The sequence below is a fragment of the Hyalella azteca genome, unplaced genomic scaffold (genome assembly GCF_000764305.2).
Source record: "Hyalella azteca isolate HAZT.00-mixed unplaced genomic scaffold, Hazt_2.0.2 contig7591, whole genome shotgun sequence".
Taxonomy (NCBI): Eukaryota; Metazoa; Arthropoda; class Malacostraca; order Amphipoda; family Hyalellidae; genus Hyalella; species Hyalella azteca.
Window position 1 is genome coordinate 10,929 of NW_025937713.1, and position 72,089 is coordinate 83,017.

At 39.0% G+C, this 72,089-nt stretch overlaps 3 protein-coding genes and 1 long non-coding RNA gene across 5 annotated transcripts in view; 1 reads left to right on the top strand and 3 right to left on the bottom strand.

Moving 5' to 3' along the window:
- LOC108665092 overlaps positions 1-4,067 on the top strand; it is a 9,073-nt gene extending 5,006 nt beyond the window's left edge. Inside the window, exon 4 of the mRNA XM_018151815.2 lies at positions 3,738-4,067. Coding sequence (XP_018007304.2) covers positions 3,738-3,997 — 260 coding nt within the window. The 3' untranslated portion in view covers positions 3,998-4,067. The remainder of the gene's footprint in view (positions 1-3,737) is intronic.
- Positions 4,068-14,913: 10,846 nt separating this feature from the next.
- On the bottom strand, positions 14,914-32,293 carry LOC108665095. 2 transcript variants are annotated; one of them, XM_047881305.1, is made up of 11 exons: positions 32,115-32,293; positions 30,831-30,899; positions 30,495-30,645; positions 25,983-26,078; positions 25,548-25,744; positions 22,645-22,778; positions 22,041-22,151; positions 21,207-21,357; positions 15,898-16,115; positions 15,233-15,385; positions 14,914-15,005 (listed from the first exon to the last, which is right to left on the bottom strand). In XM_047881305.1, exons 1-10 carry the CDS (start codon positions 32,146-32,148, stop codon positions 15,242-15,244), a joined length of 1,305 nt encoding a protein of 434 aa, XP_047737261.1. In that variant the 5' UTR covers positions 32,149-32,293; the 3' UTR covers positions 14,914-15,005; positions 15,233-15,241. The 2 variants fall into 2 exon arrangements, with proteins under 2 accessions (XP_047737261.1, XP_018007305.1); XM_018151816.2 differs by having other exon boundaries at positions 21,198-21,357.
- Positions 32,294-32,882: 589 nt separating this feature from the next.
- Positions 32,883-36,147, bottom strand: LOC108665094. Its single transcript, XR_001930414.2, has 3 exons — positions 35,926-36,147; positions 35,617-35,768; positions 32,883-34,082 (listed from the first exon to the last, which is right to left on the bottom strand). It is a non-coding gene; the product is annotated as an uncharacterized LOC108665094 (long non-coding RNA).
- A 30,840-nt stretch (positions 36,148-66,987) lies between these two features.
- The window catches only part of LOC108665096 (translational regulator orb2-like), a 26,231-nt gene continuing 21,129 nt past the window's right edge, over positions 66,988-72,089 (bottom strand). The window contains 4 exon segments of the mRNA XM_018151817.2: positions 66,988-68,865; positions 68,868-68,899; positions 70,149-70,416; positions 71,441-71,736. Coding sequence (XP_018007306.1) covers positions 68,668-68,865; positions 68,868-68,899; positions 70,149-70,416; positions 71,441-71,736 — 794 coding nt within the window. The 3' untranslated portion in view covers positions 66,988-68,667.

A 72,089-nucleotide genomic window follows, 5' to 3' on the forward strand; every position in this document is an offset into this window, starting at 1 on the left:
AGCAGAGTCAAAAACTATAGGCTTGTATTCTTGCGCTTATGTTCAGATGTGAAAATCTGTATTACTCGTAAACGATCGTAAATAACGAACGCTGGTAGACTTACATAACATAGCGATGTCGGCGCTAAAAAGTAGGCCTGATGTGGCTGTCGCCGATTCTTTTACTTTTCGTGACTTGTTCACAGATCTAAAATCTGTATATTTAGGGTAGAGCCCTTCATTTAAACATCTTTGGTTAAAAATATGATGAATCCGCTGCATCCTAAAATATAAATGACTCCGCTGCATCCCTCCTAATACTCAAGAACCTTTTCGAAACCAACTCTGTTTTGAAGTTTACTCACGAAATGGGAACGGGCAATAAAATAAATTTCCTGGATGTCAACATCGAAGCCACTGATAACTTCATAACTTCAGTATACCAAAAGCCCAGCAATAACGGAATATACCTCAACGCGCGCAGTGAATGCCCCCAACGATATAAAGACAGCACCATCAAGGCATTAATCCACCGCAACTATAAAATATCCCATACTTGGCAGTTATTTCATGACAGCATCTTGAAACTAAAAAAATGCCTTCATCAACAACGGTTACTCTAATTCACTCTTTGACAATATTCTGAGCCATTACCTCGCAACAATCACCCAAAAAACAGGAAACCCAACGAGCGATGTAAGAAACCCCGAGCATCTAGTCCACAATGTCTACTATCAGAATCAATATTCATCTGCATACAAAACTGGCGAACGAATCCTCAAGCAGATGATTGGAAACAGCGTGGCATGCACAAACAACAACCACCGATTACAGCTGATAATCTACTACAAAAGCCCTACCGTAACCAGTTTAATCACAAAGAACAACACAGCCCCGAAACTACCAACCCTGATTCCTGAAACAAACAAATGTCATATACACATGTAACCGCGGGGAGTGCGAGCCCCGCAACAATTCGTATATTGCATGACTACTACAACCCTATCAAGACGGCTCACAATGCATTTAGTTGCTGGAGGACTAAAAACGCACGCTTTGGACAACCACAACACCAAATTAACCCGGGAAGAACTGGTACAAAATACAAAAAATCCTTCGCCACGAACCAGATTTCGACAGACTACAAATAATGAAAGCAATTCTAATTCAACGGAAAAAGCCATACCTAAACAACCAAACGACTGGATCCGAACGCACTCTGAAACTTCATAACTAGAACAAGTGTACAACCGACTGTATAAGAACCTTACTCGTAGCTTCGTTCACTACTTCAATTTGTCTCCTTTCTGTAGCCAACCCGCAAGCATCTCGTCTACTCAGCTGCTCGACCTCGTTGCCTGAAGATGCTCAGTGATGAGAGAAACGCGTCGCAGGATTTATCTAACCCATTTGGACAAATATTAAGACAAATTGACCCTATTACTGTACCTCTTATCAGAAAGCTTGGTAGATTAAACTCAAAAGAAGTCCTCAATAAAACTGACATTATTTTTAACCAAACAGATCTAAAATCGTGCCATTTGACCGGATCTTTTCAAGACTGACGATAGTTTGAAATAGCTACTAGACTTCCTCCGGGTTCGATATGGTGCTAGGCATTTCAAATCTGAACATCTTCCTTCATGTAGTTAAGTATATCTGGAATTTCACAGTTCCAACAACCAAATTATGTGTATAGCACGGTAGCACCTATTTCGTCTCCTTCTATATTTTTGGTATATTGGAGGTACCCGTAATAAGAGGACTAATATGCCTAATCGTGCAGTCTAGGTAAATCGGAGGCCGATGGTATTTGGTTCGGTTAGTTGCTATATGCTGGATATAAAGACTTCGTGTGGTTTTTCTTCTTGTTTATTAAGTATATCCGAGAGAGAGACCTGAGGACAAGGGGTTAGACATTAGGACATGGCATGGAGTTAATTTATCAACATCTCCGCATAGAAGATCCACGCTGTATCAATTGGAGCGATAATTAAATTTACTATCCAAATGCGATTTTGATAACAATTCAGAATACATTATTATTTTATAATAATAAAGGAAGTTCTGACTCCGGTTCTGAATATCTATGCCATGCTATCAAAACAGTGACATGTTATCTGAATCTATCCTAAGCTAACTCAAATCTCAGATGCTAAATTAACCCAAGGTTCAGAATTATCATTTTACCTTTTCTAAAGTTCTCCGCTTGAATTTGTCTAATTGGCTACTTAACTCACATTTGAACAATGGTAAAAATATGACTCATATTTATCAATTAAAATATTTTGAAATTAACATTTTCAATACATAATGAATCAACGCAGATATGAATGAATTTACACAATAAATGAACGCAGATATGAATGAACTGGGTCATAATATGGCATGGTTATTTTCTTCGCATCTTTGAACTGGAAAAAGGTCATAATTCCCTATCATTTCAAAACATAATTTAATTATACATCAAACTGTAAGTATTACCACTTCACATTATAATTTAAGGTTTCTATTCAAATTATGTCATTATTATACTGAAATTCTGGTAATTTGTATCAATTTATTATATTTCTCAACTTTAACTCATTTGGTAACACATCAACTGAGCAAGGGAAATTTACTACTAAGTTGGAATCTACTTGGAGTAACTAAATGAAATTTATATTGAAATCCCAATTAAGTTACAATTGGAAAATCAAAATAAGACCATACTTCATAATAATTATCTCATTCGCCATCAACGCCTATTTGAATATGTGGTCACTCGAGCCACTCCTATATCAGCCTAGGGGCTAAGCGAGATTGGTCTTTTAGGAGCGTTGCTCTAGCCTAGCCGATTATCTCAACTAGACTTTCTCAGTTAATTAACACTCGCAACAGACTTCATACAGAACAGTGCTCACTTGCTCCTCCCGTGTCCATCGATCAATTTAAAATTCTTTGTAACGCTAGCAGCCAAACCGATTTACGAATTTTAGAATCTCTTTAGATCCAAAAACTTAAACCTAAATTGAATAACCAATCCAGCTCTTTTCCTCTTTCGATTCTAGGTCAATAGTTGTTTTTTCCGTTTTTTTTTTCCTTTCTTTCCTTATCATTTTCTAAATTTATGTACTAAAATTGATTTCCATGTATTTCCAGATGTATTCTACTAGCTGATGATGGGCATGGCCCGAAACGTTCTATTTTATTTATCTAGGACTTCTATTCAGTAAAATGTTTTATGCAACTTTTTTGATTTTAGCCTTTATTCTTAAACTGAGAAGAACTCCTCGAGATATTGTGAAACGTGGTCTTTAAAATTTTTTTTTATATATTTTATTTCAAGTTTTTCCTAGTGGCACCTCGCCACCAGCTCATGAAAAATACCTGCCTGCCTGAGCTGATATAACAGGAGAAACGCAGAAGGACATTTTTATCAGTTTACCGGACGAACAGCATGTAAAGTTGATCATCGTTTCCACCATTCTGGCAGAAAGAGAATAAAAGTGTCTATAGGGTTGACGAAGCTGAATTGCTACGTTATATAGACGCTTTCGCATCATGAAAGGCGGATGCAGTGTACCTATACCGTTAGTACCGTTGATCCGGATTTTTTCATTTATGCATATAACGAATGACATTTATTAGAAGCTGGTGGCTGATCATTTAAACTGAAACTGAACCCAGCAGCCAAAAACTAAACTGATAAGCCAAAAAAGCTTTGGCTGATAATTAAAACTGAAACTTCCAATGAATTTTCTTGATCTTTCTTCCAGATTCTTCCGTAAATGGGGAAACGCTTGATGAAGAGCATCGCATCGATGAAAAACTTGCGTTCAATGTAAGTTCTCGGAACAAACATGACGATGGTGAAGATGATTCGTTCGATTGCATCCATGATATCTTCGGGACAACTGCTCACCAGCCCGTTTATGTTATGCACTGCCACGCGATGTTCTACCGAAACAAAACTTTGGTGGGACCCGACGATAACGTAAGTTACGATGTCTTACGTACCATAATTTGTACCACATAGTATCACGATTAAGTGTTTATTGTTCTACCGAAACAAAACTTTGGTGGGACCCGGCGATAATGTAAGTTACGACGTCTTAGGTACCATAAGTGGCAGTTTTGCACTGCCACGCCATGTTTTTCTGAAACAAAACGTTGGTGGGACCTGACGATAACGTAAGTTACGACGTTTTACGTACCATAAGTTGTACCACATAGTATCACAATTAATTGTTGAGCTTATTGTAAGGAATTTACACAATCTAAGAATTTTAATCTTTTATTTAACGAGCGAACGAACAGTAAATTTTGGCAAAACAGCCCAAGGCTCATCCGAAAGAAAGTATAGGATGATCCAAAGGGGTAAGTTTAATAGTTTCGTTAAAGAGGAGCGTCTTGCGGTTTTTAATCTTGGCTGTTTACAGACGGATCACTCTGAAACTTAGTACACATATGTAAAACCGAAAAATAGACAGCTTTTATTCATGTCCATTTTTTGAAACAAAAATAAATGAAAGAAAACGTGAAATTCTTAGAAAACGGCCAAAAAAGGGGGTACTGTTGAAATCTATCTCCTCCTAGAGTTTTGAAGTTACAGCGATGAGACATATACCATTCAATTCGCAATCAAAATATCCATCGATTTATCGTATTTTTTTCGAATTTCGAATTTTTGTGGAGGTGGGAGCATTTTTCCCCAAATTTTCGAAAATTTCTCGCTTTTTTCTCAATTTCCGCCCTCTTTTTTTTCAAAATATTTTCAAAACTATAACGAAATTCGAAAAAAAGCTACGATAAATCGATAGATATTTTAATTGCAAATCGAATGGTATATGTCTAATCGCTGTATCTTCAAAACTCTATGAGGAGATAGGTCTGCCGTGACAATAAGTTAACTTTTCAGGACCGCGCGGCAAAGTCAAGCGCGCATCGGATAGCCACTCAATGTAGCAAGGTTACCAAACTAAGCGTTACTGAAGCTTAATTCCAGTCAAGGATGGTGGGAGCGACTGCTAGCAAACCTCCTCGTGCGACAACAAGAGGGCAACTGAGCTGTAGCTTGCCAGATACACTATTTATGTGCTCTCGGCGGCTAATTATCGCCCATCTTATTTGTTAAAGAACCCACCACCCCCCCTCCCTTTCGGCATCTCTAGTGAACGCATAAATCAACGTACAGAGATGGTTTTGGTACCGTTGAATGCGTCAGAAAAGCAGCTTTAAGATGATAATAAGAACTGGAGAATGTCATAATATTGGCTGCTTTACGTCAGACGATCCCCTTTATGGTGCCCGGCCGGGTAATTTCCGCCTTAACTTTACTAAAGGGGCCCGGACACCTCCCTGCCTTACGGAATCTGTAGTGAACGCATAAATCAACGTACAGAGATGGTTTGATGGTTTTGGTACCGTTGGATGCGTCAGAATGTAAGCTTTAAGATGAGTATATAAACCGAAAAAAAAACAAAATCCAAAAATCTTGCCCAGACGCTCCCCTCAAAAAAAAAACGCCAACTGCCACTCTTGTAGCAGCACAGCAGTTCAATTGCTGTTATAATGTAGATCGGTTGCGAGCATGGTCTATTTTATGGCTCCTGGTCGGCTCTCAGGTGCTCAGGCGGCGTGGGTTGGCGCAATGAATCGGCAATTAATAGAGTACGTCCAAGGAGCGTCGACTGCAGCTGTCCCAATGCAAAGTGAAGATGCTTAAGAGGAGAAAATGTAAATTTAATTAGGCTCCAACCACACGTCGAACTGGCAGTGTATGTGCACACTGATAGATAAATTGAGGCTGGACTAAGCAACCAGCCTTAAGGTTTTTAATGCCCAGTGTGAAAACTTCTTGGTTGCAATGAATGAAGGTTTAAATTTAGGAATATAGTTGGAAGAGGAGTAGGAACCTGGACGGAAGAAGACAGTGAGAATAGCCAGAGGTTTATCTGGGCGTGAAAAAAGTGTAAAGACTTGAATTATGATGAAACAATCCATTGCAGTATTGGGCGAACTGCGAGCGTGAAATGCCCAAACCCTTTATCTGGTTCGAAACTAAAATTACACATAGAATTTTGATATAGATTTGATATAGAATTTAAAATAGATATATAGTTCTTTCCTTCAGAAGGTACAATTTAAAGTAATCTAAATCTATGTCCAACTTCTTACAGAAGTAAAATAAGCATAGTTGTTAAGCATCAAACAAAATATAAAAAAAAATTACATGGCATTAACACAAAATAAGGAACAGGGAACCAGGAGTAAAGGAAAAACGGTAGGAATACTCAATTCTTTGAGAATATTGAGCTTGAGATTGAGCATACAATTTGAAAATTTAATGAGCCGACCAGTGACCACCTTTGGCAACCGTATACAATGAACAGCCCATAGTGACCACCTGCAAGCCCCCAACTTCGGCTTGCCCGCCCAGGCAAACGAAAGAAAAGCGCATTGCGTGTTTAGAATTAATCGTTAGAGATTTTAGAAAAATTCGAAGGGATTTGAAGATTTATCATCGGTGAGAAATCAAGATTTTCTCACAATAAAGGGGCGATTGAGGAATTGGTCGCATCCATGCGCACTTGAATATTACTTTCTCTATAGGCAAAGTATAGGGTAACGCATCTTGAATACTTTAATTAAATGTAGAATTTATGCGCTTGTCATGGTATGCATTCTATGCCTTTTATATATTTTTTTATTTTAGTTCCTGTATGCTAGTTTTTTTAATAGTTTTCTGGCGTATTAATAAATTATATCGCACGTTAATCATAATTTGTATATATCAAATTATCACCTTTATATATTTCACCTTTAGACGTGAAAATCTTAGCAATAATCTTATTGACACTGAATTATTTTAGAAGTATATTTTTGATCATTTGCTTGAAATAAAAATTGAATTTGGAAGTTAAAATGAGAAAACTAAAAATAAAACAACAAATTGAAACTCCAGGTTCTACTTCTATACATGGTATGTTGATATAGTACTGTTTTAAACAGATATGGTCAGTATCAATATTCAAGATTTTAAATTATACAATAGGTACCACCAATATAAGCGAATTCGCTGCCAACCTCATAAAAAATCGTGCAAACAAGATTTGGTTTCAGTGAGGCTTCTATANATCACGAACGAGTCGCTTCTCTTTGATTTCCGAGTTGTCAGGTGGTAGGTAGCGGTGCTCCATACCAGCTCTTCTGCTACCACTGTATCTCAGAACCTCAAACTTGGTCCCGTTGAACTGCATGTTGTTCACTTGGGCACAGTTATACATTGCAGAGAGGTCTTCTTGCAACCTCTCGCAGTCCCTCCTCTCCGTTATGGTCATTAGTATCCTGGTGTCGTCCGCGAATGACGATGCAGACGCGTGGTTCACAGCCTCATCTATGTCGGCGATGTGAATGAGGAAGAGGATTGGGCCGAGTACCGTTCCCTGTTGTACTCCACTCTTCACCCTAGCTTCGCTCGATCTCGAGCCTCCTACAACTACAGCTTGTGGTCTTTCTGTTAGGAAGCTGTGGATCCATGACAGCAATTTACCTCCGACCCCCAGCAGTAGTAATTTTCTGAAGAGCACTCCATGGTCAACTTTTTCAAACGCTTTCGCGAAGTCCAAATACACCACGTCCACCCCGGCCCCCTCCTCCAGCATGGCCAAGATTTGGTGGTGATGCTCCAGTAGCTGAGACAAACAGGAACGATTTTGTCTAAAACCGTGTTGTCTTCTGTTGAAAAGGTCAGCCTCTTCCATGTACTTCACCAACCTTCTGCAACAACCTTCTCAAATACTTTGATTACGTACGATGTTAATGTTACCGGCCTGTAATTTTGGGGTTTGTCTCTCGCACCAACTTTGTAGATTTGGGTTATTATCCCTAATTTTAGGTCAATTGGAACATTTCCTTCTCTTAATGATGTTTTTCAGAGCAAAGTCAGAGGGACTTTCAGTGCACCGACACATTTTTTCAGTAATACTGCAGGGACCCATCTGGCCCGGGAGCCGAGTACGTAGACAATTCTTGGATACTCCTCTCTAGATCCGGTGTTTCAAACTCAATGTTCATCAGCTCCCGCCCCCCTGGAAGTTCTTGAATGACTCAAATTTCGTTCTCTTGTCTTGAGTATCGAGGTTCGCTGAATACTTTTCTTAAATTGCGCTCCCAGAAGTACGCACTTGCCCTGGTCGTCTCCAACAAGGACACCGTTATTTTTCAGAGGCCCAACTGAGGCTCTGATTTTGGCCTTTGACTGGGCATATTTGTAGAAATATTTGGGATTCTCTCGAATGGCAGACACCGCTTGCGCCTCCGCAATTTGTTGCTCGGCCTCGTGTGAGTCTTGCAACTGTCGCTCAGTTTCCTTAATTTTCTCCTTTAGATGATCCAGCCTCCGCCTCTTCATATTCCTGGAGGCGGCCGTTATCTGGTTGTTCAAGCTCGCTCGTTTTCTATGTTGTTCAAGCTCGCTCGCTCACCAATGATGTTATTTTTGTGTGATAAAAGGCATCGCATATATTCGAGCTAAGCATCACATCCACGGTAAAAACTATTACTGTGCATAAGCTCAATCATGTTCGCTGAACATTTTATATTCGTTAAGACCTTACGTCTTTTTTCTGCTACTGGAGCTCGTATTCAGCTCAAGGCAGACGTCCATGAATGTTTATTCGTGATATGGTAGATGATTTATTAAGGGTAGATATTCTATCAACACAACTTATTTAACCTAGTAGAAGAATGCTGTTTGTGCTGGTGCGTGGTATTAGTGTGAATCTCGAACTACCTGTAATTAATTTTTAATAGTGAGCTTGGAAGTTATTCTGACGACTTATAAGATAGCATCAATAATTATAATTGAAGGAAAATAAATCCTACATTGTATTCAACATACACTGACTGCACGTCATCAGAGTGCACCTATCAAAAGGGCGTATGATGTTCGCGCTCGAAAATATTTTTTGTTTTAATTCTTGTTGCAAATTTTAGGTTTCTGAATGATAATTATGTAGCAATGGTAATCGTGCACCATATATCGTCTAAATGTAATTGTTTTCATAATAAATCTGTTATAAAGAAATTGCAAGAACGAAAAAAAAACATGAAATTCCAGTCTGGTTTTTTCCTCGGCCTTTTCTAGGCCAAATGTTGGAAACAGAATGAAGATGGAAGTCGAATTATCTGTGAATTTTAATTTTGACATTGAACTGCACGGTCAAGAGCAGATTTAGTTTTGGATGAATCGTTTTTCTGTTCTACAAATTACTTTATGCTTCATAGTCCATTGGATTTAATATTTCAGATATATTAATTGCCTATAATTTAAAGTAAAAAATTATAATATCATCGTCTGAACGTGAAGCGTGTCATTGATGTAGAGAACTCGTGCTCGATAACAATGATCTCTAAATATTTAACTAAGACTCCGTTAATAGACATCAATCTGATCCTACAGCAGCTTAACATATGAGGACTCTTCACTCTGCCACATTTCGTTTGTCTGTTTACTGGAATTTTTAAAATCAAGTATAATTCCTGTTTCACGCACCTCAAGTGGGTACACGTTCCCTCCACCATAATTTAATACTTATCGATAACTTCAATTTCTGTGATCTGGATGAAGTAGATGTCGTAGACACGCGCGACATGTTTGTAGACGGCGACGTAGCGGCTGCCTCGTAGAGACGACGCCTCAAACCAATGCAGCTTTCCATCCTCCCCCAAAATGAGAGGAGGAGGGGGCTTTATTTTTAAACATTCTGCTTCGACTGTGCCTGCCCTGTAAGGTATTAGGTGGCACTCGTGAGGCACACGAGTGCTTCACGGTTGCCCTACGACCGCAGTGAATTTACCGGATTCTTATTAGACGCTTTTTTCGCTCTGACACGCATAGAGCCGCTAAATTACGCGCTGGACGACCGTACGGCGTCCTTGCGCCAGAAGCTGATAGTACCAAAAATTTATGATCGGGTATTTCTGGGTCTGAAAGTTATTCGGACACAGAATAACGTGCAGCCAAGTGTGGGAACTACAGTAGAATGTAGCTTAGGCAGTCCTTAAATTTTTTTATGGGAAAGCTGTGGAGAATATGTGAGATCAACTCGAAGGATATCTAAGGTTATTTTTACTTGTCAGTAGGTCAGTAGATTTGGAATAAAAAATGATACGGTGTTGAAGATTCTGTGGAAAGAGATTGGAGAGGAATGAGCTTCGTGAGAGGGTAGTCATAATCTACTCTTAGTTATGAGTGGTTTGATCACAGACCTCTCTGAAACAAGCCCACTACAAGAGCCTCCACTTTCGGAGGGAGGAAAGGGTAGTAGAGAGCCAAAATTTACTAAATGAATACATGTAAAGTCGTATTCAACTAAATAGTGGATTAGATCGGAAAACATACCACGTAGTTACAAAATAATAGGTGATCAGACGTGCGTGATGCAGACGGCAGCAAATCCAATCATTGGACAGTGGACATATCATACAAGCATTCAAGGAGCCAGTAATCGAGGCTACTGATGTCCAGTAACCCTAGGGTCTCATCGTAAATCATATCTTTATACCGAGATATAGTTTTCATGCGGTGCATCTTTGAGCTTTCCCACTTTACTCGGATCTGCAGTTTTTTACTGGAATAGTTTACATAAATTTCATTTTCATGATAATACAGATGAATCTCGCATTGCCCTCGTTCATGAGAACTCCACTGCCAATAGAAGATGTGGTTGATATAGTTTCTGTCATGTAATTTTCAGGGTAAACAGCCTTTAAGAGGAAAAGTGTAGCTGCTTCTTGAGTTTCTATTTACATTTTCCATTTATTACTAATACTCATTTGTTCCGAAGAATAGAAGAATAATCTCTTAATTAATGGCGACTGACCTTTAATTTCGGACCCAAGACCAACACCCCTGCTGAAAAAATAACCTTATTCTATGAAATATTTTGTGAAGAAGATTTTGTGAATATTTCTGAGTCGCGGTTGAGCCGTGTCACAAGACGCGTTCGTGCTGCGCGGGCTCACAGCTTGCCTTTTCACTATGCGGTTGAATTGTATTAACGCATTTTGTATTGAAACGTCTCATTGAAAAGACTTGAAGTAAAGTCAGTGAAAGAGAATGCAAACAAAGAGTGGAAGCAAGTAAAAAGCGGTTCCCTGTTTTTCAAGCTGAAAAAGAGGGTAAAGCTAGAGAGTGAGGGCACATTGTGACGAAGATAGGCGAAGAGCCTTTCTGTTAAAGCCTACTCTCTCAAACCGAGCTCCGTCAACTTCACCATTGCCCCTACGTCACCTCTACGCTGCCCGCCGTCTAGGGACCTTTATCCAGCCCCTCACCCTTTCAACCCCTATGTCGCTAGCCCTTCATTCCCTCAGCCACCCCTCTCCCCTCGCTCAGCTGTTCATTTGAGTCCTTTTGCTCAGCTGGAGTCGTAATTTTTGCCGGAACTTTAACCCTACTCGAGTCAATTCACTTTTAAAATTGTGTGTTCTCCGTGCATTGTACGATGGCTGGACAGAGAAAAAAAAGGTAGTCGAAAAGCATGCTATTTCTGCTAGACAAAAGGCTAAAATCAAATCAGCTCTAAGTTAGAGATGAATGTTTGCAAACACTGCAAAGAGATCTCTGTGAGCGAGGCAGATCAGACGGTCATCTGTGAACGCTGCGAAGACTTCTTTGTATCAGCTGTTCGAAGTTGAGCTCTGACGAATACTTGTTTCTCCAGAAAACTAAATTACTTCATTGGTTTTGTCGTGACTTCAAAGAAACAACTCTTGGCATTCGAAAAAATGAAAAGCCGGTAGAAGAGCAAGGCAATGAGACGAAATCGCTGAATGATGTAGTGAACGCCTTGAGTGAGATAGTGCGCTCGCTGAGTGACAAATTGAGCTCGCTTTGCAATGAGCTGACTGAAGTGAAGGCTCAGCTGAAAAATACGGAAAATTTTGAGGTAAAGACTCAAAGAGTTGATTTATCCGAAGTTGCAAGCGAAAGCTCCCGCGAGTTACTTGACAGAGAACGTAGGAAGTCCAACTTGGTTTGGTTTGTAGTTCCCGAGAGTTCCGCATCTGATTCGAAGGACCGAGTGATGGCTGATACGAAATTTATTGAGGAATGCTGTAGCAAGGCACTCAGCCCACCGGTTGATATTAAATCGTGCAAGAGGCTACGCTCAAAGAATGCTGCTGCCAACACATGCAGACCGTTGTTGGTGACTGTAAAGGATCCTGCACAGGTTAGAAGCGTGCTGAAGGCATCGAGAAAGCTTGGAGAATCTCCTGAGTATAACTAAGTTTGGTAAAGAGTGATTTCACCCCTTTAGAGAGAGAGGATTTTCGCAAGAAATGGCAGGATGAAATCAGGCGGAAAATCACGGAAAATCAGTCAACCATTCTGGCAATATCAAGACAACACCGGCCGCACACGATCAGTTAGCTGAGCTGGAAGACAAGTAAACAGTAGAAGTCATGTCCACAGTTCCAGACCTGTGAGTAATGTAAGAAGCAACCGCGTAAATCAAAGTGAAAGTGCACAAAAAGTTTTAAAGTGTTGTTACGTAACCTCGGATTCCGTTTTGAACAAAAAAATGTGAACTGTTAACTGTGATCGCAAACGAATGTATAGACATTATTTGTATCACAGAAACACTCCCTAAAAATCACGGGGGAAAATTGTACCTGATGAATTTCAGTTGCCAGGGTTCGATTGTTTTCATAACTTAAATGAAGAGCAATGCAGAAGAGGTGTAGCTCTGTGGGTTAGAGCCCCTTATGGGGCTCAGCAAGTTAAATTATCTTCAGAGCATCAATCAGCTAGAGAATCAGTGTGGTGCGAACTTACTTTAAAAGGCAAGGATAGCCTCCTCATATGGGTCCTGTATAGATCACCTAACAGCTCCTCTGATAACGATAAAGTACTAAACCGCCTTTTACCGAGCATGACTTTAAGCAGGTCACATACATTGATTGTTCGTGACTTAAACCATCCAGAAATAGACTGGGCAGATGAATCTTCTCCAAGAGATGGGAATCACCCAGCATCCCTGTTCTTGGAGTCTGTGCGAGACTCATTTTTAATCCAGAACATCACCAAGCCAACCCATTTTAGGGGTAAACAGACCCCAAATATTCTAGATCTTGTGTTTACNGGCTGCCCTGGAGTGGGGCTATCTGCCCTGGAGTGGAGCTATCTGCCCTGGAGTGGGGCTGGCTGCCCTGGAGTGGGGCTGGCTGCCCTGGAGTGGGGCTATTTGCCCCGGAGTGGGGCTGTCTGCCCTGGAGTGGGGCTATCTGCCCTGGAGTGTGGCTTTCTGCCCTGGAGTGGGGCTATCTGCCCTGGAGTGGGGCTTTCTGCCCTAGAGTGGTGCTCTCCACCCCGGTGTGGTCTCCACTTTGGTGGCCCCGTTCTGTAGCCCATCAGCCATTGAGAAATCTTGAGTTTTTTTTTCAAGACACCCAATTTTGTACAAGAAAACATAATTCAGTCAAGTTCCTTCAACTGTTCTGACATGGGGCCACATTGAACCAGTCTTCAGAGGCTCCCATAAATTCCAATTAAAGAAAGAAAAGCCCCGGCAACTATCGCCCTGTCAGTCTGACAAGTGTTGTTGTAAGCTAATGGAATCTGTTGTGAAGGATAGGATTATCGATCACTCGACTGTTCACCATCTCCTATCAGATTGTCAACATGGTTTTATTGCCGGTAGATCCTACACCACTAACTTATTATCTACGTTGAACGATTCGACTCGCCTGCGGGACGAAAGGTAGCAAGTGGTCCTTACAGTTTAGTTAAATGGGCTGATCCGTGGCAGCTGCGGTTTAATGCTGACAAGTGTAAAGTACTCCACCTCGGGAAGAACAATGAACAGCAAGATAACAGTATGAGAAGACATGGTTGCAACGAGAGAGTAATGATAGAAAAGTTTAGTGTGGAAAAAGATCTCGGAGTTTATGTCGACAAAGAGCTGAAATTTTCTAAGCATGTTGAAACGCAAGCTTACACATCCAACAAATTTCTTGGACTAATCAGACGCTCATTCGAGTTCCTAGATGCAGAAGCAATGAAGCAGTTGTTTGTTGCTGTCGTGCGCCCGAATCTAGAATTTGGTAGTGTTATGTGGTCACCGAGATTTGAAAAGGATAAAATTCTAATAGAGAATGTTCAGACGTGCAACAAGGATAATTCTAGGCTTGAAGGGCAAGTCCTATGGAGAAAGATTAAGGATTACGAAGCTTTCAAGCCTCAGCTATCGACGTCTGCGTGGAGACCTCATATTGAAGTATACAAGTATACGCATGGTTTATACAAGGTCCCCGAAGGATTACTAGAATTTGAAACAGGAACCAACACCAGGGGCCACGACTATAAACTAAAAAAACTGCGCTGCAACTTATCCACGCGACAACAATTCTTCTCGCTTCGACTCACCGACATGTGGAATAGCCTCCCCAATGACACCGTTGCATGGCGATCCAAGTATGAACGCGTTCAAGAACAGACTAGATAAAGCTATGGAAAAATATATGTTCAGATTTGAAATGCCTTGCACCATATCGAACCCGGTGGAAGTCTAGTAGCTATTTCAAACTATCGTCAGTCCTGAAAAGATCCGCTCAAATGACACGATTTTAGATCTTCTGTGAACAAGTCACGAAAAGAAAGAATCGCCGGCAGTCCACATCAGGCCTACTCTTCAGCGCCGACATCGATATGTTATGTTATGTTAACATTCAACAAGCAAGAGAACCCGATTATGCACATCGCACAATGAATAAATTGAATTAAGGATAGCAAGTCATTCCTTTTTTAACTTGCGATGAATTTTTAACACTATTAAATTAAATGTAGGAATATAATCTTGTCTTTGCTAAACAAACATAATTTTTTCGAATAATCAACATCAACATCATCGATAATAATAGTTTTCTCGAGAGTGAAATACAAAATAAACAGTGAAAAACATTTTATTGCTGTTGTTCTATCACAGTCTTATAAATGATGGTTTATTGAATAGTCCCCAACAGAGTAGTGAACAAGGAGAGACCGGCCGTAAAATTTGTCCGAGACGTCTCCATGGCGAGATCGCGCAAAACTGAGCAAACTACTCAGATAAGTCGGTACCGTGTGGACGCTCTAAAAATTGCAACGATTTCATTCCGACTTAAAACTGCGCAGACAAATCGTTGTGAAAACTGAGCGTGTGGACCGGGCTTAAGAGACGGACACTTCGAGTGCGTTAGGAGACACGTGGTGTAGTGAACCAGGCTGGCGAGATTAGTTGCACATCAGAGACGGACACTTCGAGTGAGTGAGGGGACACGTCTTCCGTGCAATGATATCCACCAAGCTGCCTTCTTCTACGGGAATGGCCTTGGTGTGCGAGTTGTAAAGTTCGAAGGTGAAGGTGCCCGGAAAAATCTGTTGAGACAAAAGGTAATATTAGCTTATTCGATGGTCGCTGTTATTGACACCTCGCCGACCTCGGGTGAATTGCGCCTCGTTTGTACGCTGACACACGTGGTTCGCAGCAGTCGCGTTGTATATAGCAGTACACAAAATGCAAATGAAACAGTAATTGAAATCAAAATTAACTAAAAATTTTTAATAAAACCAAATGAATCTGATCAGCAAGTGCTAGGCTGTAACGACTAGAACGACAGAAGATATAATTGCTTCTATGTACTTTATGGATTCTTAAGAACTTAATGTTAAAAAACCATAAAACATTCCAAAAATTATTGGTTAAATGCGAAAACTACTGCTGCATTCCCAGAATTAAAAACTGGAAACATGATTCACTCATTTTTGACACATTTACTCGCAACTACAAGGCGTCAGTTCTCAAGTAAAATGAATAACACAGCAGTGACAAATGTACTACTCTACAAGTACATTTTGAAGAGTAGTGTTCTTGAGACATCGGAACTTACGTTATCTTCAGGTCCCACCAACGTCTTGTTACGACTGAACAACGAGTGGGAGTTCATGAAATGGATGGGCTGGTGAGCAGTCTTCCCGAAGATATCATGAACGCAGTCGGACGAATAATCTTCACGGTCGTGATGATAGTTTAAGGTTTCGATATTGCCTGAAAAATTGTCAATGTAACGATTCGACCCATTCGACGTGCCGTCACTCCTGGCTAAATCTGGAAAAAAATAAATAAAATCGGGCGGATATTTGTAATTCTGTAATCTATAGTTGTTTCGGTGGTGGTATGGTGCCACTTAAAAGTTAAGGGAAGGAAGGTAACAGAGTGGCCAGAGAGAAGAGGAGAAAATTAAATGACAGGAGGAAATAAGAAGGCGCCATGTGAATTTTTAAATTTGTTGCGTTTTGAGGTATAATCGTGGGGGCAGGGGAGTAGGAGGTAATTTGTCAAGGGTTCGCAACGGCTGGTCTAAAGGGCGACGTAGGCATTTGAAGGCTCATTTTTTCTCAATTTTAATGAATGCTGATATAATAGGGTGATAACGGTGATGGTGATTGTTGATGATTCGCTCCAAATTTGGGAGTTAGATTTGGCGAGTCAGTTGTTGCTGGGTTGTTAGTTTCGCATTTACCGTTAGTCACTCTCAAGTTCATCACTAATCATTCGGTTCATTCAATAGCTGACGGGGGTTGCACATTGCTCACTGTGTGTTAGAATGGTGATAACGTGTACTGGTTTGGAGGTGGGGACATAATGCTAATATTTTGGAGCAATGGAATAACTGGTCTCTCTATGGAAGGAATTTGAGTTGATTGAAGTATTGGGGGTCGTTTGATTTTTCGTGAATGTTTGTGAGGATATGAAATCCGACCAGTGCGTGTTTATGATTAATATTAGTGCTTTATTAAAGTGCCCAAGTTCATTAGTACTCTGCAGTTGAGATATTGCTGTTTCGAAAAGAGTGAGTAGGGTATTCAGGAGGGTATATATGAGGGACGATCTAACATACTCGTATGTGAAGTATAGGATGAGTTTTATGTAATAGAGATATTGCTGTTTCGAAAAGAGTGAGTAGGGTATTCAGGAGGGTGTATATGAGGGACGATCTAACATACTCGTATGTGAAGTATAGGATGAGTTTTATGTAATAGGGAGGGAGTAGAATCTGTGAATTTTCTGTAAATTTGCGAGGGCAATTGCTTTCTGACTGTTACTTGGGGCCTAAAACAATGTGATGAAAATTTTAATCCTAAGAGCGTTCCGTTGTTTATGTATGCATGGGTATAGTGGGTGTTGTTGATGTTGTCGATAATCAAGTCAGAAGTATTTCGTCAACACGACGTGCCGTCACTCCTGGCTAAATCTGAAAAAAAAAAATAAATAAAATCGGGCGGATATTTGTAATTCTGTAATCTATAGTTGTTTCGGTGGTGGTATGGTGCCACTTAAAAGTTAAGGGAAGGAAGGTAACAGAGTGGCCAGAGAGAAGAGGAGAAAATTAAATGACAGGAGGAAATAAGAAGGCGCCATGTGAATTTTTAAATTTTTTGAGGCGTTTTGAGGTATAGTCGTGGTGGCAGTGGAGTAGGAGGTAATTTGTCAAGGGTTCGCAACGGCTGGTCTAAAGGGCGATGTAGGCATTTGAAGGCTCATTTTTTCTCAATTTTAATGAATGCTGATATAATAGGGTGATAACGGTGATGGTGATTGTTGATGATTCGCTCCAAATTTGGGAGTTAGATTTGGCGAGTCAGTTGTTGCTGGGTTGTTAGTTTCGCATTTACCGTTAGTCACTCTCAAGTTCATCACTAATCATTCGGTTCATTCAATAGCTGACGGGGGTTGCACATTGCTCACTGTGTGTTAGAATGGTGATAACGTGTACTGGTTTGGAGGTGGGGACATAATGCTAATATTTTGGAGCAATGGAATAACTGGTCTCTCTATGGAAGGAATTTGAGTTGATTGAAGTATTGGGGGTCGTTTGATTTTTCGTGAATGTTTGTGAGGATATGAAATCCGACCAGTGCGTGTTTATGATTAATATTAGTGCTTTATTAAAGTGCCCAAGTTCATTAGTACTCTGCAGTTGAGATATTGCTGTTTCGAAAAGAGTGAGTAGGGTATTCAGGAGGGTATATATGAGGGACGATCTAACATACTCGTATGTGAAGTATAGGATGAGTTTTATGTAATAGAGATATTGCTGTTTCGAAAAGAGTGAGTAGGGTATTCAGGAGGGTGTATATGAGGGACGATCTAACATACTCGTATGTGAAGTATAGGATGAGTTTTATGTAATAGGGAGGGAGTAGAATCTGTGAATTTTCTGTAAATTTGCGAGGGCAATTGCTTTCTGACTGTTACTTGGGGCCTAAAACAATGTGATGAAAATTTTAATCCTAAGAGCGTTCCGTTGTTTATGTATGCATGGGTATAGTGGGTGTTGTTGATGTTGTCGATAATCAAGTCAGAAGTATTTCGTCAACGAATAAGGATAATTTAAAACTAGTGTTCGTCCTTATGAGCCATTGATTTTCGAAGGTGTTGATCTGTTGTAAGACATGTTGTGTTTGAAGTGCTGCACAGTTGTGTGGGCACTATCTTTAGGTTGTGGTGTGTCATATGCAAAGGCTATGTATTGTAGCACTGTATTAGGGGTTGGTGGTGGGAGCTTGTGGACATAAAATCTGTATAGATTTAGGAAGATGTAAGCCCCGTGGGTCACCTGTGTTTAGTTGCAGTGGAAGTCCTATCTGATTGGTACTACTGTGCCTGTGAGGAAGGCTGAAAGAGTTTTTATGAAGGACGGTTATATTTCTATGTCTACTATGTCATGGTCTATGTCAGTGGTTCCCAAACTTTTTCAGGCTGGCGCACCCTTTGGCTCCCTAGTGAATTTCTAGCGCCCCCCACAGACATACGCCTCTTTCTTGAAATTTAGTATGCTGCAATTTTAAAAGATAAAGGTTAAACACAAATGTGTAGTTCACAAATAAAACCCATTTAGTGAACCGATATGTTTTTCAGCTGTTTTAACTGTTTCAGCACTAGAAACCTAGGATATCTCGGGCGAATTTACGGCCGGACTGATGGCCGATCTCACGACCAATCTCCAAATTCAATTGTCAAGTAATATATCCCAAACTAATGAACGCAGCTCTATGAAACTTGGAACACGTATTCATCGGAACCTAACGGTGGTGTTTAGCTCGTAATTTTTTTTCCTTATTTTACCTTCATTCGTGAGTTACGCGCACATTGCGAAGCAGGCCGAAATTCGCAGTGATCAAAGAATTTCTTCCAAACTATTGAACAGTTTTGAACAGAAATTTGAATATACATTCCTAACTATCAAACAGTGATTTTTTAGCTTATAAAATTTTTTCGATTTTACCTTTGTTTGCTAGTTTTTTTTCATTTCACAGTCATTCTTGATTTCACACTTCCTTATATTCGGGACGTATCGCCTGGTAATTTGTCACTTAAATTCGCGGCGATCAAGAAATTTCTTCTAAACTACATAACAGATTCAAAGAAGGTTTGTATATTAATACCTAACCTCTCAATGGTGATGTTTAATTCGTGACAGTTTTTATTTTGCTTTCGTTCGCGAGTTATACAGATATAGGACGAACGACCGGCTTTTCTACCGGCCGGTTTAACCGAGAGCCTTATACGTATAGCCGTAGAACTCGCAAACGAAGGCAAAACGAAAAAATTGTAAACATTACCGTTGCTGAGGTTAGGTATAATTCCGGGCAAGAAATTTCTTCTAAACTACATAACAGATTCAAAGAAGGTTTGTATATTAATACCTAACCTCTCAATGGTGATGTTTAACTCGTGACAGTTTTACGTGCCTCTCTGCGCCAATCTTGGTACTCTGAACTGAAACCACTACGCCACCCTGCCATATAACAATGGCAAAAACAAACGATGGCAAAATTCAAACAATTTTCATGAGCAAAACATTATCATTAGGTCCTAATGACTACGTGTACCAAGTTTCATCAAGTTAAGTTCATTAGTTTGAGAGATATTCCTTGATCATTTAATTTGAAAATTGGCCGTGAGACCGGCCGCGAGTCCGACCGTTAGTTTGTCCGAGACGTAAACCCAGGAGAAGTTAAAAAAACAGATCTGGGTGAAAAAACCATCACTGGGAGTCATGTGCTGCATGTGTTGTGTACAAATCGTTGAACAAACGTTCGACGTTCGAACTTCTGACTATCGCCCCCCTTATCGCCCCCATATCGCCCTCTTCTTCCTTACCGCCCCCCAAAATCTTTCCAGCGCCCCTAGGGGGGCGATATCGCCCACTTTGGGAGCCACTGGTCTATGTGGTTTTAGATGTTTGCAAGAGTGAATATGTTGTTGTACAAGTGGCGCACGTTTTATTGTATTATCTTTAGTGTGGACTGGGTGGTCCACACTAAAATTATTTGAATGTAGTGCGGAGGGTATTTGCGGAGGGTATTTGAATGTAGAGTGTTATGCTTTTTGGTGGTCGTTGTTGGGAGTTTGTCAATACATATGAAGGTATCGTGAGTAATGATTTTTATCAGTGGATGGTGTGTTATATGTCTTTCACATTTTAGCTAGTCGAGTACTTTCGAAGAGTCTCCGTCCTGCACCGAGCGCTTCAGCCTGTATTATTTCTTTCTCAGTTAATCGGCAAACTAAACGTTATGTGGCTCTTTTTGGGTCTTTTATGCTCCTAAATAGCTTGATGGAGATCGACTCGATCGTCAAGTGATATACGGGACCAGAGATTAATGGTTCTTTGTATTGTTCGTTTTTATAGGGTGACGGTCTTCGTTATGAGATATGGCTATACATGAGGGGAAGGAGAGAGCAGACATAAGTGATATTGTACCCTAATTCTGTACTTCTGCAGGCGCGCTTCATCAATATGTTGCGTACCATACTCGTTTCTACGTTACATCAATTCATATTTAATGTCATTCTCAAATCTGCCTATGTTCCCTGAAGAAACCCAATACGACAACAGTCACTTCACAGTCCCGCAATGTTTAAACCAAAAACACACCGTAGACCCAAAAACAACAGTCCAAACCTATATCTTAACTTTCAAGCAAACCTTAACTTCGAGCATTGTCATCATCACCTTTACTATCATATCATATTTAAATATATACAAAATATATACTTTATATACCTAAAACAATACAAAAAAAATATTGAATAATAACAATAAATAAAAAAGGGGGAAAGAGTACAATCAAGGAAACCCGCTATTACAATTTAATGATAACTAAGGCAAAATTGACTTACATTTCTCACCATTGCGTGACGATTCACATGGGCCGATATGGTCATCAGGTGCAGGGTAGCGTTCTGGTGCATTGTGGGGGAGTAGGAACCTGTAGGCGCACTCGTCGCTCAGTAAAAACCTTACGACAGCATGCGGGCCTAGTGATGCATACACTAGTCTCTGAAAAAGTAACCGAAGTTTAATGTTATTCCGCCAAAAATTTATGGCTAAACGTATGAGGCCTGTTATGTAATCAGAAGTGTGTTTATATCTACAAAGATGATGTAATTTCCTAGATACAATGAACTGCATCGCTACTTTGCTGATGATATAAAATCAATTTAAAATCCGAGAAAATTTCTTTTCGCAGCCAACTTGGCAACAAGCACCAGTAAAAATTAAAGGAATGAAAACCCTCTCGCTAATAATTTAATTATACTGCGATCAAAGTGAAAGAATTAGATGACTAGATTATGAGCATAGAGTCCAAAAAACTAATTAAGACGTTTATAAAATTGACTGTGTAACTTTTCAAGTAAATTGAAAAACGAAATAAGCTTTAGTGTAAAACTACCTCTGAAACTTTACCCAACAAATTTCCTATGGATCCATAGTTCAGAATGAAATTTATCAGAATTAAATGCTTGCTACTGATATAAAATGAATTTGTATTTCTACAAATTTTGTATAGTGCCCGAGTAGTTCATTAAAATTTATTGCTCAGAATAAAATTTTTGCAGCTCCACGCACCCAACTTAAAATGTAGAGAACTATTGTCTGGTGGTTCATAAAATATTCAACAAACTTCAAAATCTGAAGAAAATTTCTAGCGATACAAAAAATACTGTCTGACGGGAGCTCACACATGTCACTGGCGAGAATGTGTCCGATACAAATTGTAAGAACCTCATCGGCGTTGGATGGTAGCGCTCGAAATGGAACAATGAATTTGTCGTGGTATGAATCTCGTTGCCCTGTGCAAAAAAAAAAATAAACATAATAAACTCTTTTAGGAAACATGTTAACTAGCACTAACCGCGTCGTATAACATCCTGTTTTTGACTGGAAACGTGATATGCAGAAGCAAATTAACTAAGAAAAAATCAATAATGGAAACCGGAACGAACGTGCGCTACCCCTATGAACCTCGGTATTAAGAAAAATGTGAAAGCACATGTGCCAACTAGAGTTTATTTGCTATTCGATCACACTCTTTACCATTGAAATAGCTGTATTCTATTCTTTGCTTTGATTCCAATTTTAGCGATTGCAGTTATCTCAGTTGCACATTTTATACATAAAAAGTCGACTTACGAGACTGAATTTAGGTTCTCTCATTTGGATTCTCATCTTAAGTAAACTGATAGAATATTGCGATTGTGATCAATAAATTTGTGATGGGATTAACGTCATAGATTTATCGAGATACTTGCGATTTCATTTAACAACCACAACCCATGCACTCACTTGAGCGGTGAAAAAGTTTTTGGATGAATTTTTAAATGGTCGCAGGGCCAAGATGTCTGTGTCCGTATACAATCCCCCTGAGTGGTAGACGATCGCATAGCGCAGTAAGTCGCTCAATTGGGTGAACAAATGGGCTGCAAATTGAAATCGTAATTTTTCAATCACCGCACTTAGAAATTATTTGAATACAATTTTATTTTGAGCATCTGCAAAAACATTTGTACCGTATATAAACATATATGTCATATATGTTACAGATTTTTAAGAATAAATTTTATTTTGCCTTAATTATCTATTCGAATAACAATCAGTAGGGATTGAGAAGTGATCGAAAAATCGAGAAGAGAATTAAGTAAAACAGTAAATTAATAGAGGTCTGTTAACACAAATGTCTGCATGTGCAAGGAGTTAACAAGAATAGTCGCAGAGCGTCAAAAATAAACGATGGCAAAGATTAGCTTCTAATCAGAATATCAATTTTTTAGGATCTAGCGAGACAATTGATTGAGTTTAGGTTTTCCAATTTTTCCGGATATAATTTTCTTACTGTTAATGCACTTGGTGGCTGATGTATTTGTGCGGTGCAACTAAGAATGGTTATGAATGGGTTGCGTGCGCAAAGTGGTCATAAAAACGGGGAGAAAGAGAAATGAGAACAAAAAATTGAAAAAGGTGCTTGTCGCATAACTAGGTTGTTGTTATGTGCATATTGTTAGGTTGGGGCTGGTTGGGAGGAAGCGAAGGTACCCATCAGAGCTTTATAGGGTTTGTGCAGTGCAGATGAGTGCAGGGTTGTTTAAGCGGTTCATTATCAACATTGTCCAGCACTTTTATAATCAGTCGTCCTAAATCGCGAGTCCACCAGGAATTTGAAAGTAAGGGGAAAGCCAAGTAGAGTCATCATATCTCTATTAAATACGTTTCAGAAAAAACACTCCTTCATTAATTAAATAAAATTGTAGAAAACAAGTATAATCAAAAATGAAAACCTAAATAAACATCGAAAAAAATGTAAGCTTGGTAACGAGAAAATCACGTCAGAGCACGAAAACCTAAAGACTCACATGTACTGTAAAGTACTTGGAAAAATTCTTATCCTAATGCATCGCGCAAGCGCTTGCCAGCGTTATTTGACGGCAAGCTCGGCCGTGCCTACAAAATATCTGATGAATTATAATTCAGCATCTCATATTGTCATGTTGTTTATTTATTATGGGTTTAGAAGTTTGGAAGGGAATTAGTGTGACCGGCCTACAAATGTTGGCAGACAGCCTCACGACGATACCTTGGAACCCAGCAGGTGCTTGAAGCTTGAGCACGTCAGTGAACATCAGCATTTAGGCATTTATGGTTTTATTCAGTGCTGACGTTGGCCGAAATTTTTATCTTTGTGGGCCACTGGGGCAAAACCTTATATTTCGATTCGATAGTTTCTGAATTGGGCGGGAGACTAACGTCTGCACAAAGGTTGACCAGAGGAATTTAAAAGTTTGATCTCTGAATTTAATATCAGAGGGACTACTGTAACAATATTGCTAATATTATGACACACCCGTGTGTGAAGCATGGGAAGAAAGCGTCTTAAGCGCGTCGTCTGGAATAGTCAGCGAAACTTGACCAAGGGTTACTCTTCCGTCAATTAGCATGGTAACACTTATTGTCACTTTGACAAAGGCGGTGAACATAATGAGGCCTGTTATGGAATCAGGAGTGTGTGAATATCTACGTAGATGATGTAGTCGGTGAGTTGTGATATGTACGTATGTTGCTCCCATCGCGATGGGGCCTTGTAATCTGTCTGTGTAAAATTAAAGAGCACATCTGTGCAAATGCATGCGAACATGTGTGCGTAAAAATTGAGGTAGAGTTTACAAGGTAACTATCGATAAATTGAAATGTTAGCAGTGAAATATAATGTGTTCTTTTTTCTGCAGCCCTATGCACTTTAAATAAAAATCGTGAATAGGGTGCTGCTGCATATATCTACGATAAAGGGATCATTGACAATTATTATCGTGTCGTGGGTCTATGCTTGTAGGTGTTAGCGAGAAATCATATGTTGGTGTGCCAGTGGCCGACATATTATTATCGTATTTTTATTAAGGAATAGGAGATCAGTGTGACAGAAAATGTTTTGCGGTACATGATTTAGCCTTTTTGGTAGTAGGTGTTACAATGATTTATCTCTTCAAGGTTGAAAAATGTCATGAGGGATGATGTTGTTTGTGGTCAGGTTGAATTCTAACTTGCCGTGCCTCGAACATCCAGTTATATTTATTTTGTATACGACTTTCATGGGGAGTTTCAGACGGTAGGCTTTCTCTCCGCTCGACAATGAGTTGTGATACCAACACAGCCATGGTTCTTCTTGTATGAATTTTCTCAGTTTTGTGTTTGTGTGAAGGAAGTCTGTTTGATACAGGCGTTCAATGTTGCAGTTCTTGTATGGGTTATTATGATGTGTTATGTTCCTGTTATATATGTGTTCCTGTATATTGTGCATTTATTAGGTGGGAAAGTTTCCTTTTCTTATTCTTTTTTGAGACCATAAATATCCCGCCAATGCCTCATGAAAATATTAATGTAATCCAGAGTATCGCACTGCGTGTTTTTGTGTTGTATGTATGGAAGTTTGTTTGTTGTTTGATTCTAATTTTTTTATGGAGGACCACAAAATTTGGAGATTATATATAGTTTGTATTTCTTTGGTGTTTTTTTGCACACAAAATTTGGAGATTAAATTTAGTTTGTATTTCTTTGGTGTTTTTTTGCAGTTCCTCCCATTTCAGTCTGGTTTTAATATACGGTGTTTAGTTTACTAGCGTTAGAGATTTACCAACTTGAAATTCAAGTTTCGAAGGCTTCACACCACCCACTAACTTTGCCAAATATCGTAGACTCACGGGTGTTCCAGAAGTCGTCAGAACTAAGGAGCGCATGAGCAGCTGTGTTGCGCATGACTGTGCGTACGTTCACGTGCGCCACGCACAGACGAGGACAAATTTTCTGCAGACTCAGCAATCTTTGGGCAGACGAAGCATCGAGCGTCGCGCGCGTCACCAGAAACCAGACGTGAGCGTCGGAATTAACGGTGCACATGCTGAACGGTAAGAATAATTCATGAGATAAAATATATAATAAGTTTTGAAACAAGAACAAAACGAGTTTTCCAGATCAAAAATAGAGAAGTAATTACCTAGTAACATATTAACGTGTTTTTGAAAATTTTGAAACAACCGCGTAATTTTAAAAGAACGCTTAAAATACTTGGAAACTCGTGTATGTTTATTTCTCGATTCTAAAATCATTGAGTGTCTCAGTATCAGCAATTAATATACCTCTCAATTGAGCATAAAGTTTTATGTTTAATCTTCATCGCCATGGAGACTTCTATTTGGTAAATGTTTTGTGCCCACGGATCAGGAGCCACGTCCCTGGAAAAGATATGTAAATACTTTATTGACTTGAACTGCGAAAACTACTGGTGGTGTACATACTCTGTGGGTATTATTGTGCCAATATTGTAATAATAAATGCAATTTGTAGCTATCTAGATCGAGTAACCTACCGTCGAGAGTCGAAAACAACATTTTGACAGAGCAGCAACACATTTCAAATTCTGGGTGAAATTTTGAGAAACAAAAGAGATGAAGATAAATTATACTCGACAAACTTTGAAAAAAAAAGTCTTCAAATGCTTTGATTGACGAAATATAACATAGAACAATAATTATTACAAAAGACAATCAGGTCGATATTGACGCTGAGTCTCATTCATAACGAAATGAAGAAAAATAATAATAAGGAATAACTTAACTGAGCAAGCATAATGTCAGATATATTAACCAGTTTGTAATTTGTTTCTTTTCAATCTTCGTTTATCGATTGTCTTTCTATTTCATAACCATTTTATCCCAAAATGCCCGTCCTTTTTGGGTTGAATCATTACGCATCAGTCTTTTACTCGCATATTTTACGAGTAAAACACCCTAAATTTACTTTTTTAACGTCCAATTTAATCTTAAATGTTTCGTGTTCATTACTCGGATACGGTTATTATCGAGAATTTTTTAATCACGATCTATCATCATCGAGTGTTCATGTATGTTACAGTATATGACATCATCTACGGAAGTGTTATAAACTTATCTTTAATTTGGTTTATCAAAAAAAAACCGTAACTAAAGAAATTTGTCTGTCCTCAAATTTATCCTTAGTGATGAAAATTTATTTATTAATTTGATTTTTGTCAGTTTGCAAAACTTCTCTTGGGAGTTGACCAGTCGAATCTCATTTAATGAATTTCTTATGTCTTTAAAAATTGAGTTTGAGGTGACCTTCTGAGGAATCAACTTCTGGGATATCAAAGGATGCAACAAGTTACAATCGAGTCCAGTTCAATGTATTTTCAAGAGCGATACTATTTTAGTCAATGATCTGATGTTTAGAGCTCAATTCAAACATATTCTTCCGAATGAATATCTTTGTAGGACAGCTTGAAGTCGGTAAAACAAATGTGTCAGTGTGCCCAACTCGTAAGCCCCGCACCAAGTATAACGAGTGAATTTTGGCTACAACAGATAGATATCAACATGAATAAGGTGAACAGCCATCCCGGAGATTTGACTGGAAACCCAGTCGAGTTTTACGTTCCAATAGCAGCCGCCTCAGATTGCATACAGTCGGCTTGGAAGTGACTAAGGCGCCTATAGGCCACCTAACTGCATTCAGCGACTATTCACGAGCCGATTGCGGGAGTCGATTGCCCGATAGGCCGAATATACGAAATCAGACCGAAAAAACAGCTTGCCAGGCTTCTGGGGGGAAATGCTAGTATTTGAGCGAACCATTACCATCTCCCGCTCATCATATGTCGTCGATGTATGTACATGCGTCCGTTTGTCAAGGCATATGATGGAACGAAATGAGAATTTATTTTACCAATTTTTTATGCTTACGTGTTGCAAGATAATAATTTCAATAATTATAGGACAAAAATATCTGCATTTATTTGGCTATCTTTAAAAACCACAGGATGCTTGAAAGCATGGAAATATGATTAAGGGGAGCAGGAGCAGAAAAATACTTGATAAGTACGTGACAGTAAAAAAAATAATGCTTGTACCTTCAATTGATAAATTTCAAATTCTCGTCATAACATAAATAACTAATATGTAAGCTGTTAATTGGCAAAAAAGCAACAGATGAACGTTCGGTTTCGCATTCAGGGCCTACAAGTATTTTATTAAATGTTCAGGTCGTTCTGATTTGGGATGAAACTGCGTAATATTGTGATGACAGTCATTGCCTAATAACAGGCATTGAACAATGTACCTTAGAAATTTCAAGTTTTCAGGTGAGGTTCACAATTGCATCATATTGTGGTGCGGTTCATATAATTCCTTCAGTGAATTATGATCGTTTTATTCAATGGCGGTTCCTGGGCGTGAGTGTCATACATAACGGACATAACTCTGCTCAGACTCCTAACTACTTTTTGAACGAATTAAAAAAAGTTTAGTCATTAGTTCAAACAACCTCGATGACAAAACCTGGTCAATGCTTTACGGTTCTTGTTCCTTGTAGTTACTTTATCATGTTTGCAGGGCAAAATTTGTTGCTAGCCTCGCTAAATTTTCAAATATTATTCCTGTTTAACGTGATGCAGCTTGAGGGAGTGAGTGACTAGCGTCTTACAAGACTCTGTACGTTTCGTTTGCTTTATACCGACGCCAGGCGTTAGTTCGCAAATGGCACTAGTGATGACCACACGTTAATCGGCGAACGTTGCTTATTTCAATCCTGTAATCGTAGTGGGAAAAGTGAACTTGTGAAGTATTAGATTTGAAAATTATAGATTTCAAAAGCTGAACATTATTATTTTATTTTAGAAACTAGAAATGTATTCGTTTTCCTGTACAATGGTTCTGCAAGTGAATGTCATTGAAAAACGCTTCACCGACGCGAATATAGTGGCGCCATGATGCCGGCAACCGGCATTCTACTTCGCTTCAAAGAGTTTGGAACTGGGCCTCAACTGGCAGTAATGGACATTTTTAACTCGAGGTATATGCTGCCATGATCAAGATATTTTAGCTGCTCGTGTCCATATACTTCAGGTTTTAATTTCTAATTCATCGGAAAGACTGGCTGTGTGTGGAAATGCCAGTTCACTCAAGAGTTCAACTGCGTCAGGTTGAGTTTAGTCTTCAAGCAGTCACCGTGCCGTGTTTAGTCAAGCAGTCACCGTGCCGCTGCAACAGAAACGCGAACAAATAAGGATAGAAATCCTAGTCTCAACTTCGTAACTAAACACGTTGCTGGTTAATGGCGCAGGGACCCCGAAAGAATTTCGAAGAAACACTTAGATTCAGATCCGCATTCAGATTTTGATTTTGACTTTACGTCCTTGTACAATGTTAAGAAAGTGACAAGTTCCTACTGGAATTTCGACGGTAGCATTTGATCTATTCTTCTTCACAACCACTGTAGGAAGAATTTTATAGACTCGTGCAAATCAGTTCGATAGACCAACTGGTACGGGAGAATGTGTTAAAATGTTTCGTACATGGATAATGTGGGATAATATTGAGAAGTGTTGAATATTGGAGAATGTTGATCGTTGAGTGCTATTGCATGTTGGAGAATGCTGATCGTTAAGTGCTCTTGCATATTGAAGAATGTTTGGTATTGGGCAATGTGTGAGAATGCTGATTGCTGACTGCTGGTGGATATTGAAGATTGTTTTGCTAGGGCAATGTGCGAGGGTCTTGCAATTCTGGCAAATATTAGAGAATGTTATGGGTAATGTGGAAAGTTGGGGTTGAAAGTTGTACTAACTGATATTATTCCCGTTTCAAACTCGTGTTTACTTTCCACTTGCTTCATTGTGCCGCGATGATACATGTCTAGCCTGCTATACATAGAGAGAGTACAGCGATTCAAATGCCCCTCCCTTCCCCCGTAAAGGGGGAAGGGAAGGGGCATTTATTAACGCATCTTTAAGATTCGGCCGTGTCTGTCCCGAACGTATCAGGTATCAAATACGCGCGCCCAGCAGTCGCCCCACGGTTGTCAATGAATAAACCGCATTCTAATCAGATACTTATTTACCTCGTACAACCAGAACCTAAAGCGGACATAGAGCAGCTAATTTACGAGCTAGGCGAGCTTGAGGCGTCCTTGAGCCAGCGGCTGACAGGAATCAAAACTTTGATAGGGAAGATAACAAATTTGCATTCAATTTTAGACTTCGAGTACAGTCATTGAGCGAGGGTACCGAGGAAGTACACGAGGATTCTTCCAGCTAACTAATCTCTACTCTCTTAAGATGCAAAATTAAACGATTTCCAGTTGCCGGACATGAAATTTTGAATTCGATCTTCATGATCTCTTGCGACAAGATACAGTAAGTACACCAGCCTTAGCTAATTTTACCAGTATATTAAATGAAAATAATGATGATATTCCAAGCTTATCTACAAAAACACCTTCAAGAAAAAGAAGTCATTTACTCCGGTTCGAATTCGGAGCATGTGTCTGCTCCTATTGAACAAACACAGCAGAACAGCGCAAGCTTGGGTATTCTTACACATACCACCAGCTTTGCTGCAGAAATTAAAACGACAGTGCCGGAAGCGGTCGATTTCTAGCATGAACTGAATTTGTCCTATATGTCTGCGACGCGAATGGTCCATGCCTGCTCCTGCAATGCATCTGTATATATAGTAGGCCTTGTGTGGCGCCGGCACGGATTACGCCCTGCTTCAAATATGAACTATGTTTAAAGCTAGAAAAAACTTTCGCAATTCACGATATAATCTGCCAAATAATGTGATAGTATCAATTACTTGTACAAATGAGGAAGAGACCGAAGCTGGGGGTCGTTGACCCCCGGGTGGCATCCAAGCTTGGGGGGCGTCGTGGGCGCTGTATCGGCCACGGCGCCGTAACCGTAGGCTTCTCTCCGCCTCCTTATTTCTTCAGTTGGCACCTGAACCTCTGGGGAAATGTCAATATTCGCACATCAGACAATTATAATAATAAAATTGCATTTCATAATGAACAAATATTAAATTTTCTTTATATATGGATTTATAAGTTGCACGTTGGTTGCTTTATTATATTTTATTCATATTGCATCACATAAAACGTACATAATACTTATGTTGAATTTTAACAAGTACCCAGATAATGGGAGTACGCGAGTGCCAGGACAATGCCGGACATGATCGCAATCAGCAGCGATGAGTTCACTGAAAATTTAAATAAATAAAATAATAATTGTCAAGTAAGTAAATCAAAGGATTTTACTTAAAGTATTTTAATTGTAATTTTTCCAAAAGAATCCTTAATTGCTTGACTGAAACAATGACATTTTCAATGCACAATGACTGAACAGGGCACGGCAACATCAGGTCGTATACAATAAACACTCAATACCAACACAATACTAAGCCAGTCTTCAAAATATTCATGCACATCAGCATTTAGCAGGCAACTTCACTCACAGCGCACATAACTCCAAATCACTTACCTGCACCTCTATTCAAAACCACACCGAGTTTTCAAATGCTCCGGGATATCCATTAATTTCCCTACCTCCAGTCATCTACAAAATACCACAAGTCACCACTACAACCTTACTAAGGTATTCATTCTAAAGGCAACTGACCGACCAGACTAGAGCAATTAATTACCTACTACACAACCTCAAGCAAGACCGAAGTTGATTTTCAATATTTTCAATCTTGAGCGACTCTCTCATTCCGTCTCTTGTATCGTGGCATTACGTCATCAACATTCTCACTAACGTTTATGTCATAAAAATAGTAATAAAAGTCCCAAATAATAAAAGCGATAGGTATTAGAGAGAAAAAATCAACAAAGAAACTAATTATAGAAACGAATTGAAATATACATAAAATATTGATAAAAATTCAACCTAATTGTTAAATAAATGACAATGTAGTTACATCAATACTGTTTAACCGCTTCTCATACTACATTATTTTACAACGTTATAATCGTAGTGAGTGTAGGTGAACTTGCATCTAGGTAATACGACAAGGGTTGAACCATACAAATGCAAACCCCTTCCATTTCATTTATACTGTTTTCCGCGTTGCTTTACTTGCCTCCCTGGGCTACCTTCTTTTGCAACACTTCCTTGTGACAGTGGCACCGCCATCATTAGATAAACCTAACCACAGAATCTGAACTGAAAATTAATTATATTCCATGAGATTCCTTCAGGAAAATAAAATATTGAATGAAATTCCTCATATCTTACAACTGACAAAAACTACGCTGTGTGCAGTCTACGTATCATACTTATACCATGTGAACAACAAATGCCCCGCCGAATCGAAACAAGAATGTGTTACCACAAATTAACATTATGCTAATTAGCTGAGTGCAGTTACGAGGGAATAAACGTAGATACAAATGAATGAATGAGTGCTTCTTACCTTCAGGCTGTTTTGTTCGCTTGAATTCTTCCATCGCGTCTCGCGGCTGATGCCGAGCAGAAATGTAGCTGACGGGTCCGAAGCGAAGGTTCCTAATCTTGAAGCGTTTCTATTGTCTCTGCCTAACAGCGTCTGTGTGCGCTTTGTGTAAAGCGATCAAGCCAGGTTTTCTTTTTAAAATTAATATTATGTCATTAAAAATACGTATTACTAGAGAATTTAGTAATTCATTTTCACCTGAAATATAAGAAGTACGAAATAATACCGAAAAAATTACAGTTTAAATTTTCAGTGGTAATAAATCCTTTACGGTGGTCAACCATGGGCCCCTCGCAGCTGCTAGGAATGATCTGCGTTTTACTGTTATTTTAAATTGGAATTAAATACTTGCACTTAGTGACTCACATATGCGCTACAATCAGAAGCAGAAATGATCATTTCATCTTTCGTTGTTACATATTTCGAACTAAAGACGACCGCCGGACAGTTACGATAGGGCGAATTCCCGTTGATGTGCAATTAAGCATAACAACCTTATGACTGGATTGTTTTCTTCTAAATTCAACTGTTTCAATGTTAAACGCACACGACCTCAATCTTTTAAATAGTCGCTAGTGGGCACAAAAATTATTTATACTGTTGCTATTATTTTTTACTTAATATTTGTACGTAATTATTGTTTGAAAATTCGTGGAATTTCATCAATGAAACTATTTGAAATCTGAGCCAATTAGTCAACAATAATTTTCGAAGGAAAAAACCGCACTATAATAAATAATTTATTTTCAATTGATTACAAGGGATTTTTGAGGTATTGTTCGTATTTTAAAGTATCATTGTATAATCAGCATTGTGCTCGGAGCGACTTTTTCGACTAACGGATGCCGACATTGTTGCTTTAATTTTTTAGTTTGTTCTTGCTTTATCTGAAAAGTTTTAACGACTTTACTTGTTAACCATAATTAACTATAAGGCTGCTATCCACTAATAAACCGTTATCAATTTTTTAAGTACTAACAGGTGCACTGCATATTACGCTGTTGAACAGGAAAAACGAATAAGAATAATTGCAACAAGCCTTGCTTAAGTACAATAAACTGCAGTTCATCAATATGTTGACGAAGTGCGGGTAACTGTCAACGTAGATGTACTCCTTCAAGTGTACTATTAACCGGAACTGCTTTACTGCTATCAAATTCTCAAAAGTTAAGAGCTGTTATGAGCAGAAATGATGTACTGGAGTATCATCTCGAAGTACCATATCAAGTGCACGACCGAATCGTCGATTGAAGAAAACAGGCATTATGTTAACATACATAGCAAAAAAACGAATTATTCCCTCTATGATCTCTTTCCATCAAATTATCGAGAATTGTGGGAATTTTTATAGATGCATCCATGCACTATCATAACTAACGATAAGTATTTTGAACGAGATTTCCCAATTATATAGTTAAAAATAATCAATTCACATGGATTTTCTGAATATTACTAACCAAAGATTGTATTTTCTATCCTTTTACTTTTGACATCGTAATTTCGGATTGCAATCGAACTCCCAAAACGCTTGTTTTCCTATGTAATATTTCAAATATCCACAGCTCGACAAATCGGCTGGCGGTACAAAACAATTATGCAGTAGAAAACTATGCTCTAGATTGAGATAACTACGCATAACGCTTCTCAAACCTTCATATCAATGTTGTTTAAAGATAAAGTTTAAGATATCAATGTTGTTTAAGTTGACGCATCACAATGTGGAGAGAAAGCTAAAGTTATAGAACAATTAGGTTATACTTTCTCAAATGATGATTAATTAAACTTAACTTAATTTCCTAAATACCACCGAAATCTTAATGAATATGCAGAATGGTTGTAATCATCAAGAGTTTTTCTTGGCGCTGATATCCGCTGCATCGAGGCTGGTGCTTCTGAAGGCTATGGCTTTGTAAGTCAAATTTCTGAGGCCTGGAAAATAACATTTTCCAATTAAAATTTCGTGTCACATGAAATGTTTGTTTTGATCACTCTTCAATTCTTGAAAGAATTTTATAAAGACCACAATATTTTAGTAATTATTTCTCCGTGTTCAAAAATTTATAATGCAGGCTTTAACGCATCTGGTTTCATGAGAGAATTTCATGCGGGGAAATAGTGCTTGATGTATTTGTATTCAAAGGATTGGAGGTTTAATGTTGTAAGAAGCCTATATTTCATTCCAATTTTCTACATTGAAGCAAAGCAAAGAAAAAGAGCAATCAGTTTTGTTGAGTGCGCCTCGGATTGCGAGGAGATTTATTTATTAATTTTTTTAATTTTTACATTGTGGTTTTGAGGTCTTCCCGTGAAATTTTGAGAAAGCTTTTCGCTTTATTTCATCATATACTTCAAGTGAGGAAAAAGCGCAGTCTATTCCAAATAAAATAGATAACAAGAGGCTAAATACGCAAGTTAGGCTATAATGCATGGTAATTTGAATTAAGTTCTTCGTAATCGGTTGGCTTGTTTGTACGATCCTAAGAATGTGAACAATTGCAGTCACGAAAACTCTCATATGGCATTGAATCTCTTGTGTAGATGAGAAATACAACACGGATAAGTTTTTGACTCTAGGACACGAGTATAACGACAGAGTCAATAATATACGTTTAAAAATTACTTTTTAAAGCCAACACTTCTAAAGAATCCAGTGTCTCCAATGTTAAAGATGTACAATGAATTTCTCATTTTATTTTCGAAAATTAAAAAAATTAATTTTTCAAAATTTTTTAATATATAAAATTTTTTCAAAATTATTTATTCTGTCAGTTGATTCATGCATTGCCTCCGACTTCACTCAAGTATGCAAAATTTCAGATCAATTGGACAGGTGGAAGTGTGTCAAATATCATTTATAAGATTTGTAGCTGACAAAATTATTTTGTCAATTTTTTTAATATTGAAAAAAATTTTAATTTTCAAAATTATTTATTCTGTCAATTGATTCATGCATTGTCTCCAACTTTACGCAAGTGTGCAAATTTTCAGATCGATTGGACAGATAGAAAAGTGTTAAATATCGATTATAAGATTTGTGGCAGACAAACAAACAAACAACTTAAAAAAGTTAGTGTTGTTGTTGTTAACAGCTTGAAGGTGAGGAAGTAGCTGCCTGATGAAAACAACTTAAGAAGTGAAGTTAAAGAGAAGTGTTGTAAAAATAGAATTTAATACTAATAATGAATCCGTTATTTTTTCTGATCTGATTACATTCGAGGTACCTAATCAAGGATCAAATTGACATAAGGTTGAAGAATCGCGACCTTATAGTTATGTTCTCTAGAAGCAGAAGTTACACGGCGACTATATGAGTCCCGACATTTTAATAGCTGGCAAGCATCGTCTGTAAACTCGATATTTTTCTTTGCATACGTCTAGTTTATGCATTAACGAAAGCCTGTTCACACGTTAGCACTTTCGAAAGATCTGCATTTAGGATATTATTCTATATTGAGCGACCCACCTTTTATTCCTGAGTTGACCAGTTGGAAGAATGAATACGCGCAATATTGGGTGAGCGTCGTCATCGACAGAAACATTGCAAATCGTCGAACGGACATAAACTGGAATTCATGTATTGAGAAGTGTTGACTGCAAGACGTTCGTGAAAACGCCCTGATGAAATATAATGAAACCTCCATCAATTACCCCCTACAACAAAAAACTTTTGGTGATATTTTTTGGGACGTTCAAGCAAACTCAGAGAGATTAATTGAATGAAGAGCTGTAACTGCAAAGAAAAGTATGGAAGGGAAGGTTTACAGAAACCTACCAGGCCAGGTATGAGTAGTAGATGACAGTGCTGGAAACGAATCCAATCCACTTTGGAGGAAATGGCCGTGGGAAAAGCGTAACTTCAGCTGCCACTGCCACTAGTGGAACAGTGTGGACGCTGTGGAACTTGAAGTCTGAGACGACATCCCCGAAAACTTCAGGGTAAATTATTTCACGAGAAGCCGAATACATGACCCAGAACGGTATAAACAAGCTCTGAAAAGCAGAAAAAAAGGGAAATGTGATTCAATAAAAAAATTTTGTGTTCTGTGACACAACCTATCCATCACAAACGATTGTTTAAGTTGACGCATCACAATGTGGTGAGGAAGCTAAAGCTGCCCTGCATTATATAAGTGCCATTTTTGCCATTATATAAGTGCCATTTTTGGAAGGCACTTATATTCCTTTTTTCAACAGATTAATCTGGAAGAAAAAAGAAAATAAACTGCAATCATTGAGAAGAAGAAAATGCTCAGTATTGTAAGAGGTTGCTTTTCTGTCGCACCTCTTATATGTACAATAATTATATGTAAAACCTGAGGTTTGATTCGAGTTAGTTCGTGATGAGAGGATAAATGAGGCACAGACTGAAGATTAATCGAGTACTTATTTAAATAGTTACACGGCTTACAGTTCATGGGATTATAGGTAGATTGGAGTATGAGGTTAACACACTACGCACACGACTCGAAAGTGAGTGAGTCGATCGTTTACTCGGCAGTTCTCGGTTCTGATTTACGCTTTTCACTCTGTCAGAGAACTATATTCAGTTCGCCGCCGGATAACATCGCTACCGGTATAAATAAAGGAATGAACCTAAACCAGGAATTGTTCATGAACATATCGCAATTCGAATGCGGAAGTTACTGGAATGCGGTAGCTTTTGGAACCAACTGATTATGAATAGCACTTGTCAATTCAACACCAAACGTATAGAGATAAGAAATTTTTCATCATGTTGTTAACGAGCATAGATTAAGAATTACCTTAGTGAATTTTTTCAATTGAATTATAAATGGAATTGAAAAATATAATTAAAAAATTCGTTAGCAGAATATCTCTGTAGATGGTACTTTTTGGGCAAAGAATTGCGATTTGGTTTTACAATCGGCAAGACACAAGGGAATTCTTGATACGCTGTGCAGGAAATTTGATGCACATTTTTCATACAACTAGATTGAAAATAACTTGATTATTTACATTTAAAAACTTGAAATAGAATACTTATACAATCACCGCATTCTCAATCTCATTAATGTCACTCGTATGCTTGAATCGCAAATTCAAGAAAAAAATATTTCATAAAAATTTATCATATCTTCATAGAAAAGTTTCGGTGTCCAGCTGCATTGTCAGTTAAAAAATTCTAGAATGCACATACAATTAGTAGTTGGTACAGTCTAAATAAAAGTAATAAAACATAAATTTACAAATCAATGGCAGAGCAAATAATACAAATAAATGGCTAAACCTATCTATTTGCAATTCCACGTAGATAAAAGCCACCTGACACCTAGACGTGGCTCTTTTGAGGACCAAGTTCATCCGACATTTTGAAATCACAGTTTTAAAACATGTTATAAACAATGAAAACGTGACATATTTATATGTTTCATTGATTTTGTAGCTGCCAATTGATATTTTATCTTTGCGCAGATATTTTTAGTAAATTTTTGTGAATATAACGGACCCAATATAGAACCTATAAATGGCAAACCTCTCTGACTTTCAAAGAGGTCAAATTGTTGGAGCCCGTTTGCCAGGTGCTAGAGTGAAAGAAACTTCCCGAATGCTTAAAGTTTCTAACGGTACTGTCTCATGTAATGACTGCTGTTGAAAGAGAAGGAAAAACGTCCTCAGCAAAGCACTGGTCTGGCCGAAAGTCAAAGATGTCTGAGAGAGACCGTCGGTACCTAAATCGAATTGTGAGGGACAATCGAAAAACCACGGCTGTAAAAATTCCTGCAGACCTCAATGGACACCTACAGAATCCAGTTTCCATAAAGACTGTCCACCGAGAACTGCACAGATGTGGATTCTATGGAAAATCCACAATTAGAAATCCTCTGGTTTCAAATAAAAATGCTTCAAAGCGTTTAGAGTGGTGTTAAAAACTCTAGAAACCTCGAACAGTGGAGTTTTCGAAACTTGAAACTGCCTCGAACAGGGGTAAAATGTGATTTTCTCTGACGAATCATCGTTTACTTTATTTCCAACCTCTGCCCGAGTTTACGTTTAGAGACAGCAAATTAAAGAGTCATTTAATTCCAATTGCCTACTCCCCACCGTAAAAATCCGGCGGACCAATGATCTCTCTTTATGGAACAATCAACAGTCGTGACTATTCAGAAATTTTCGAGGACCAAGTTCATCCAATGTTTCAAGCACTGTTTCCGGAGGGGAACGCCATCTTTCAACATGATAATGCTCTTTTCCATTTTGCTGGAATTGTTAAAAAATGGCACGAGGAACATTCTGATGAATTTTGGCATCTCATTTGGCAACCACATACACTAGGCCTGAATAATATTGAGCATTCATAGTTGATTTTAGAGATGCAAGTCAGAAGTAGATTCCCGACGCTATCGTCTTTAAAAAAGCGGGAAGGAGTTTTAATTGAAGAATGGGTTAATTTCATTTGGAAACAATTCACAACATGTATAAGTCAATACCTCGGATAATTGAGGCTGTAACTGCCGCAAAAGGTGGACCTACACCATACTAAAATGTATTTTGTGGATTTTTAGAAGTGTTTCCTTTATATGTCGAACTCCTGTACAATTACTCTAAGATGCGAAAATCTGGAGCATTGGAAGTGGAAACTGAAGCCTTGAAGCCACTATATCAGATATTGGAACGTTACACGGCTCGGCGTGAGTGCGCACAGCCAAATTTAAGGGCACGATAATAAGTGTGCTCTGCGACTCTGGAATAAAGATTTCGTGACGACATCCCAACCTATATACGCGGATGCACATCGTTCACAACTGTATTTATAGACTAGAGACATCGCATAAGAATGGGGAGAGTGTCATTGTACCTAAAAAAGAACAGGCTTAAAATTTCTTCAACAAAACATTAAGATTAACATTTGTGAAGTATTTCAGGAGCAGAAGTTTTAACTCTCGTGACATACTTTCGGGTGCAGAGCGGAACAATGGAATAGAAACAACGTTCCTACTATCGCGCTCGGGGATCAACTTACCTGTTTCGCATGAAATTTCTTTATATCGTTTGGAATTTGCAAGCGAGAATACATCGCTCAAAAATTAAAATTCCGTGTCTATAGCATAGTATATCGAAGAAATACGAATGCCTCGGTGTAATGGTGTTCGAAGCCAATGACCCTTGAATCGAAATGAATTTATTGTATCTGCATTCTAGAATTTTGGAACCGACGATGGAGCTGTAATCGGAAAAGATTTCTATGAAGATATGTTGATTCGGCATTCAAATTTCAACCTAATCTCCATTATATTGTAGTCTTCGACTCTCTTGATCAATGCATAAATTTGGTGTAAAAATTTAGCTAGTTAAAGTAGACGAAAGTTTCTCTGCACCAGTTTGGACAATTAATTTCAGTGGGAGAATATTTTAATGTACACATTTTATTCATCTTTTTGCCCGTTATGCCAGTTGGCACGTTGTGCAGCAACATTTTGGCAGTGCTGATTGTTTAATAACAAGATTTGACTTTCGTTATTCCAGCTGTTAAAACGGATTTAATATCACATAAAACGGATTTTTATGTGATAAAAATTGTGATTTTGGTTCAATCCAGCGAACGGACATTTAGTATTTAGTAATTCATATTCTATAATTGAGATTATACTTGCCTTCAAGCGTCTCGTCAGCCGAGGTCTGATAGATGACAATAGATATTGAATAGCAAATAAAATATAGCTAGATATTGAGTAGCAAATAAAGAGCAAATGAATATTGAATACCAAATGGGAAAAATTGTCACTACCCCAAATCGTTTCAGGTGCGAGCTTTGTTAAACCGGTATGTATTAGAATGGAATAGAATAAAAGTGTCGGCACTGAAGAAATAGGCCCATTGGATTAAAGTATGAATGGGCTTCCGTATTCAACATCTACTTTTCTTGCATAACGGTAAACAGAATAGAGAATACCAAAAAGTGACCTCAGATGAACCTGAACGTTCTTTAACGTCAGGTAACTCAGGTGCAACACCTGTCAATGTTCACGCAAAATGTTCTGCAAATGTTAACGCAAGGAAATCTAATTATTTGTGTTTTGAAATTTTCAACAGCAATTGAATAAAATCACAATATACATGTTTTTAAATTTTATGTATAACGATAATAACAGTCACTTTCGGGCCATATGACTTCGTGACTGCATTTCGATTCATGCATTAGAATTTATCGATCGCATCTGTTTGTAAATCAGAAATCATATTATTGAATTATCATTTCAATTATATTATAAACTATTTTTCGGGACCTCAACTATTTACGACGATGCCATTAAACTTCATTGCCATGAACATTCGATGCCATCATAATGGTGCGATATGCTTAATTGTTGACGGTATAAATATTTGCCTGTTAAATCTGGTTTCTATTTTTCGTGACACAAGCTATGGAAAAATAAATCATTAATGACTATGGAATGTTTGGCCAGATCACATGAGTCAAGGCCTCAAGCAGCAATGGACATTTTATGGGGCATGACCACGGCATTGAGCGGCAGTGGGGATTTGATGGGGCACCACTCACGACATCAAGCAGCCACGACATTTTGATGGGGAATGACTCATGGCATTGAGCAACAATGCATGTGGATTTAATGAGCATATTACTCACGGCATTGAACAACAACGGCATTGAACACTCACGGTATTGAACAACATTTGACTCACGGCATTGAACAGCAACGGCGATTTGATGGGGTAGTAAACGGACGATTGATCGACAGCGCCGTGCTTAGGGGAGACCTTCTGATGGCTGAGATGAAAGCAGCAAATGCCGATGGCGTAAACGATAACGAACGCCGCTTGAGTGAAGAGTATGAAGAGGTTTTGCATTTTTACTACCTAACTATAGAAATGAAACAAAATTTCAAAACACGAACTAGTACCTCGAGGAAAAGTGAATTAGTGACCGAAAAATGAAAACGTATCAAAATGTATAAGGAAATGTAAATTTTGTTATATGTTTCAATGGTAAAAATTTCGAAATAATTTTCTGATTCAGATTTAAACATATTTGATGGATTTGTATTCTCCATCAGACTCATTAAAATCCTGCACCGAATTGCACCCAAGACGAAGGCTTAACTTTAGCTTATATGCATGAAAAACGCAAACAAGGAATTATTGATTCCTTTTCAATATTGCTCACCCAGGAATAAACCGAGACTGTTTATTTCCCGTTTAATAATTATAATCGAACCATTATTCTGCCAATTACTTACAGAGGGAATACTTGTATATTAGGCTTTTGAGGTATGTAGGAATAAATACTGATTATGATTAAGAATTTTGCAAAATTCAATTGTGGAATATTTTGAACTTTTTTGCATAAAATCGTATCAATAATTTCTAATTTCCCCAAATTTTCTTCAAGTCTCCAATCAAAACGCAAATTTTTTCCCAGTTTCGAATTACATCCGAAACTGCTATACGAAGCATTTGAAATCCAGCGGCAGGTATGGCAGTATAAAATATCGTCCCAGTAACTCAAGTTCCTAATACTCAGTTCATACTTCCAAGTTCTCAAAAATACGCAGTTCATAGGTACTACTAGCACAATAACTACGGCAGCAGTAGATGAAACATGTACACTGCAGCATACTTAATGAAATGGTGTCGGGGACTATACATAACAATGACCAGATACAGGCGGGTCTACAAGAGGTCACGAAATAGTTAACTCAAAACAAAAATGACAAAACGCGTACCGTAACCTACTTGTCGATGAAATTGTTATATTTAAAGGCGGTCCCTAACAATGGTATCAACACTGCCATGGCTGAAGTGACCAGAGAGCGTCGCACAGGAAGTGGCAGCGCTGACCGCTGGCAAGTGTCATGAGCGCAGCGATCGCAGCCTTGTTTTGTGTGCCGAGAAACGAGTTTTTGCGCTTGTTTTACGAATTCTTTTTGTAGTACTGAGGAACCGACCTTCGGCTTTTGTTTTGTTTCTACTCGGGCCTATAGATAGGTACATAAGTTCATTTTGCTTTTATTAGGTTTGAATAAATAGTGGCATTTTGATGATTACCATCAACACTACATCAATTTAAAGTTACATTTTGTTGGTGGTACAAGTATGAAATGTCTAGGGCTATTTACTGCAAAATGAATTTGTCGTGCCGAAATTGCGGAATTGCCGATTCTATGGAATCGGCAGCCAGTTTGCCGAATCCGTAGAATCGGCATTTCTGTAGTATAATAATCTGGGGTTATGTCAGTCAGCCAAAAAAATTATTAATATTTAAATATTAAAGAACTTGACCTAACCTTTTCTACCTCTAACTGTCGATTTATGTTCTAACTCTAACTCTAACGTCCAAATTTCTGAATCAGCAACGAAATGCTGATTCTACAGATTCGGTAAACTGGTTGCCATTTCCATAGAATCGGTCATTCCGCGATTTCGGCACGACACATATAAATTCAACATGTGCATTTTGTAATGAGTGCGAGCAATAAGCGACGGTAAAAATATTAGAGAGCTCGATAAAGGAACACGAAAATGTAATCAAGAGTCGCAAATAATCAGTTCCTGTTTAAACGTTAACGAACACTACTGCTCTGTAGGTCGAAGGACCTGTTTGTATGTAGATCTCCTGTAGACATGTCACGAAAAGTGAAAGAATCGGCGACAGGCCACGTCAGGCCTATTCTTCAGTGCCGACATCACTATCCTTTTCTACGGTATTCTAAGCTATGGAGCCTGAAGGCGATCTCGATCATGGACGGACCAAAATGAAAGTGCAATCCTGATCTCCAATTAAATAAATCTAGGAAAATCACACCCCACACAACAATCGTAGTCACACGAAGAATTATAGTGACTCAACCAGCAAAAAAATCCGTCAGAATTCTTTCAAAGTGTATCAAGATAAATCTGAATCCTAAGCATAAAATTTTGATTTAGCGCCTAAAATTTTTTGAAGAGACGAGCTCTCAATTCATCAATCCAAGTCTAATGGAAAACCTAATCGTAAAAATTTTTTTCCCGTGCATAAAAGCACAACAAGACAAAAATCCTTATAAAGCAGCGTCATTGAATCCTATGCGCGCCTGTATCAGCTTCGTATGCAATAAAAGCAGTTACTCTAATAAGCAACAATATGGATACGAGCTAACGATAATTACAGCAGATAAGCTGGACACAAAGTTAGGCGTATAGTACAAACTTTAAAGGATAAAACTGACAACAGTGTGACGTCAAATTGAGCGCCACCTCAATGTTAGATTTACACACTACAAATCGATAATAACTGAGCAGGAAACCTCTATCGTATTCAAGTTGCAATTCAAAATGGTTGAAAATAATCTCACGAAACTTCATCTTCGTGCCTAGTTTACAGCAGTTGATTTTAAACAAATCCAGCAAATCGTTAAAAATTTGACACAAAAAATCGTTCACATTCACTCGATTTCTTATTGAGTAGAGAGTAGATTTTAGCCCTTGAACTCTCTACCGCAATAGGTGCGTCTACCCTGTACTCACTGACCCCGTTCGTCCAAGGCCACTCAGAGATCGGCGTGGTAAAAACTGGCTTCCAATAGACGGTTTGTGAGATTCACTGAGAGAAATGATTGGGCTGAAATGAGTCACTGTAGTGAGTCAAGCGCTTGTCAAAATAGCGATACACTTTTTAAGACTCACTTGTCTTTCTGTGTTTCATTACAAAACATTAACGGCCCTTCAAATTTTTAAGTACCGCCTATATCCATTGAAAATGAATGTTCGTGCCTACACCACGTGTACTGGGCAAGTGGTATAGAGAAGGGATAATCAGATTCAATAAACATTTCTATAAACTATAATGGGGAAAATGTTCTACTAACAAGAACGATGAAAATCCTCTTGCATCTGAGTGTGTGGCAAACTTCTTGATGTTGCTACCTTCACCAAAGGAGAGGAAAAGACCAAGGCTATATTCACGTCATTCATCATTCATTCCTGCACTTAGAAACATCGAGAAATAGGTCCCAAAAATTTTTACAGTTGCTCAAATAGATGACTTGAATTTAAATTTCTTGTATAACGTGAATAAATAGACTTTAAGGGCAAAAAAACTATTGTTGACAAAATATCACCCGAAATTAAAATGTAAATTTTATATATAAAACACGAAAAATAAATTCGATTATAAACCGTATATATAAAATAGGCATATGTGTCATTATCAATTACTTTTTCCGGACTATTTGTTTAGCCATTGGAACAAAAATTACAAATTGAGTTTCGATTTCTCGAACGATCCCCTGAAATGAATTGGAAGTGAGGTACAAATGAACACCTTGAGGTCTGCAGTTTAATCGTGCATTTTTCGAAGGGTGAGCGTTTAGAAGCTACAGCCAAGGGCGTTATTATGGTATGTTTGAGCCCTAGTATTGTTTTTCAATGAAAAGTTATGGTCCTATGGCAAAGAGCTGGGATTCAGAGACAAGCAATTATTTTCCATCATAACGTTTTGCTTCGCACACAGTTTCAGTTTATTGCTTTTTCTGCGCAATGGAAATGTTCAACTTACGAAGTTGATAACTCCGTCCACTCACGATCGAGCAACAACATCGAGAGACATATCATTTGATTCGCTGCAAAAATATTCATCAACTCTAGCATCCATTTGGTCAATCTTCTCTAATACATGGTAAAATGAAAGGGTGTTTGGAACGAAAAAATAAAATAAAAAGTAGAAATTATAATAATAAATAAATTTATAAGGGCTCTCCAGTCTATAGGCAATTAGATAATATTATATTTCCAAAATTGTAACTCTGAAACTGTGTGAGCAGATTATTTTTTAAAATACCTCCTTTTTCACGTTTTCTTCAAATTTTCACGCTTTTATCCTTTTTGGCGTAATTTCGTCCGAATAAAATGCGACTGTGTTTATGTGCAACAAATTGCACACATATATATTTTACATAAGTGTACAAAATTCCAGAGAGCTCGGCCCATATAACTCCGCTTCCTCCTGTGTGGTGTTTAGGTTCATATTGTCACATGCACATGTCGCTTGATTAACTTAAATATAAAATACAATGTTTTTAATGTTTAATATTATTTTAATAGTTTAATATTATTTTGAGTAACATAATTTTAGTTCTCAAAATATCTAGGCATACGTTTGATACTCGTAAATAATTATGATGGCATCATTTTCAGGAGCGATAAATAAATGACAGAATATCAGTGTAAGTACAAATTCTACACATAATAAAGATTGCATTAGCGGTGTTGCGTGTCGCGTCCAGGGAATATTGCAGCTCACTTGTAGATGCTATATTCTTGCAATATAATTAAAATAAAACAAATTATGTCAGACACGCCAGTGGCTATAGGTGGGCGTGGTGTATTATAGGTGACCACTCCTGCCAACAATAAATACTAAAATACCCATAAATCAAGAGATTGGCAAGTATAGATGACGGTCATTTATGAATCATCGATTATTTAGCGGGTCTGAATCATAGATGGCTCATTTTAGGCAAATCTCTCATTATCCACCGATAACCGTTCGCTTAAACTGCGCTGTGCGCGAAGGAATATGCCACTGCAATTTTTCTAGCTATTCGAGATCAAGAAAAACCATAACTTCGTTTTGTGTGCTTGGGTTTCAGGATTTAGACTGAACTAAATTTCTCGCAAATTTGGCGTGTCTTAATTGAGTAGGCACGAGTAGGGTGTTGTCTGTAGCAGGGCGTTCAGAAATTTTTAAAACTAAAGTCCAGCCACTGGATACTTGCCAAAATGCTTTGTTATAAACTTGTTGAAGCCAAAGAACAATAGAAATATTTTCTACGATAAATACATTGTTCAATAGATGATGGCGAATCACATTTTTCATGTTCGCGCAATCAATAAATAACCTTTGCAGGTTGAGTGCGGTTCACCGGCGGGTTACAGGGTCTTTTTTCCGGACAAATTCTACGATTTAGTGTTTTATATCGCATTTTCTCATTTATGGAAAAAATGCACTATTGTGCTCGCCATGTCCGTCCGTCCGTCTGTCTGTCCGTCTGTCCGTCCGTCTGTCCGTGACCTCAAGTTTTCGTCGACGAGAAAATGCGCTCTCTGTCACTCACTGCAGTGAGTACTGAGTTATATTTTTTTCAATTGCGTCTGTCGACAAAAATTTCTCATGGCAGGACCGCCTCAATAAATTTTAAAATGTACGAAAAAAAGAAAATTTAATTTTAGCACCGGAACCTACAAAATTACTAGTTTATTTTGATCATTATGAACTATTAGCCTTATTTTCCGCCGATTTGGCCGTTTTTAGGCCATCTGGCAGCGCTGGTGTATCGTGCCAAACTCAATGTGTTAATATGGTGCTAATTTTTAATTCCCAGCAATTAGCATTGTTTGAAATATTGTGATCAGTTGAGTGTCAAAATATTAATAATAATATACACAATAATATCACAGTTGTCATTCATTGTATCAGTAGGTATGAATTTCATGGATTGATAATGAATATTTCATAATATTAATCACATTATCGTTTTTATCTAAAGCCCAGTTCACGCAGCCGACAGCTCGTCCTGGGGCCATACTTTCAAAAATCGCTAAGTGAACGTAAGTACTTACGCTTTATTTTCTTGTCCAGGATTGGTGGATTTTGCTTAAAAGGCCGTCTGATTGGCTGATGAACTTACGATCTCTTAACGTTTTTTGAAAGTATAGGTCCTGGAGTTCAGCTGCGTGTCTAGGTTTATATCTGTTCGCGCGCCGTTACTCTTGCTTTCAATTCCTTGCTAGGCCCTGCGTGAAAAATGTGTTTCGGATAATTTTCTCTTCAAAAACTCCGTTATTTGCGGAAAAAATGTTTTCTTTACACGTAAGGATACGAAAAAAATTCAGTTCTCTTTGGCTGACATTATTTGTACAATTTATTTGCTTATGAGATACTTACATATATTTTTGCTTATATAATTATATATTTGCTCATACTAATTCACTCACATAATTATTTTGAGTTAAAGCGTACATTTTTAATGAAGTGGTCTTGGCATTATTCCTACGCGAGAGGGTAGAGGGGCATTATTCCTTTTTCTCTATTAGGGTAGATATTGGGGTAGACCTATATGTGATCATATACATATAGGACAGCCGTTTCTCCTACCACAAGTGACAAGCTCACAAGCAGACCAGGTCTCAAAGTATTAAAATCGAGCAGCATCATCTCAAGATCGTTGATGAATTCGATAGGCTCCGTGACATTCTTGGCAACAAAATTAAACCCCGGACTTTACCGAACTACGGCTCCTGCAAAAAAGCGAAAGTTCTCCAAGAGGCCGGTGTATTCTATAAATTTTAACCCCTGCAAAAATGCGGGAGTTATCCGAGAGGCCGGTGTAGTCTATAAATTTTGCTTCAAAGAAGGTTGTAGACTTCTTCATGTTTTGGACAACATCGGACAAATTGGACAAACAATCAAGACACCGAGCCGCTGTCTCATTAGCTACCTTCAAACTGGAGGGCAGGTGAACCACACGAGACAAGCTCACAACCAGACCGTCACTCGCTTTGTGCTGAAAGTACTCACCAGCATCGTGATCAAGCAGTGGCCCGACAACAACCGACCGACGATAGCTGAACCCCTCATCTCTACGGATTGGACTACAGCTATCTATTTTCTGACTACCGGATTTGTCTGAACTCTGAGCTTTCCGAATAATTTTTGGTCCAAAAGTTTACTGTTGCATCCTATTTACTTATATTATGTACTTATTTCCACCAAAATGTCAATATTTAATGCCTCTTCTAACTTGAAAATGAAAGTTTGTTGCATTCGAAACGTCGTTAATAAAGAAAGACTACTTCCTGAAATTTGCCTTTTGATCTACCGTCATCTGAAGAAAAGTTCCATTCCCTGAAAATATAAATCAACTAATTCTCTGGTCATCAATCGCACGTGTATATAGGCATACCTATATGATCACATATATATATGCCTAGAGTTCAGAAACAACACTTAAGGAGTTGATCTGAATTAGGAGGAGGGTTAGATCGTTCACCTTGTTCCGTTAAATCGGACAAGTATTTGCTAAAAAGAAATTTACGTTCTTCGAACCTCAAACGAGAGTATTTTTCAAATCAAAACGTCTGCGACGGAGGTAAGATTATATTAATCTGAGAAAAATAGAAACATGTTAAATTTCTGCGAATTAACGTACCTTTCGATTGAAATTAGAATTTTACATGTAATTTTCTCAGTCATGGACACTTTTATTTGGTAGATGTTTTGGGCTGATGGATCAGGAGCCACGAAATAAAGTGTTATGCTTTTTCGGTAATATGCCACTCGACAAATACAAGTGAGATAAATAACCTTAACACATTATAATGTGATGAAATAATGAAAATAAATGCCTGAAAAAATTGTTTCGAGATTACATATTGTTTCTCTTCACTGAACATAAAATAGACCTAGAGTGATTATTTGAATTACAAAATGAGATTTCTTTCAACTATGGTCTTCATAATCACGACTGCAAGCACATTATTGATGAACAAATTTAAAACCCAGTCCAGACTAAAATTTAAATTGAGAGAAAGCATTACCTGAATTGGACTCTAGTGAAAAATCTTTCACGCCTAACTCCAGCTCCGGGTTAATTTGGGAATAACAACGAAGGATAAATCAAAAATAAATCTAAATTCACCATCGTTCTCAGAAATTTAACATTACCATTTTGTAGCAGACAAAACATTAAATTGAATTCGTGCAAAGGCCGATCAGGTGGCTCATAAAATTGAGTCCCATTTTTAGCAATAATTCGAGCTCGTATTTGATTTAATTTTATTGGATGTGAATTAAGTACCATGCATTGACGCTTTTGTTCACAGGTTCACAGAGATGCATGATCATTTACTCATAGAAAATCTCCACGTTTTTCACAAAGTGAACCAGAAGTGAGCCGAGGAGCGAAGAAGTAACTATTGCTTGCACAAATGAAGGCAGAGTTTTCGCATTTACAAGTTCTTGTTTGTAGTGCGCCTAAGGCCAGAGATTAATACGATATCTACAGTATATTTATACTGGCATAATTTATCAGACAATTACTTGTACAAATGAGGAAGTTATCGTATATACAATATCTGTTTGCATTGTACCTTAGGCCAGAGATCAATAAGATCTTTATGTTTATGTAGGTATAAATCATTAGACAATTACTTGTACAAATGTGGAAGTTATCGTATATACAATATCTGTTTGCATTGCACCTCAGGCCAGAGATCAATAAGATGTTTATGTTTATGTAGGTATAAATCATTAGACAATTACTTGTACAAATGAGGAAGAGACCGAAGCTGGGGGTCGTTGACCCCCGGGTGGCATTCAAGCTTCGGGGGAGTCGTGGGCGCTGTATCGGCCACGGCGCCGTAACCATAGGCTTCTCTCCGCCTCCTTATTTCTTCAGCTGGCACCTGAACCTCTGTGGAAATAAATTAGCGATAACGTCAGTTAATTAAGACTACTAACGCCTAACAAAACGCTAGTGAATTTCATAGTGATTCATGTTCTTGAGTATCCCATTTGGTTACATTATAATTTTTCCAGTATTATATCTCCAATAACACTAAAAAATTGCTTTATTACCTTGATAGTGGGAGTAAGCAACCGCCAGGATAATACTTGACGTGATATAAATCAGCTGCGATGAGGTCAATAAAAAAATATGATGGTGGAAATTTTTTAATTTAATTTCTTCGCTCATATTCATTTCAAAAGCTAGCTATGTGTATTAAACCTTGAATTATTAAAAACAAGAATTTCCCATTTTAAAAATCTTGGAAGTTTGTGATCTCGCTTGCATTGTTCATATCAAGTTGATGGAGCACCACAGATGGAAATATTCAAGCGTAGTGAATCAATATGTTCACCGAAAATTCATGTCACATTGTAGACTAAATATTTAGTAAATTTTTGAACAAAAAAATAGATGTATAAAAAGTACAGAGGCGATTTCATTAACAAGGTTGATGCGAACATGACCGTTTTCGTGTCGCTTGAGTTCAATTTAACTTTTTCCTATACAAGTAATTTCTTACATACTTATTAATTAACGTTGATGAATTAGTACAATATTTTGGTCCATTGAACACCATTCACGATATGTAAATTGAGTGAAATTTCTTATTTCGCTTCTTCCCTTATTTGATTATAATCCAAAACATCAACTTTCGTAACCACTAACCATTCTCTTATTGTACTGTATAATCAGTAAACGATGACGAACGCCGCTTGAGTGAAGAGTATGAATAGGTTTAGCACTTCGATTTCTGGTAAAAGAAATTGAGCATTCGGATATAATTTTAGTTTGATCGTGCATATGGTTTACGTATGTATGTGTGGTGTGCAGATTTATATCGTCACATCCAAGATTCACATGCTTACAATTTGATTCGTTGCAATAATGTACAGAATTGAATGCAATTTCTTCATTCTGTATGCTCCATTTATTCGCCTAAAATTGCGCACAATTTCTTTTCAGACATTAATGTGTTAGTCAATAATGTGTTGAACAATAATGTGTTAGACAATATTGTGTTAGAGAGTAATGTTTTATAGAATTGTTATAATTTATATTCAGTGTAACATGCATTTAAGAGTGTTTTGCGATATTTTATTGCCTAAATGTAGAAGAGTTGCTGAAATTCGAATCCAGTTTTTCAGTTGTCACGATACGATACAATTCAAAGGGAATGCCTCTATATTTTATTTAAAATACAATAACACTTCATTATATTGATTTTAATTTTCATCATTCGATGGAGAAATTTTACGATATGGCATCGGAAATTAACACGACGAATATCATGCAACTTCTTCCAGAAAAATTTTAGCCCTCGAGAAAACATGAATTGGTCCTCAATCTAGACCGTCACGGCCTCAATCTAGACCGTCATCTAGACCAATCGCGACAACGGCCGCGAATGCCCGTGTAAAGAGCACTAATGCCCGTGTGACGGCCACGAGTACTCGTGTGACAGCCACAAGTGCCCGTGTGACGGCCACGAGTACTCGTGTGATGGCCACAAGTGCCCGTGTGACGGCCACGAATACTCGTGTGACAGCCACAAGTGCCCGTGTGACGGCCACGAGTACTCGTGTGATGGCCACAAGTGCCCGTGTGACGGCCACGAATACTCGTGTGACAGCCACAAGTGCCCGTGTGACGGCCACGAGTGCTCGNTTTCGTTCAGACGTTGTTAGATGAATGTGAATAAATTCTGCCAGAATTTTCCTCGTTTATTCGGGTGTTACTGAGAACAAATTTAAACTCTGAAGCAGGTTTCACAGAGACCAAATAGGCTATATCTTGTACAAACAGAATTTATTAATAAAGTTCCAGAGCCGTCATACGCACATTTCCTACGACAAATAGTATAATATAATATAATGTAATATAATATAATATAAAATAATATAATATAACATAATATAATATAACATAATATAATATAATTAAGTGCCCATCCAATCTCACAATAATTTCTTGTTAGGTTCATTATTAGACCCACATGTTCTGTAGACCCTCGTGGCGCATAGACCGTATGACTTGCTTATCTTCCAGCGTGCAGCCCCGCTTGAACTGTAGACCTGACTAAGTTTTTTACCTCGCATGTTTTTTCTCATCTCTTTACTTGCACGCGATGGAAAATTGTTCGCCAAAGGGACCGGTTTGCACTCGCAACTCGTAAACCGGTATGCCGTGGAATTCGCGAACCGGTAGACAATAATGTGACACATTAATTAATCGGTATGCCCTTGTAACATGTCAAAGGGTATACCTTTGGAGTTTGTCAACCGATATGCCCTTGCAACATGTCAACCGGTATACCCTTGTAACATGTCAACCGGTATACCTTTGAAGCTTGTCAACCGCGGATATGCTCTTGTAACCTTTAAGCTTAGAAAATGTCTTGTGATGCGAAATTATTCTCCCTTTTTTCAATAGTTTTTATTACGACTTTCAAAAGCTGCAACTTAGACCGTCTAGTAATTAGAGCAAGAACGAACAAATGATGATTTGATCTTCAATGATATTCAGCAGCAATTTATTGCAATAACCCAAATCTATTCCAATTAGTAGATAATTCATGCTCATCTAAGTAGAACAACTCAATGTCATCATCAACACAATAGCACAATAAAAATCTTACAATATTCTTCACAACTCGTGTAATATTTCTAATAACTCTATAACATATTCTTCGATAACTGTTTGATTGACGAGCATACTATTTATTAATTATTTTCCTATTGTTTTTTCAATAAGTCGAACAAAATTTCTTGCTGGTGCTTGGAGATCAAGAAGCAGGTTACCAAATGACATTTTACTGGAATACGATGTTTCGAATATACCAATATTCATTATCAAGCAGGTGAAGAGTTATTACAACGCTTTAAATTGAAATTTGAAAATGACATAAGTTCATACAGAAAGTATCGTAAATACGGTTCAAAATCGAAAATTAAATTAATCCGAGAATAATTTTAGCGTCCTGACGAATCCGGCGGTTTGCAAATTGATAGCAGGAGACTCGTCCTTAATGATGAGAGCCTCCGCTATCAACAGTCTCGTAGTGTCGGGGCACCGCATGACGATGCTGGTGCAGGCCTCCAACGTGGCACGGGTGATGGTCTCGTTGTGGGCCTCCCGCATATGGTTCTTTGGTCCTCCAGCTTGCAGATGGCATTTGAGTCTGCGGCTCAATGTCGTGCTGGTCAAACCTATGTAATTTACATTTTGGAGAAGTCTACAACCTTCTTCCAAGCAGGAGAATTTGTAAATAACATTGGTTTCTTGCAGCGGTCTGGACTTTTTACATGAATCATTTTTCATGATTAATATCTTGATCTTTTTGTTTCTGTAGTAAATCAAAAGTTTTATTTGCTCAGTTACTTTTTTGCAGATGATGTTGTTTTGCACATTTGAATGGAGGACTCGTTTGTCTGTCCTATGACCGCTGTTCATCTGATCTACATAGTAAATTCTGGTGACGCAACCTCTTGATGTAGATTCATCTGTTCGGTTTTGACGTGCTCGAAAATTTGGAATTTCGGTGTCGATAGTTTTTTTCGCATAAAAGTTGTAAACAAGAATTTGCTTGCAGGCCCGGAGTTCAGTTCACGAGCACATCACGAGCACATGCCATCTGCAAGACAGAGAACCAGAGAATAATGTGAGGGAGGCCCACAACGAGACCATCACCCGTCCAACGAGACCAATAACTCTTCACCTGCTTGATAATGAATATTTAATATTCGAAACGTCGTAGTCCACTAAAATGTCATTTGGTAACCTACCTTTTTATCTCCAAGCACCAGCAAAAAATTTTGTTCTACCTTAAAAATTTTTTGATACAAAGTAAGCTCTGGTCTTCAATCAAAACTGCATAAATTAAGAACTTCTGCCTAACTACGCTAATCTTCGATAACTGTTTACTATATTCTCACATAACCATGCACTATAACATTCTTCCATAACATTCTTCAATACCAATATACTATATTATTCAACAACTGTTGCTCCCCTGAAATGCCTTGCCTGTCGCTGTCGAACCCGTTTAATCGTTGACCAACATTGCAAATCATGTCACTGTTAAGTTGATGACGGAGCTCATTGCACATTTTCCTAATCTTTTCCCTGAATCTACAAACATCACAATTGTTTATTCTTAAGGTAATATTTATTTGTTATTATTTATTTATTCATGATTATACTGAGAGGTCCGTAGACAATTTCTTAATTTTATTCATTTGAAGCTTGCATTATATAGATTCAGTAACAGAATCGTATTACTATCATAAACTAGTACAACCGGAAGCACCTCTGCGAATAAAAAATTGTTATAGTATAGCGTAAAGATTTCGCAGAAGATATTCGAATCGACTTCCAACGCAAAATGTTAAACTGCCACGCTTTGGACATGCCCTTGCGCTAGCTGAGAGGAGAAGCAAATGAAGACAAGACGAGTTTTCGTAGTATACTGATCATCTTCTAGTAGTCAGGAGTCTTCATACAAGGGCGCAAAAATCTTCCAATAGATTAAGATAGATAATATCCTTCATTGAAAGTTCAAAAGCTCCAGGATATCGGATTATAATAACAGGACTACGAGTCTCAACGTGATGTAAAGCAGCGAGTGATGCGGGTACGAGCCTCGCTGAAACGCATAAAAGTCAATCACTACTACCGAGGGTACGAGCCTCGAGATCCCGCTGAGAAAGGCTAGTGATATGGGTACAAACCACATCATAACGCGGAAGAGTTAGACTGCGTGTGACGAGGTTACAATCCACGCATAAACGATCAAAAGAGTACATGTTGACTCCCGAGAGTACAAGCTTTGGCACGCGGCCGAAAAAAAAACGGATAATTTGAATACTACCATCTACCCTGTCTGCAGGTTGGGCATTTGAGAAATATGGCAGTGTCTAATAATTTTTAATCTAGAACTTAAAATTGAACTCAAAACTTTTGCACCCTATTTCGCCACAACTGAATTTACAGGAATAAAATCTTTTTGGAAGGGTTACTCGACCAAAAATATCCTCATAAACTTTGCTTCGCTTAAAATGTAAATGAAACGGACTAACAACATTTGTTTACAAACAACAGGGATGATAAACTACTATTTTTATCGAGATAAGAAAATTAAAACCCTCTCACAAAATGAACACAAATCAAAGTCTGCATAAAGTAGGTAATATTGAACATGTATTATGCATAGATGTTAAGAATGCGGGTCGAAGCGATAGAGCAAGTGTATGAGGTGTCTAAAACGATGCAACCCATGTGCATGCGACGTGACCATAAGCATGCAGCGGCGTAGCCGACTTCTGCCGGTCGCGCCTTAGTCTTCACTTGTGTTGTTGAAGTCGACCTAGCCGGTCACGGTTCCGGTCGCTTCCTTAGATTTAGAGGCCTTAGTTTAAGTGAATACGATAACTGATAACGATAACGATAACTATAACGATAACTGATAACTATAACGATAACTGTATCTAACTTATAACTGAAATTGAATTCCTCTTGTGCACCCACAGCTTCACGATCGTCAGTGGCTGGGAGCGTACGTTGTGAGAAGTTCCTACCAACCGGAGCCTGTGCTATAGGTTTCGCCTACGTTGTGCCAGTTACCTATTTCAATAAATATATTGAACTTGTGAAATAGTCACATCATATATTCTGTTTCCATTCCTTCGTTTTTGTTATGAGGCGCGGTTGTTTCGAGAGCGTGGGAAGGAGTTTAGTTTACATTGAACGTTGCCAGCTCAGCGCGAGGGACATTCCATTCGAGGAGTGTGGTGTCACTTCAAGGGAGTAGGCTTAAAACTGTGCGCGGCTGCTGCGTATATAAGGACCTTAAAATTCGCGCCAAGGGTTGGTTCTACGAAAGTCACGGTCACGAGCACAGTCTGCAGCGGACTTTGCGAAGGCCGCCGGCCGTTAGAACGCCGGTTTCTCCGCTCCGAACTTGGACGGTTGCGAGAAACTTAGACTCGCCGAGGCAGTTACGATTCATGTCACCATGTGAGCACGTCAAACATATACAATGGACGGCTACGACTTCAACATATTATACGGTCAACATCAACACTACGGCTGCGACTCAGTCGTGAGACAACGCGAGAAGCCACGAGTTGTGCAGCTATTATAACACCTGCAGTCACGGAGACAACTACAGAGCACGGCGGGGAAATTATCATCGGTACGGTCATCGGTACGGTCACAGTTCTCATCAGAAGAAACAATACGGTCACAACAATCAACCGCAGTAAACCTACAAGTAATCTACGGCCAGACTGACTGTGAGACATCTATATCAACGAGATACGACAGTTATGAAGAAAGAGCAACTGTGAAGAGAGACGCGCGGCTACAGCTGCAGTACGGCCACTTGGAATACGGCTGCAATGCGCATGACAGCCGCGGTACGGTCGCTGAACATACGGCCGTAAACGGGTGCGCGAGTTACGGTCGTTTACAACAGTCGTACGGCTCAACGGAACTGCAATGCATCAGCATTTTTCCGGTAACATTAGATGATTTTAATGATGTAAACTGATAGGTTCTCAATTTTAAATGTGTTCAAATTACATTTTTCATGTACTAGCGATTTTTGTTAACGTAGGATGTGAACTTGAATTTCTCAATTTAATATGAAATGTATGTGTTTCATTACAACCCTCTCTTTGTACTATTTTGCCGAAACCTTTTCATACGAGAACCTATTCACGTGCCGTTACTGACCACTGCGGACCCAACCTTACGAAATTAAAGCGATTGCCGATAGAATAACAGTAATAAAAATAGAAAAATATCAAAACTAACTTAACATATTAAACTCCCTATTTAATCAAGTCACTGAATAATAGATCAAGTTTTGAAGACATAAATTTTGCCCATGTGCAAGGCATGGTACTTTGACCAATCACGTTTGAACTATCAAGGCTATAGTCATCTCCTCAGTTCTATGAAACAATAAAAAATATCACAGTTAAATGAGATTCTAGGTTTCAGTCGCACAAAAAAAATATTTACGAATTATTTAGTCAGATTCTAAGAAACTAAAATATTGTAAAAGGCGAATCCTCTGACCGGCTGGAAAATAAGAAAAATTAAGAAAATAGACGAGTTTCACGTGTGATTAGTAGGGAAACGTTAAATTATATTCGAATATTGTAGCGTATGCGAGAACACCCGTTCGTGATTCCGTGAATAAATATTCTAATACTAAACTGGCAGAAGTAATAATAAAATATATGTATTTTTGGGCAATTCAAGTGTAAAACAGAACGTTAACTACCAATCGTGATTCTATGAAGACAATAACTCTTCATATTTCAAATAACAATAAAATACAAAGTTTCATTTAGATTCAAACACTTCCAGAAGAGGAGCACAAAACGCGTGGGGCTACCCCAACCTGAGGCAAGGGCACGCCAAGCACAGTATTTGCAAGCACGCAAGCCAAGTTTTTATGGGATTTAGTGAAAAACTCTAATATAATAATAATAGGGAGCACAGTTGCAAGGCTAGAATCTAACATACAATGTGGCATTATTAGATGCCTCGGGCAGCTTCTCGTTCCTAGCCAGAATTCTTCCAACCTTCAATGACAGTCAGCTATGTTGCCTTCGATAATAAATGACGTTTAATCGTCTGATGTATTCACATTGAATGTATAAGAAGAAAACTCCAGTCGCTTCCATTCACAAGAGATATACTACAAGATGAAAGCATGTTCTTTCTTTGACCAGGGACCATCAGTTTATCAGTCACTTATTCGGGAAACCAATACATTTCAGCTCAATAATTATGAACTTTAAAAATTCGGAAATACTTATAGTATATATCCGATAAATGACAATTGTTTGCTAATAATGCAATTATTGTATTCGCAGTTTTATTGTGCTCTCGTTCAGCACTTAAATATACAGTAAGGTGTAAATAATATGTCACTGTTGATTTTACATTTGTATTTCACTTTCCTCAAAAAATTTTCAAGTTTTTAACCTTCCGACTTCAGCGTCATCTAAAATTTGTAATAACAGGTTCGTAAAATATTGATTGCAACTTTCCACAATGTTCCTAAGCCAACAATCTGGACGCAGTGTTTACATGTATGGGCAAAATAAGTACCATATATCAGCAGTAGTAGGTATTAGGAGCAGGTAGTTGCAGTTGTAAAATATGCGTTTAAAAATTACTTTTTAAAGACAACACTTCTGAACAATACAGTGTCTTGGATGTTACACATGTACAATGAATTGCCAATTTTATTTTCATATATTAAAAAAAAAGTATTTTTCAAAAATTATTTAAGATATCAAAATTTTGTAAATTTTCGAAATTATTTATTCTATCAATTGATTCATGCATTGTCTCTGACTTTATGCAATTGTGCAAAATTTCAGATCAATTAGACAGGTCAAATTGTGTCATATATGGATTATGAGATTTGTAGCATTATATATTAAAAAATTATATTTTCTACGTTTTTGAATAATAGAAATTTTTATTAATTATTCATTTTGTCAATTGATTCATGCATTGTCTCCGACTTTACGCAAGTGTGCAAAATTTCAGATCGATTGGAAAGGTAGAAGTGAGTTAAATATCGATTATAAGATTTGTAACAAACAAACAACAAGAAGTGAAGTAAAAGAGGAGTGTTGTAAAAAGTAGTTGGCATTCGTCTGTCAGCTGAACGAGTTGTGAACGCAAGTAATTGGGTACGACTTGATTCTTCATTTTTTTGTTTTTTTTTAGTGTAGTATCTTCTTCGGTATAAAGAATAGGCCTGGATAGGCCTGTCGCCGATTCTTGTACTTTTCTTGACTAGACTGGCCTTTTGATCAAATATTTTCAACTGACGGTAGATTTAAAATAATCAACGTCAAATAATCAAATAAATATAAAAATATTAAACTAATTTCTTTTATGCATTTCTCATTCTGTGTTTTTTATATCCAAAAAGAGTTTAATAAGCAAAAAGAAAAGCTTGGTATAGTTTAACGACCTTCTAGAGTCAAGACTTTATGCTAAGAAGATTCTCTGCAGCCAGACGAAATGAGAAGATTCTTTTCGCCGCAAACGAAACGCATTGTATAAGTTTGGGCAAGCAGAGTAACTTCGGTAGGTCTCGGGGCGTATTTTTAGCATTTCAACTGATGGAAATCATATGTATGAATGTTACTTATTAATACGAAAACTTTACTGATGAATGCACGCAAATAATTTTGAACATTGGTGCGGCACAGTAAGCGTTTGGTCAAAGTTGATCAACATTAACGTTTGGTCAACGTTGATCAACATTAACGTTTGGTCAACGTTAACGTTGTTCCAACGTTTCATTGTTCCTAACTACCATCCGAGTCAAGCCGCGTATGAATCTGATGAAGGCGGGGCGAAGAAACCTTTATTAGTTCCAAATCACTCATATGCTCTTTTGCCTTTACCCACATGTTGTTGAGGTGAGACCTTGCATTATCTATTTTACAGAGTGTATTATGTGTTGTGTTAATGACACTTTTGCAGCATACATTTGTTCTCGGGAGGCAGTGAAAGATTATCTACAATTCTACATGGTGGTTCTATTATCTATGTAAAATAAAAATATAATTTAATTCCTGTGTTAATTACGGTGCGGAGACGTGGATGCAACTCAAAAATATAGTAACATTCAATTAAGTCTTCTCCTGAAGCCTCGCAAAATTCTTCGCATTACGGTAACAGTTCAATCGCGGAAAAAAATATATTTTCATATTTTTCCACCACGCTGCAGTCAATGAGGTTAGGTTAGGTCTGGAAATGTTTCCTCGGTGTAGGGCTAAGTGTGGATGTAGGCATAAGCAAATCCACGAAGACTATATACTGAGTAAGCAGTGGCTACCTATACATAGATGTATATTACCTTCCATGCTGTATAATTACCATTACCTTCCATGTACCATGCTGGTACATGGAAGGCATGTATTGTATGTGGTGGTATTGGACAGTGTGAGGCTACGCACACAGTGAAAGCAGGTTTGCCCGCGCGGGCAACCTGCTCCAACCTGCCACAAGAATAAACATAGGATAATAATGTAGGTGTTCACAGTGAAAACCTGTACGAATAGGCCAGCGCCAGGCCTATTTATTTCAATTTCAGGCGCCAGCCTAAGCAGGTAACCAGCACGCTGGCAACCTGCTTTTACTGTGTGCGTACCCTTAGCCACTAACGTGTATCCCTTTCAACATCTTCCACGCAACTCGAAGAGTTGCTCGTTAACGTTCAGGCTACAATAAACCGGCTGCAAATCTACCAACATCAACTAATATAAAACAATTATTACAAAAATCTCCATTTAAAATATTTTCCTTATGTAATTCTCGCCCAAAGCTCATATGCATAGAAAAAAATCAACAAGTATTCCGTCAGCCCAAGATTTGTTATGTAATAATTTAAACATGTGAGATACGTTAGTAACCCCTTACAAATATAGGTAATGTAGAAACATTCATCACCTACCGAGTGATCCAGGACAATAAAAGTGAGTGAAACAAAGCAATTTATTCTTTTGAAAGTACAGGACAGCAGCGAGTCAAGACAAAACATGATAGAAAAACCCTCATGAAAGTCCATTCATTGCATTAAGTAGAAGTGAAGAATGACAGAATTGCAGGGCGGGAGGCTGACACGTGTACACCAACCCTAAACCCTCACACTTGGCCAGTCCGGGTAGCAATAGCACTACGTCGTCCCCACCGATTGGTACTTTTTAATAGTGAAAGATTAATCAAGAATCCAGGTAAGATTAGCATTGTATCCACCGGACAATCTGGTTCTAACTGGCGGTGAAACGTTAACGAAGAAAACACGCTTGAAATTAGCCTCTGGAGAAAAGCACTCGCAGTGCGATAAGATTGGTTCCATATGACTAGATTATTCTTTTGCAGAGACCACGACTTGACTCAGTCACAGTCGGACTTACTGCCTTCCTGTAGGCGACTTGGTCCAGTCCGGCTCAACTGAGCAACACGTGTTCTACTGTGCACCAACTTTTCAACTGTTGACCGACTCATCTTCAACTGTTCCAACAACCAATGCAGCTATGTAAAATCAACCTTGTTCAATTCCCCGTCAACCCCATAGCAATCACAAAGCCAAAACTGTTCAAGCAGCAACCCTGAATTCCACGTCGATTCAACTCCCAAGACTCCATGATTCAGCCATCAGAACGAAATGCCACGACGAATCAAAAACCACTTGGGCACTTGCAAAGAACAGCCAGCCAATCCATATCGCCCCTCGTTGACACTGAACTGATATAGAATAGCTTGAACAGCTTCATAATTCTGGAAAGTATGGAGCGGTTAACAAATGGCGGACGGCCGGCCTGGTGATGCAAAAGTAAAGACGCAAGTTCCCTTGTTTCCCTAGGCAAAAAATACCTCAGAAGAAATCATCGAAAATGATTTTTAAAGAAGTAGACCGACCACTGCCCGTTCAATTTATACTCTTACCGAACTCAAAATATAAATGTTGAAAAAGGCAGAATTATATGCGCCGCTATATGCAATACAGGACAGCTGGCTGGTTTCATCAAAGATATATAAAAACAAAGCTTAACAGCATCTGTAATCCATCAATAATGTTCTCAGCGGAGCTGGGTGCAGTAACAGCCGCATGCAGTTTTCTCGTAAACTACTTTAAAGACAATAATATTTTTTTGTCCAATCACGAACGAGAAATTCAATGAAAAATATAATCTTACACACTTGATACCAAATTCGTTTACATTCATGATAAAAGCGTTAGCGTTCCACTGTATCCAGAAGGCGGACCTCTTGAAGGCTAGACGCCATGCTAATTAATCGCGACGTAACGTATAAACCTTTAATCTGTTGACGGTTATTATTGTTACCAGGCCTTCAGGTGCAAATATCATCGATGACTTTATGTATCAGTATCTTTATGTATCAGTATATATCTGATACTTTATGCATCAGTACACTAGGCGACGATCCATGGCGATGTTGCGAGCTGTCTTGCTAATAACATAGCCGGGCTGGTTCTGCACATCACAGCATTTGAACAAACAAATTTATAAACAATTTTCCAGAGCAAAACTTCGCGCCCGTTGGTTTTTAGAGTTGAATATAAAAAGCTGGTCAAGACCTCACAAATTGGCTTCGTGTGAAAGTAATTTCGCTAATGGTAAATATTTAATAAATTTTAACCAATATTTTTTTTCTATTTACAAGCCACTTTGACGAACTTGAACACCGCTCACCTTGACCATTCTTGAAATTTATAAAATTCAAGGGAAAAATTCAGAGTTCTTTCGAATATAGAAACAATGTTTTACGATATTAACGTGCCGACCCGCTTGGATGATCATTATTTTCGATCAATCATGGTACGTGACAATCTTCGTCGAAGTTATGATCCCGAAATTGTGGATTATGTTAGAAACTTGATCATAGAAATATTCTCGATCGCTGGTACATAGCGCGCATGAACCTAGCCTGCTTTGCCATCCGCACGGCCTAAATGAGTATCTGGGTTTACAATATGAAAATCCATAAAATGATCGTGAATAACCTCGTTGAAGTCGACAGTCTAATTGATCATGAAACATGAAGAAGGTCAACAATAGAAGGGTTGTGGTGCCCAATAGCAGCACGCCGCTTTTGTCTTCTCGTAGATTAATCGCACTCGCGCCTATCCAGCACAATAGAATGAAATTGTTTACTCACATTACAAAACATCTTACAAAAGGCCTCGAGAAATGTGAGGCTACGACACACAACATCCCATACTACCCGCCCTCTCGCACGCTGCACCACGCGATCGAATTCTCGCAACAAAACTATAGTCCCACTGAAACTGCCCGCGGGAGATCCAGATACTCAGATAACATTTCAACCGAGTCAACCAACCTCCGCTGTACCACTCTTCAACCTAACCAGCTAGTTTAAAACGTGTACCTTGGTTCACTATTGGTCCTGAACATTATTGGACACATGGGCATGCAGAGGTTGCCAAGTGGGTCCTTTTTCCGGCCAATTTCGACGATTTAGTTTTTTTCCAGTGGCGTTGTTTGGTAATAATATATGAAGGCGGTACTTCCTTGCTGTATTTTACAAAGAACATAAAAAATAAAAATTAATTTTTGCATCGTAACCTAAAAATTTACAATCAAATGTCGAATTGTTGTCCTCTTTGAGTCTTTTTTTGCACGCGGACTTGGGCCGATTTTGGAAACAATCTGGCAACCCTGCACAGGAGCGTCCGCCCCAGCTCAAGGCGTATTGAAGATCAGTACGGCAAAAATTTTCGATCGGCGAAATTATTCTCGAGTATCCGGCAACTCCACCCTTGATCCATCACCTCCCACCCTCTTTCCCTCAACTCCCCTCCACATTTTTTGCATCTCCCACCCACATTCCCGAACCTCCCACTCTCGTTCCCTCAACTCCTACCCTCATTCCCTCCCCTTCCACCCTCGCCCCTGCACCCTCACCTCCAACCTTGCATTCCCCAAACAAGAACACAATGAAAAATTGCAAAATCGGACGAATACGTTACAGGCTACTCGGTAGGTCATAAAAAATCCCTTTATAATACGCATACAAAAACTATCAAAACGTTTTAAAAACATTCAAAGTTCAAACATATTCTAGAGTGAATGCTTTCCATTAGGTCATCAATAAATAGTTATATTATTGTTAATAGCAGCTAAAGTATGTATATATATAATATGTATATAGAAAGGTTAGGAGCATTAATAGTGACAGATGGTACGACGTACTACAGCTGCAACTGCAGATGATACAGTGAATGGTACCACAGCTGAGACTGGTACGACCAATGCAAAGACTATAATACAAACCAGCGAACTAGACATCTCACAATCAAACGAGCATGCTACTAAACATCTCTTATATTGCAAAGACGGGGGCGAACCTAACGCTAACAGACAAAGTGAAGTACTTGCACAAAAAGTATCCAAGGACTATGCTTTGTCTATACACCAGGGGCAAAAAAACGCCCTCACCGCCACGACTAAGCAAGTTACTACCTACCTAACGCTAGATCAAGACGGAGTCGTAAATTGCGAGCTAAGATATAGCGCTTCCATGTGGGCAACCACCAACGTCGGGCCAAAATAGAGACCACTTTCTCAGCCTCGCACTTGGGCTCAAGATCGTGATATGCAGAACAATTTGTTCATCTTTATTGGTCATATTCTCGTAAATTTATTCCTGATGCTCAAAACGTGACCGATTTCCATAACTTGACAGATTTTTATCTCAAAAATTTCAATCCACACAGAAATAATTTTTCAGATGACATTATTTATTCCGGGAAAAAAATAAAATTTTTTACCATTGCACGTACAATCATGGATTATTACTAATATATACCATGAAATCTTGTGCATTTCGAGCTTTAATATGACAGCCTGAACAGCGAACGAGGAAAGTGATACAGCAGAGGCGACGCTGAGACGCATGTCTTTATTCCGGCACCGCACCCGGGTCTATACTTTCAAAAAAAGTTAAGAGATCGTAAGTTCATCAGCCAATCATTGACGGCCGTTCAAGTAAAATCCACCAATCATAGACAAGAAAATAGAGCGTAAGTATTTACGTTCACTTAGCGAGTTTTGAAAGTATGGCCCCCGACACTGAAGCGCTCACAAGAGAAATGAGAACGCTGCGCCAAACATTTAATACTGGCATCACAGATCACTCATGACGCTAAATAGCGCCACGCAGCCCTCAATCATATACAGATAACACTTATCTTCGTCGATGGTCAGGGGAAATACCTGTGGCTATTAGTGCCCTGACAACCTGACTTACCACACACTTTTTACCAGTTGCTACTACCAGGCTGGGCAATTATAACATCTGCGTTTATTGAACTTTTCGAATGAAGTTTCAGATACAAAATACGTTTTCTCTCCGTATAAAACCAGAACCATCTTATTTATTGATATAAGATACAAAGAAAGCGTGTTTTATTTGACATTAAGTTGGGCTAAATAAATCGGATACAGCAAAGTTATCTCGCACGATGTGTACGCGCCATCCGTGACATTAAGAAGTGAAATAAGATATTTTGACTGTCGAATATTGACTGCAAATTATCGCATCGAGCTGGAATATCGACGGTTATTAAAAAATTTGTACGATATAGCAAGTCAACTCGCTTCTCAACAACCGCATTTCTCCCCTGGACATTGATTTTTCAATCGCGTAACTAAATACTGTACAGAGAACATCACACGTAGTTTGACTGAATTTTAACCGAACAAAACACGTCAGAACAACTCTCGGTTTAGCGACTGCGATTACATACAAGTTACGGCACTATGAAAGAATGCATGTCATTTTGTTCCTTTAATATAAAGCTAAATGTGTGATGTTAACATTAAAATACGAAGCAAGTTGAGGGATATTGAATAACTGCACCAATAAATGAAAAAATTAGCTTTCCGTTTCAAAATTGCATTCATGTCTTCACCTGCGTTTATAAAGTAAACCTTGACCTGTTCTAAATCAATTTTCAACTGATGTTGCGTTCTAACCAATAAAAAAACAAACATTATGCGGCAATATAAATTGTGATAAAGTCGACACTTAAACAAACAATTAAAAAAAGCCATGACCCCGCACCGGCCACAACAACCAACAACAAAATAGCATAAAAAATATTGCACACTTCACTTTCCGAGACGACCTTCTAAGCGACAGCTGCTCCTCGGCAACGTACGGCTGGACGCGAGCAAAGATATACAAAGATATACAGAGCAACAAACTAGATAAGGAAGTCACACAAACGGTTGCACTAATTTTCTCGTGAAAGAGTTATTCGCTTGAATATTAAAATTCATTTCTTATAGTCTAGAATGGCCAGGGTTTCTCTTCATCAAAATGGACCTATTAAAAAAAATAGATCTATGCACGAAAAAAGGAGTCAAGAAAGACCTAAGCACGCACGGTATATATTTATTTATAGGAAGCGTTAGAAAGAAACGCTTGAAAGGTCTAGGCAAACCAGAGACGAGTCTTCTACAGCTTCGAGTTAAGACTGTTGGCATCATCTGATGCACATGATGGAAGCATCCATTGATCCAAATGACAGATGCTTCCAAGTGAATTTCCTAGATGCAGACTCTCTAGTTCATGTAGGTGATATTCCATAGAGATCTGATGCAGCTCGAATGCTGAGATGAAGCTTGAAAACAATCTCTGGCTCGCCGCGAGGCTCAAAGCAAAAGTTAGAACTTCACTAACATTCCGTCTAAGCCTGAACCACTTCACTTAAATCGAGAGCTTGACATCTTTGGTGCCGGGGGCTGACTCGACTCTGCAAAATACGTACGATGTCACACAAGTGACCGGCGCTCCGAAGTTGTTTGTGGTACGACAACTTGAGCAGACGGAGCCGGGCCGGTACGACAACTTGGGCAGACGGTGCCGGGCCGGTACGACAACTTGGGCAGGCTGCGCCGCGCAGGTACGACAACTTGGGCACACGGTGCCGGCTGTGCCAGTACAATTTGGCTTGATGGGGCCGTGCCGGTATGACAGCTTGGCATGTCGTCGCTGTGCCGATACAACTTGGCATGTCGTCGCCGTACCGGTACAACTTGGCCTGTCGTCGCTGTGCCGATACAACTTGGCATGTCGTCGCCGTGCAGAAACTTGGCATGTCGGCGCGGTGCCGGTACAACAACTTGGGCAGAAGGCGCGGCACCGCTTGGGTAACCATACACCCCAGCGTATCGTACGTACAACCATCATACAACGCACGACCATCAAATGACTTTGGTGTCTTCAGAACTACGAGCAGGTCAAAGTACCATTACATTGCACTAGTTCATGAATTCGTTTGAGGTTTGGTCACAAAATTAGCCCGCGAATAACACAGACGCACGAAGTAATGGCCGCAGCAAGCCGAAGCAGGGCGCGGCGCAGTCTGAGCATTAATTAGATGTTAAAACAAAAAAGCCTCAATAAGAATGCCTATTAAGATCAATGTTATTACTTATTATGACGAGTACTTGGTAACCGCCCCCCGAAGTCTGAAGGTGATGAGGTCCCACAAATGCACGACTGCAGCCTGACGATCCACAGGATCCTCGTCATCCGTTAATAGAAAATTTTATGCCTCATTAAGGCCTTAGAATTAAACTAGTCAACCACGTCTATAAATAGTGTTAAGCGTTTAGAAAGATATCTATTTAAATAGATCGTGAAAATAGCGCTACGCAATAGGAGTTAAAAACGAGGGTACCTTACGAGTTAACAACGCTTCTTCCTCACAAGAAACAACATCCGAATAACAGTTAAAAAATATCCACGCTTGCCATAAAAAAATAATAGAAACTATACAACAAGAAAGGCAACTAGCGCTGCAAATAATCTAGGGTTAAATAATGCACGGAAAGGGGAGCAGGGAAGGGGCCTATAGAGGCTAACACATGGCACCCAAGACTACATGATCCCCGGTGCTAGGTGCGGGGGCTCCATGCCCCACGGTGGACATCCCCACCACGACCCGCACTACTCGTTACAGTGGACAAAACTTGTAGTTCGTACTACGGTAATTATTAGGTATTAGGTTAATTGTTAGATGTTAGGGAAATAATGAGGAGTTATTGACGGCCCAAGAGCGTGCGATCCGTCGACGCAATACGGATATATTCTAAAAACTTATAAATTGCACGGATAAAAACGATGATATTCCAGAAACTCTGAAATAGTGGCAAGCTTTGCGAATCGCATGCATAAAGCTCTGTCACCTTTACTCCCTAACGCCGAAAGACACCAGTTACTAGCTCGACAAATGCATTGCAGTTCAGGGCGACATCAACATTCTCATTACATGGCTGCTCTTTTCTAGTGACACTCATTGCACTGATTGTAACTAAAAGAGTAACGCTGCTCAGAGTAACGAGGTATGATTGTTACAAGCCGACGTTGCCGTGCAGGAAGATGTGGACGAAATTAAAAGCGCTGCTTTCCTGACGAGACTTCGGGCACACTATTTGTAACAATAATTCAGCGTTATGTCTGAGAAAAATGAGAGCCCTCGTGTCTCTAGGGAGATATTTAGCATAGTTCATAAAATAAACCCAGTCCCTAGGTCTAGGGTAACTGTTAACCAAGCCCCCAATGAAAAAATAACCAAATCTTTAGGCAATTCAAAGCCAAGATCACAGTGGAACTCTAAAATGAGTCTATAGGGTACGTCTAGCATTAAAAAGTAAGAAAATTGACTTGGAGACAATAATTACCGCTGCCTATCGCTAAACCCTAACTCGGCCTCGTTTAGTAGCGAGCCCCAGAACAGCAGTGAACTGCCGGTCGATTCTAAGTACACCGCAATTCTGAATGCGAAACTTCAGTCTAATATCTTGGGTGCCTAGCTGCCCGGAACTAAGGGGCTTAAATGAACGAGGAGGATTTAGCCACTGAACTGCTCAGGGAATTCGAGGTCAACAGTTTGGTTATTGACTCGTCCCAGGGCATCTGGAGTCTCCTTTACGTTCTATGCCTCATCGCCATGGTCTGGACATAGCCAGGAGAAGCCCCACGGAGCAGTCGTCGCACCCTTCTTCAGGGGCTGGCAACATGTGCAACGGAAATTACCTTGTTATTTACGTTCATGAAATTCAACTCGGGGAAGCATTTGCGTTATTTTGAACGGACGTAATTGCAGGGGAATTCACATTTTTTATTACCTGGGCATTAACTTCGCAAATTGCCGGGTAGTAACGTGGCTAATTGCAAGGTTTCTACTTTGTTAGCTGCAGGAATTAATGCATTACAGGTTATTAACCTCCCTGTTATCCCGTTTTGTCAAGCTTAAAACAGCCGGGTTTTCTAATTCCCTAGCTGAGATGCTGTTAATGTCCCTAAGCGCCAGGTTATTTAAGATCCTAATTGGCAAGGGGTTAACATTGGTATGGTAAATAGTATTGAAGTGCCTAGTTTATGGGGTCTTAACACCACCGGAAGGGAACGGTCCTGGGCCGGTCTGCCCCCTCCTTGACTAGGGGCTTGTGGAACTCGCGTCCAGGTCGGCTGTGGATGGTCTGCCAGCAGTGCTCGCAGTAGTACTGCAGACACGTCACGTTCGCGCAGAAGAAAGGAGCGAACTTGCCGCCACAGCGCGCGCCTTGACACTCGTCGCACATCTGGTATACAGCCGGTCCATTATCATCGCCAGCTCCACTGCACAATCATCCGTAATGATAAGAATATCATCCGTAATGATAAGACTATCATCCGTAGTGATAAGACTATCATCCGTAGTGATAAGACTATCGTCAGTAATGATAAGACAATCACCCGTGATGATAAGACTATTGTCCGTAGTGATGACACTATCATTAATAGACATGACACACTTGATATTCAGAAAAATCATTCATAGCAATGACATAATATTCAGTTCCGAGCCATCATCAGAGAGCTAAAATGTATCATACTCGTATAACTCACACTGATACACTTTGATATAATTTATCATTGTTCTCGACAGTGATAACACACATGGCACTGATAACACTGAAAACATCGCGGAGGTATCTAACATGATTACGTATCTAACATGTAACAGTACAATCATCTAAGTAATACCAATGACTCTAAATGTGAAAAAAAGTTAGGTTCACCACCAATAACCCTAAAGAGAAAGTATACAGAAAATCTCGCATCCTGTCAATCGAATATATTTCTGGCCTCAATATAATGTGAGTTGTGCCAATAGTTATTAATAAGATAGAATTCCTTCTTCATATGAGAAAAGTTCCAGTCGCTGCGTTTAGCGACAAATGCACTACACCATCCAAGAAAGTGTGTCGGATCAAGAAGGTGTTAGAACTTATAGCATCTGCCTGCGTTGTCTCGTCCAATATACACTTACTATCAATAATACAAATTCAAAATGTTGATGGCTAGAGACACGAAATTTAAATTCTCTTTCTGCACTTGAGCACAGAAATTAAACTATCTTCAATCATTCGTTTGTTTAAGAGATTATAAAGTCAACAAAGGGACGCTTGTCCTTCCTGGTCAAGAACTAGTCATAATAGAACCTAGTAGACCTATGACTGCGTAATTGCTTTATTGCCACGGAGACACGCGCAACACACAGTAATTATATACTTTATATAGATAGCGCACAGCAGCCAGTCACCAAGCTCTACGACGAGGAACATCTTGCATATTCTACATTGCATGAACTAGATTTTGTTCTTGTATCTGAAGAAAATTCATATATGAACAACGATGGACTTTTGTCGTTTCTTTTTTACAACAATTCATATATAAAGAACGATTACGTCGTTTTTTCAACAAAAATTCATATACAAAGAACGATTACGCGGTTTTTTATACCCAATAACATAATTTCCCAAACAAATGCAGGAGCAATAGCGTGCTGCGCCCTCCCATTGCCCCGCCAGCTCGCAAGAGTCACCGGCTTTGAGGGGACGGGGGACGCCGCCCACGAAGACGGTCTTGCGGGGGTCGAGAGGCAGCGAGGCGTCCAAGACAAAGTCGGCGTCAGAGAGGCGCCAGGGGCGGATCTGGACGGGCTTGTCCTTGATGGTGGGCGACGACACACACAAGTACAGCTTGTCGTCGTCCTTGATGCACGTGTCGATCAGCTGCTGCACGCTGCTCTCGTCCTGAGGCGGGGAGAGGTACATCTTAACCACAATGAGTAGGTACTAAAATATTGAATACTAACATATAAATATTAAACTGATCAAGTAACAAGAGGCACATTTTAAACAAAGCAAGTACTACTAAAATATTGAGTACTAACACATTAAATATTAAAGATTAAACTGATCAAGTAACAAGAGGCACATTTTAAACATATTAAATATACTAAAAGATTGCGTACTAACACATTAAATACAAACAGACTAAACTGATTAAGTAACCAGGAGGGCTGAGGAAACATTACGTATATTCATTCAATATATACGAATGATGAGTGACATAACTTTGATAACGCACACACCTCAAAACAGAACTTGCGATGAATATANGGGCACGACAGCACAAGAAGGGCACGTCAGCACAAGAAGGGCACGTCAGCACAAGAAGGGCACAACAGAACAAGAAGGGCACGTCAGCACAAGAAGGGCACGTCAGAACAAGAAGGGCACGTCAGCACAAGAAGGGCACGTCAGAACAAGAAGGGCACGTGGGCACGTCAGAACAAGAGGGGCACGTGGGAACAAGAGGGGCACGTGGGCACGTGAGAACAAGAAGGGCACGTGGGCACATCAGCACAAGAAGGGCACGTCAGCACAAGAAGGGCACGTGGGCACGTCAGCACAAGAAGGGCACGTCAGCACAAGAAGGGCACGTGGGCACAAGAAGGGCACGTGGGCATATTAGCACAAGAAGGGCACGTCAGAACAAGAAGGGCACGTGGGCACGTCAGCACAAGAAGGGCACGTCAGCACAAGAAGGGCACGTCAGCACAAGAAGGGTACGTCAGCACAAGAAGGGCACGTCAGCACAAGAAGGGCACGTGGGCACGTCAGAACAAGAAGGGCACGTCAGCACAAGAAGGGTACGTCAGCACAAGAAGGGCACGTCAGCACAAGAAGGGCACGTGGGCACGTCAGCACAAGAAGGGCACGTGGGCACGTCAGGACAAGAAGGGTACGTCAGCACAAGAAGGGCACGTCAGAACAAGAAGGGCACGTGGGCACGTTAGCACAAGAAGGGCACGTGAGCACAAGAATGCACGTGGGCACGGGTCTCACCCTCATCTATGTCGGGAGGAAGGCCCCCGACGAAGACCTTGCGGCTGAAGCGCTCCCCGTTGTCCGAGGCCTGGGAGCGAGGGCTGGACCTGGAGGGGGAGGTGAGGGGGAGGGGCACGCCCCCCAGGGGTGAGGTATTCAGCTGGTGGTGGTGATGAGGGTGATGCTGCGGTGGGTGGTGGTGATGAGGGTGAAGGGGGGAGAGGGCGTCCACCAGCTGCTGGTGTTGAGGGTCCTCCATGAGAAGCTGCTCCTCCAGACCCATGAACGGCGTCTTGCCTGCGACCATATGTACGTATTAGTGATATGTGTACGTATTAGGGATACGTGTACGTATTAGTGATATGTGTACGTATTAGGGATACGTGTACGTATTAGGGATACGTGTACGTATTAGGGATACGTGTACGTATTAGGGATACGTGTACGTATTAGTGATACGTGTACGTATTAGGGATATGTGTACGTATTAGGGATATGTGTACGTATTAGGGATACGTGTACGTATTAGGGATACGTGTACGTATTAGGGATACATGTACGTATTATGGATACGTGTACGTATTATTAATATATAGACGTATTAGGGATATGTGCACGTCTTGATGTTACATGTATGATGTAAGTTTAGC

What these genes read in the sequence shown, in the direction of transcription:
- LOC108665095 (XM_018151816.2), bottom strand. Translation starts at nt 32,148, where the DNA reads ATGGAAGAATTCAAGCGAACAAAACAGCCTGAAG. An exon ending in TCTCTTCCTCATTTGTACAA is followed by an intron (nt 26,079 to 30,494) that starts GTAATTGATACT and finishes TATCTTTTCCAG; the next exon opens with GGACGTGGCTCCTGATCCGT. An exon ending in AAAACTTTTTCACCGCTCAA is followed by an intron (nt 22,152 to 22,644) that starts GTGAGTGCATGG and finishes TTTTTTGCACAG; the next exon opens with GGCAACGAGATTCATACCAC.